Source organism: Varroa destructor, unplaced genomic scaffold, assembly GCF_002443255.2.
Source record: "Varroa destructor unplaced genomic scaffold, Vdes_3.0 BEIS01000003.1, whole genome shotgun sequence".
Lineage (NCBI taxonomy): Eukaryota > Metazoa > Arthropoda > Arachnida > Mesostigmata > Varroidae > Varroa > Varroa destructor.
The window spans coordinates 31,785,249-31,846,196 of NW_019211456.1; the positions used below are offsets into that span (position 1 = coordinate 31,785,249).

The following is a 60,948-nucleotide window of genomic DNA, read 5'->3' on the forward strand; positions in this document are numbered from 1 at the left end:
ACATGTTTCATGGGACACCTAAAAAAAAAAAAAGTAAATATTCAATTCTTCGATTCAATAAGACTCTACGACATAATTACCTAAATAGCACACAAAGGCCACAAATGATTTTCAGACCATAGGCCACATACGTTGTGCGATACATATAAATGGATCTGGTTTAGAATTTATGCCACCGTACGGGAAGTGTGGGCTAAATGTCTCACTGAAAATTAGACTAGATCGAAAATAAACCTGCTTCGTCTGCTCAGAATAACTACTTTGTACGTTCGGAGCCATAAAATCTAAGACAAATTACTTATTCTTAAGGTTCGTGAGCACCTACCCTAGTATTTCCTAGTAGACCACTAGCAGAACACTCAGCGTGGAGCTAGAATAGATATTCCAAATGTCGATCAAAGCCAGCCTAGAACTGCCCGGTCTATACTTATAAGAAGCTGTCCGTTTCTCCTAAAGGATTTTCTGTTGATCCAGTTGGCACTTTCTTTGGGCTGCCTAGCCAACCCGTAATGCTTATGAGAAGTCAATCCGCATAGCTTGTAGTAGCCTCGTTGTTAAGACCAAAATGGCTGAATAATCTTCGGTGAGATCAGCTCGTTTAACTGTCGACTATAGAATTATCACGTTAGATGTCTAACTATATCGGGTGCCAGCACGGTGCTTACCAAATGGCAGACGTGAGCGGGGAACAGTGAAGCCAATGTGAGTATTTATTAACAAGCAGCCCAATTCGGCACGATGCCCAAACGATGTCTGTTTAATCAGGCGTTGAAACAGGTTTATAATTGTCACACGTAAGGGGTGCTACACCACACAGACTGTGTGGTGTAGCAGCTTTTACACCATTCAATAAATGCTAGCGTATTTTTTTTTAGCGACATTATTATACAGGTTAGATAGAGCAGTTTTGTGAAAATGTCGCTTAAAATTAGCTGTTTTGAATGAAAAACATTAGTAATGTGTTTAGACTGGTAAAGTGAGTGTATCCAGTGTAGGGAGTTCCTGCCATTCCCCAGTGTTGACCCCCAACCTTCTAGTTAATTATACAAAGGGAAAAAATAAATAATTGGTTCTGTACGCGAATGACAGAACCCTTTTTCAGTGAAACACACGAAGGTAACGTGGGGCATTTTACGTACTCAGTATTTTTTTGGATTACAGATGGCAGACGAACGATAATTCACTGGAGCTTCGGGATATTGCTGATTGCTGGATAAAGGAAAGAAGAAGTAGCATATTACTTTAACACAGCAGATGCTTATGTCTCTTAACAAGTACTTACGCTATACATCACAGACCGTCAGTTTAACTGTTATAACTCATATCTGAGCCTTTTGTCTTTCATTTCAACTTTTCATTTGTTTTTTTCTCCTGTTAGTGTTTTATAACAAACTTATCCAAAAACAGTTATCCTACTTAAACTAACTTCATATTGCCAAAGCTGAATGTTAACCTAAGTTTATAACCACAGCATGATCTATTGGTTCAACTTTAATCATTAGTTAATTAGATTCTCAATGACTAGCTAGCTAGAGACGTATTAGTTACTATCATATTCGAGGGCCCAAAAGGATCAATCTAACCATCTCACAGGTTCATGATATAGATCAGATTATAGGGTGGGGGGAAGAAGGTCTAAAAGAAAAGCCACTCAGCGACCATTACTATATAGAATATTTAATGGGAAGGCTCCAGAATGACAAGCCAACAACTGTTTAGGAAATATTGTGATTTCTCAGGACAAGAAAACCAGTAACTGCTATAGATCGATAGATGAAGGCTCACTGGGAGCTAGTACAGGCGATTGCACTTAATGGCCAGCAAAACATTTCTGCAAAACACACCGCCGACATGCTACAAGCCAAACGAACGAAGCTATCTTTTAAGCTTACTGAGAATGTAACAGAAGCAGACGACAGACGGGCCGATTGTGTAAACAAAAAAAACTGGGCATAAATTAGCTAAGAAGCAAACATTTTCCATGTTCACGTGCCAGCACCTTTACTATCTATTTGCCATACTGTCGATAGTGGTTACGTTTTCTGCTATTACACAGTGGGCAGTGCAGCATCCGTGTGTCTACTATTATTTTTCTGCTAAACTATCATCAGTGGTAAGGCCGGTACGCTTTCTAATGCTAATTGCTATCTACCGATACCCACACTGGTGCTGTGTAACTTGAAGTAAGCTATATGGGTGTTTAGTCCATAGCCGATCTAACGGAACATATACTAAGAGTAAGCGACAGTTAGCCTCCATACAATTATGGCCGAAAATAGAAAACACATCGATAGCTGCTATTAAGTGTCGACATAGCCCATAAAGCTACATACAAGAATACGAGCTGCTTCTGGAAACCACCTGAAAGTCATTACCATGTCCACTGTGCATGTTCCCTGTACGTAGTGCTATTCACAAAGGCCGATTGCTAGCTTATACATATCCACCTCTTTCTATACGTGCCAATGAGGTACAGTTGTAGATTTTGCTGATGACGAAACTGACTTCATTATTATTAGCCATTATGACCATGGAAGATATCTTGTTCATGTGTATTACGTCATGGGAAGGCCGTTTCTAGTGTATCTGTGTTCGCACACGCATACGCGAAAGCCACGTACTCAGCAGTTCTACGTACCGTTTCATCAGGGAACTGTGACGATGCAAACAGGTTATCAGATGTCAGCACGGCTTACGAGAACCTGCTAGACGTTCATCCAGCCATGTTGGTTAACTGATATAGACTTCGATTAGGATGAATAGGGAATAGATTTCCAAGAAGAAATCGGGGGCATGCAACGGTGAGTCACATATAGCATCTTGTTGACACTGACAACCGGTTAAGTGTCAATTTTGCTCACTCTCCTTTAAGAACGTATGATGTGTTTTCTGCTCGTTCCTAGATGTCCGCCCAATGGTAATGGCATGTGTAGAATAGAGTACTTCAGCTAGCTCGCAAACCAGCTGCGCCAAAGGGTGCTTTTACAGTTACGTAACAGCTTAGATCAACAAGCTGGATCATGTGTGGTTCTCACGAACGTGTTTATAATGTTCCGGATTTGTAGTAGAATGCCGCACCGTCTACTCGACTCTATGTTCAGTCATATATTGTGCTCTGAACTCATCGGCTCCCGAAGACAACCAAAGTTAAATCAAGCATAAAGATGGACTTCAAAAGATAGAGCCTCTTCAAATCAACGTCCTTTCTTGCGCTTAGTTATCGATCGATGGATAAGTGCCCACCAGTCAGAAGTGATGATTCTGGGCGTGCTTATAGCTTAAAGTTTCGACTAGAAACACAATTCCGACAAACACACAACCCGATACCAGAAAAAAGAACCGCTTTTTTTGTAGAACAGAGCGATCATTTCGTTATGGCGAAAAGCAGTACGTTCAGTGAAGATCAGCGATTACCAATGTGATGAGACTAGAAACTTCCTATTTCGCCCGAAGTCGACGGTCTACGTTATTGCCAGTGTTTACACGGCTTCTAAAAAATCACAGGAAGATTTCTATGAGCCAAAACGGAAGGCCCTCAAACGTACTTTTTTTAAGGTTTTAAAGGGCTCAAGAAGCCATTTTAAATGCAGCTAAGTTTGCATGCAGAAATTAACGGCCTCTTCGGAGGAGGAATATATTGATTTCTAACGCTCGGGATTTTCTGTACCTCTTCGACTCCTTGGCAATTTTGATCCTTTGCATTTCCTGCTGTCAGTCTTAACTTTAATGCCATTGTAAATTTTTTGTACGTGGCGTATGCAAGCCATACTTTAACAGCTCATATTTCCCAATATCACTTGGCGCACAGCTATTCGCGGATTAAAGAAAAAAAACTTTTTTTTTTCCTATATACGATGGTTGAGGTACCGTGTTGAGGATGGAATTGTGCTGAATGATAATTGTATTGAATAATTGCGATTTTCGGTAGCACATACAAACAATGTTATTAAAAAGTCTGTTTTTTTGTTTTATACAACCTTCGAAACGGATCATAACGAAAATTCAGATATGCCACCCTAGATATCTATACGGATATACAGGTTGCTGTTTTGGTAATGTAAGGGTTCGTTTGCAAGGTTTTAGGGGTAGTAACATGTGAGATGCTAGATTGGTTGGACCTATAGGCTGGCAGGGCTTATTTTGTTGGTCGATAGGATCGAGAAGACGGTACTCATTTCGCGTAATAAAACACACCGGAAGCAGTAGTTCTTGCTGGGCAGTAATTATTATTATTACTATTACATTGTATTGATTTAGCTAGTGTGGATACCCATAGCCTATAACCGTCATGTCTGTTACTAATATTATCAAAATTCGGCCGTATGCCACTCGTAGACATCTTTTTTCCTTTGGACAACAACGACAGGCCAGCCAGCGGCTATAAGCGGTCTCACTGAATTTATGTAGAGTTTGTACTCTGCACGGTTAATGAGCTATGATACAAACCGAATCGAATCGGAGCCGACCAAGAGGTTTGAGGATAGGGGGTGAAGAATTGATCATTTACATTCTATATGGAAAGTGCCTCGTGCCAACTAGTGCAGTCGTTATCTAGCAAACATTCTAAAGTATAGTCCCCCTCCCAACGTGACCGTCTTTGCTGGAGCCTTATTAAGGGCCAGAGGTTGATCTGTTTAACCATTCTGAGGTACCTATACAAACGCATATATCGAATCAACGTGTAATAATAAAACACACTCTCCTTTAGGTATCCTTCGAGAAACTACGTATACAGGAACAGTGTACTTTTAATGCTTAAGCTAGTAGTAGTCGAAAGAAGCTTTTTTTTTTTTCAAAGAATAATAGTATTTATTAACACTCCATATGGTAATTTGGAAAAACATGCGGAGATTGTACTTCATATACGAAACAAATCCTGGCACAATGCTAAGCGATTGTTGTCACAGTATTGAAAAAGATTTTTCGGGGATTGATGGGTAGATTTTTTTGGGAGAGAAGCGGAAAGGAGATGATGGATTACTCGATGATCTATACAAGTCATACTGTACGAAACTGTGTTCGTTTCTGATTTTTCTACGTACGTTTTCATATATTTTTTTTTATAACATTTTCTTATAATGTAATAGTATAAGCTTTATTAGAATTGATGAAATCGTCCATAGCTAGACAACAGCAAAGACGCTTGCATACAATGACTACCTGATTGACAATTCACTATCAGTTAAGTGTAATTTGCTATCAAACCATTAGAAGTCGCTGGCTGTTTGTTCTGTTGAAAAAACCTCATATGTTGTTAGTCAGGTCCACTTTACATAATATCGAGCGACGGCAGAGGTCTTGCCAGGCGGAGGTCGAACCCACAATGCATAACTGCTTCAATGAGGGCCCCCTTACACATGCTCGGTTTCACACGTGTATTATACTTATAGCATTTGCAATATCGTGACGTAATATTCTGAAAACGCCTGATGTCTCACGAGCGCGTACGGTGTTAGGTGGTCTGAGTGAAACGCTGAAGTTAAGCCTTGCCAAACTTGTCGCCATTAACGCCGTCACACCGCGCGCTTTGTTATATTCCAGACGAAATCGACTGGCGGATATTGCTACCTTGATAAACAGCAGGTAACATTTCTGATGATAGCGGCAGGGAGTGCTTAGCGAAATCTAGAAGCAAGGAAGGCACGGGGGGGGCGGGGGGTGGCAAAAAGGTGGGCACTGTTTTCTAGAAGTGGGGCAGCTTGGCTGTTACGATTGAAGCCGAGCTAAGATGTCTGTGCCTAAAGGGTCTGGGAACCAAAGAAAAAAGCCAGAGGTGTCGATGACGATCAGCGCTGAACAGTGGAGTCTGTAAAAGCTGCGTACGTTGCGGGATTATTTCTACCAATGTTATTATTGTTATTATAACTGTAATCGGTAAGAATAACACAATCCCATATTTCCTATGCTCGTGCCAGTTTGTCTCGTCTTGTCAGCGCTGGAACACAGAGCTAAACAAACAGATGCGAACTATGTATCAAGTTGATTGAACTTTACTAGCTGCTGGCTGCCTGAAGCATTTCAGTAACTCACCGTAGTATAGTGGTACGTTTGGCTAACAGTTAATAATAATGGCTATACAGCTACGGACGTCTGCACATGGCCATGTGATTTGCTCACCCGAATAAGGGAAATCTATTCGATTGTACAGATAGCCCCCTGACGCAGCACTGATGCATGGCCGTTCAGTACCAAGCTCTGTCTGGAAACTTCAACGGGTAACGACTTACTAGTTAGACCGTCGAGCAAACGAAGCTCGCCACGAATTGCTCGACGAGCATCGTTCATAATTTTAGCCAATAGCTGTGCAGCCTGTTATTTGCTCATCTTAATGGGACCAGGCTGTTAGCATTATCAGGCTCAAAGAGCTGGTTGTTTTTTTTTCTCACAAAAGTCATCACAATCATATGAAACCGTGCTTTTGAATGTGAGAGAACATCTAAAAGCTCTGTTGACTACTTCATCCGAATCAAGCTAAAGTTTTTTTGTTCTTTCATTATTACGTTTCTATGCTTGTCTTCTTCACACCTAATTTGCCCTGAAGTAGGCAATTCTGCGTCTTGTAACTTCGCCCTTAGTTCATGTTAACTTTTACTTCGAATGTCTGAGAGCTCGTCTTGTCGATTAGTCGATCCTGTAGCTACCACGATTAGGCTATATATTAATGAGACTTGTTCAGCCAGAATATAAGTGACTGTACAGGTCTTCACGTTCCTCGTATAGTGCCAGCGTTGAAAATAGCTTAAGAGCAACTTAGAAAATTCATCATACGTGCGCCGCCTAATTAGCGTTTTAGGCCAACAAGTGGTATACAAGAATAGCAACAGACGCCCCACAGATGATAACAATAGACGCCATCAACGAACTGCATTGCTGGAAAAAAATTCACCTTAGGGTGAGGGGTTAGCGAAAGCTGATGATTTCCTCGTCGTTTTCTCTGCTATTGCGGCTGAAACTGTTGTTCCCTGTTAATTGGTTTCTTCGTTTCTAATCGACTGGTTAAATGATTTTCTCCCTAGACCATATGTCAACTACGACTATTTGTACTCTGTAGTAATTCGAAGGAGTCGATAGAATTCTAAACGCGTAGAGCCTTCGGAAAAAGACGGCTTTTCTAAATCTATATAAGTTTAATGTCAACTAGGCTCGGTTAGAAACATGAGCAAGAATGCCAGTGCTGATACTTAATAAGCAATGAATGATGTTAAACTTGTATAAACTCAAAGGCCATTCTGAGTGCGTGTAGGGGGTCGAATACAAACGTGATTGTGGTATTCTCAGCAGACGACCGTGGCCTTCTTGAGTCTCAAAAGATTCAATTAGGGAATACGCTGGATATACTCTAATTAAGGGATAACTTTTAAATGGTTCAAGATTTTGCTTGGTTAAGATGTCTTCCATAAAGCGTAACCAATTAAGACTGTGTGCTAATTTCCACGGTTTATTCAGATTTAAACCATTCGGATTTCGCTGCGGGAAACTGAAGGTCCACTGTAGACTGATTTATCGTGTCGATCGATTTTCATTGAATACACTTCACTGCAAATGACCGGTAATGGCGTTTCTTGTACAGCAAGAAACATACAGCGGCTATTGTAGTACAATATCTATTAATTTTTTTGTGACTTGCTTATTAATTGCGATTTAGATTATTGTATTGTCAGTCACTTTCAGGACAAGGGCTGGTCGGCGCCGATTGATCAGTGTCAACCAACCCAAGAGACTTCATTCCTCGTTGCATGGCTTCGGGAAAAAGCCGCAAGATTCTACCAACAAGCGTTGATTACAAACACCGAAGCAACGGGTCCTTGAGCAGTCGTTTATGAATCCGTCTCCCACTCGACAGCAAGTAAATTGTGCAGCTAAACAGAATTCTTTTTCTATTGCGGCATCGGCGAGAACCATCGACACTCTCTGGCTAAAACGTAGGGCCGTCACTCGGCGTGGGCACGAATCGTGCATCTCAACGACTCGTCGAGAAGCAAAGGACAAAAACGAAACCTTTTATAGACCACGAGACACAGAGGAGACTTCGCATAGATTGGGCCTACTTCTTGATTCTTGTGGAAGTCGTGCTTTGCTCTGTTTCAGTTCCACACCGCCATATTCAGGATACGGTTTTCTGCTGACGCCAAGCTCTTTCGTTCAGTCAGCTGACTGCAGCACCACAGATACGGCCGACGATGGATACAGACAGTGTTCGAGGCGACAAAAAATGGAAAATGAAAAACTCATAGACGCTGTTGTTTTTTGCACCCAAGCAGCGATACACAGCTGTATTGTGGTTGACTAAGTTGAACCTCTGCCAAAAATCCTCCATTGCCCCGACCCGATCCTCCAACGTCCTTGTCTCGTACGATTTTAGTAAGCGCTCGCTCGGTTGGCCATGCACACATGGCTACCAAAGACGTAAATGGTAAGTCTGTCGGTCGAACACCGTCCGCTCTATCTCTTAAATCCCCTACCGTCTTAGCCGCTCTGTCTAGTCCTTTTGTCTATGATAGTTGGCTAACTGCTTCGGTATACGATCACGATGAAGACACTGGGGCTGATCCTCTTCTACGAATTTTTATTACGTTAGTAGTTTATGATTCAGAAGGCAGCTGTAACAAACAGCGATGACGCCAGCTTCAGGAGTAGCCATCAGCAACAACCAATCGACCAGGGCGAAATAGAAGAAGACAAACGAAACGATTTCCGTGGGACGGACCAGTACGGCTTCGAAAGAGTCGCCAGCACCGCTGCGTTTATTGCTGCGTTTCGAAGACGACAACGATTTCGGCTTCGAATTTTGCCTCGCCTTCGATCGTCACTTGTTCGTGTTATAGCTTATCGATTCGAATGAATCTCCTCGTGGTAGAAGCGACTGGCATCAATCGGACAGGTAGAAGACAGTCAGCTGACTGCTTATCTTATGAATATATTCGATCGGATGGACCCAAGCAGGCAGGCTTCCTTACCACGGACGCTGACGGAATAACGGAGTCTTCGCATACGTACGCGTTCTTGAAGGGCAGACCAACACATTCATGGCTAGGCTCAGTGAAACTCATCTCACGGGAGAATATTTGGCGATTGTCTAGCTTCGAGGTAAGTTGCAATAAGAAAGAAAAATAGGGTTAAAGCAAACAAAAAACGAAAAATTGACGAATCTGTGACATTTTTAGGTGTCGCCAAAAACTTTGCTCGTGGCCAGATTCTGATAGACAGTATAGTTTTTTTTTTTTCCATTTTACCATATAATTTATGCGTAGTCCACGTAACTTGTAGCTGAATGAATAAGGGGTTGGTCGACTGTATTTGGGGTCAGTTCTGTGGTCCCATACAAAACGAGATATCTAAAGTGCATAATAAATAAACAAATAAATAAAAGAGAACTAGAGTCTTTTTTCTATATTGTTTGTTCGTCAAGAGCCATTGTTCAGCCTGTTTGCCGGTTATTCAGTTATCATTCCTTCAGCTTGAGGGTTGAGAGATGATGAGCGGAGCAAAAATATGGAGAAATATTATTGAAATATCAGAGCAGGGTGTGTCCGAAGCGTTTTCTTGAGGTATATTATTGGATGAAGTATAACGTTATCCTGGATCTACAGTTTCAATCCTTTAGCAGGATTTAAATTTTAATTTTACCAATGATTGTACCGTAAGCATATTGAACAAATACTTAACAGATGAAGTTCCAATTTTGGTTCGAATCCAACTGCTATACCAAAACAATGTTGTACTTTTAACAGATTATTTTCCCGATTTTGACTATTACCATCCTAAGAAGTAATTTTCGTGCCCATGTGTTTGTTATCTTTCAACGAGCGTAAGCTACAAGTTAGTTCCAAGTGTTAAGGTATCGGCGCGAGCACGAACAAACGACTGGACCTAAATGTATGATACGTACTAATCTAGATTGAACGTAGTTTCTGCTTTGAGCTACCCCTGTTTTAGCCTACGTAGACCACTGCTCATATCCATTGACCAAATTTTGGGCAGCTTCGAATCCGAAGCCTTTTTAGTAGTCAATGGAGCAATATGAAATTGATATTGATGAATGAAATTGATAATTATAATCCGTGGGAGAGACAAGCTTCCACGTCATGAAATACCCTGTTTTAAATAGCAAGTATTGATATTATGTTTGATAGTTTTATTACACCAAGACAGTGGAAACAATGTTTTGTGTTCGGCTACATGAAACGTAGTTCAATAGCATTAACTTATTATTACTTGTTGTTATTTCGATGAAGTTTCACAACCTCATTGCGTAGCGCAATTTCTCTCGAGGGCATCTATTATTAGTAAAAGTTTGTCTTTAGCATCAGGATATCAACCCTTTTTAAAAAAGGGTTTTTAAAAAACATACAACAAGTATAGCCTCTGGAGCCAATCGTAACCGATGCGACCACTGTTGATTTTGAGATATGTATAGTTTTTTACTGACTACTTTACTATGGTCGGAGCACGCACGAAGGTCAGGCTATTAAAAGTCGCGGCCGGCGATCGGTGGGCTTAACTTGTCCTCTAACGTACGTTTTCTAATAATAATTGCCAGTATAGAAGCTGATCGTAGAACAGGGACCATGCCAGTGGCCTATGTTACCAAGGGCCACACGTCAAGTGTTAATAATATAACATTATACAATAGGCAGTAGACATCGTTTTGCAGTAATAATGCTATTGTTTACGAATGTTAACGCGGTGACGAAACGACTATTTTGAAATAACAATTCGAAATTAAACCTGTCTAAACTTTTTCCTTTAATAATATGAATAATCCAAAAAATGTAGTTTATAGATGTGTTTATAGAGTGACGCCTAGCCAATTACCGTTTACAAAGCCCCCAAGGTCTACGGAGCCCGACCTGTAATTAAACAGTGATGGTGATTACAAACAATGATGTTCGTAAGCTGGTATTATCCAAAGTGCTGAAGATGGTATTATAAACGTATACACAGATCAGTATCTCTTGGTGGCGATGCATGGATAAGCTAATTAGAATAGATTGGCTTATGTATCGAATGTCTAGCTTGCCGTGAAGAAACGATCAACGCTTCGAATAACGCTCTTCAACATATATTGTTTATGCGTACCTTATATGATAGCACTCGAGGAAAAAACGTACTAAAATTATTACCTTTCGGTTTTGAAAAGACTTGCGGATGACAGTGGAAGCACCCGTAGCTGTTCTATTCTCGCGATTCAATTTTTCGCGCTTGTGAAATCCTGTTAGTTATAGGAAGACATAAAAGGAAGACATAAAACGCTGATGGATTGCTGTGATTCGGAACATAAAAATCACCGTATCCGAAGCATTTTAATGAACAGGCAGACAAACTGTTACATTGTACTATTTCCCTTTCTATCGAAAACAGCATTCTATCCGCTAGTAGCAGCAGCAGCAGCAGCATACTGCATATAAATTGGTCATATATGCAACTCTGCACTACATTTACCGAATATAAATTATGCCTCCAAAAAGTTTCTGTTTGGGGCTGTTGAATTATTGAAGCCCTTGAGGTTAACTTTAAATTTTCCTTAAAAAGAGGTCTGCATTTTCCAGCTGGCTGCTGTTGCAATGTCCAAACAAGTTTATTAGATAACTTGTTTTGAAAAACTTCGGTTTGTCGGCTTGTTTTTACAAGCTTGTTCCCTCACCAATCCGACAAACCAGGTATGGCTTTCCGACCCACATTGCATACTTATAATTTCTCTATTTAATTACTCGAAACTGTCATATACGTTTTATCTATATGTAATGGTTCAAATATGGGTTCAAAAGAGAATAAATGGGGTCGACTGATTGTACTTACCTAGTTGCTGTGGGAAATATCTAAAAATAAATACATGGCTACAGGACGCTTTTCTTCAAGCGTCTTCCGGCGGGCGAGCGAGCGAGCGAACGAGCGAGATCGCTTTGTTTATTACATTAGCAAATCGGTTCCCCTGCCCGAACTGTAATAGACTCTTGAGGTCTGGTTAGACTATGTAAACATATGTTTCTGTCATTTAGCCAATCCTCTATGAAAGTACAAGTATTGATTAGGATAATCATATATTTTCTTGGCTAAACGATGATTCATTGTGACGATTATCGTGATAAAAACGTGTTGGAATGGTCGATTTTTCGTTGTCGTGATGGCGTAGTAGCTGACGTGTTTTGCCCGATCAACTTGAGCGATACGTTATGGTCTGGGTTCGAATCCGCGCGTGAACATATTACACTGTTCAATAGGAGTTAGATAGGCGCACGATGGAAGATCTAATCGCGGTCCTGTACGTACAACTCAAAAAAACATCTAGTTCAGAGATTTTAAATCGGGGCATATGTTTCTGTTATGGCTTAAGCTTCAGTTGATAAAAAAAAAAAAAACTTTTCCATTTATCTGCTTCATGTTAAAGTGCTTGTAAAAGGTGTTAAAAGGAATTTCGCAAAAAATGCATGTTATATGGCTGGCGTAAAGCTTTTGTATGACCACAGTTTATTTGAACTGTGTAATTAGCCTGTAGCACTTAAGTTAATTCACTGTGGAGCCACAACTTCTTTGAGAACTAACTCGAAAGTGTCCGGCTCTGACATTTTTGGGTTATCCGCTGAACACGCAAGAAAAGCAAACCCGTCCACTACTGACAGAGTCATTTTAAATTACACACGGTATTGTACGTCTTTCGATTCGATAAACTGTAGACTCTATTACAAATGTAATAACACTACAAGTGCACGATGAACATTGAAGACCACCTTGCCGTTGCTGTAAATAGCAGCGTTCTCCCATATATGCCCGTAGGTGGCAAATGAACGACTTCTGAAATTCAGGGGCTCTGCATCCGAAGACAGGAGCTTCGCCTGTCATCGTTGCATTGTCTCGTGTACATGATTGCCGTATAAAAAAGTACATTGGTAAAAGTTTATGCTGATATGAAAATGGTTCGACATTGGAGGCAGTTGTTTGTTAGCCGCACGTCACCTTTCGCCCCCACTCAATATGAATAAGAGTAATAACATTAATAATCGTAGTGTAGGGATAAACGTAAACAGCCGGTAAAAAATAAGTCATGAGTTGTCATCGAGTTGGCGCGCAAGGAAAAGATAGTTTCATATAGAACACGCTAAAGAATAAATACGGTGGACCAAAGAAGAAAAATCGTCGTGATCGTAAAGGATCACCTCGTAAAAAATTTCGACCTATGTTTAGCAGTAAACGCGATACAATACACATAACTGATCCGATCCGATCCGATTTTACAGATCAGCGTACAGATACTCCGTAATCCACTGCAGCGTAGAGGACTGTGTGCCTTTAGCTAATATTTGAAACCGAAATGAGGCAGTAAGCCTTAGTATAAAATAATAATGGTTACCACCATCGTCAATCGAGGACCACATCTCATACATTGGTGGCGCATAGTTGAAACTATAGCACAGCGAATTAAGGATGTTTGACTATTATATAATAGCAGCGATGGTGATAGTAATAGCCTTCGATCTCCTGATTTCAGCATCGTTTCTTTATTATTATTTTATAAAGGAGGTTGTCGAGCCTCCTTAGACATGTCAATAAATTATTACTTACTTTTTTTTCTCAGTGTTACGTTAAACCTGTTTTTCTTTGCATTCTGTTTTAGTTTAAACCTACTAAAGACCGGAATAGTTTCATACGATTTTATTCTATTACTATTGCAGTTTCTTTTTTGATACAGGGAAAGTATAGTCTGGAAGACTACGAGAGGCTCTGTACCTTTATTCTGTATTGATGCTTTCATCGTTCTGCCCTTGCTGGTGGATTCAAAAGTACTCAAGGCACAAAAATCGTCGCTTCCTGAACGAGCAATTTATCAACAAGGGCAATGGAATATTGCAACATGTAGCCAAGTTTTCAAGAATCGTTGCAAATCGTCCAAATACATTTTGGCTATCGTGATATTCTCAGCGAGGTCATAGGTTCGTTAAATAAGTACGCTTGAAGTACCATTAGATCTACTACAATAACTAAAAGAAAAATACGTGCTTACGTTTAAGCGTGGCACCGATTTTCTTTCAAAAATAAATCAATCAACTGGTAGGATGATCGAACCTTGCTACCAATACGGATTGTAGCAGGAGACAAAGTAAAAATTATAGGCTGTAGGTTGTAGAAATAACAATGTTTCTCGCATCTTGCAACGCTTTATCGAAACAGTATTGCAAATCTCTCCTATGCGTTGCTCCCTTAGTTCATTAAAGCTATTATTTTTCCTATTTCCAAGGTAGTCCATTCAAGATTATCGACAGGTCCTGAGGACATCTTTAAGGACAGACGATAATCGCTATCTGTTTGGCGTTCTCAGACGCCACTTTTGTAATCGAGAAAACCGGTTTGATTACAATTCCAGACGACGTCCTTTAATACACAACTCCCTTGGGTAGAATTAGGTTTCCTCTGCTCTCCATCATTTCGACTGCCGGGCCGTAAAACAGTATAGTTTGGTAAGATTAACAGTGTTACAGGGATCCGAATTTGGTTCACTCATGTTGGTAGAACCAATACGAATGAGCACGTCACCTTCGTAGGACGTTAGTCTACGTTTTCAAATGTCGTTTAAGATTTGAGGTATAGAAGCGGGTTTTAAAATAGCATTCCAGGTAGTATCGATCGGCTGTTTTTGCCCTAATACTGGTCTTCTTTTTATGTTTCGAGTTACACGTCCAATATTGCCGTTGGGCATTGCATCAGGCGGCTGGCTCCTAATGCGAACCCACACCACAACGTATCCTTAAAATTAGCAAGCTAATAAGTTGTCCACTAATCTATCACGTGGACCAATAACGGGCCTCCTACGAACACCGAGCGCGGAGGTTTTTACATGGAGCTACTGATGTACGATAAGTAGCAGTACGAAGATTTAACTACAATTTTGCAACTTTTTTTATTTCTTGCTCATAAAATGTATCTACGCAACAATAAACAGTATATTTACATGTGGATGTGGAGCAAAGAATCGTATCGTACATGAATGAGCGTACGGAACTGTAATATTTTAATAATTATAGTGTGTTTAATACAATGTTTTATAAAATGGGGTTATGGCCCCAAGAAGAGGAACCAGTTGTCAAAACTCAATCACTACGAATGATCAAAACTTGACAAATGCGTCAATTTGATTAATGCAGTGGTATACAGGAGTAGCTTAGAGGTTTAGGGTATCAACTGCCGAACCGGAAGTACGTGCTCCGAGAGCCGGGTCATAGCATCGTGCTTAGTATTAATGCAGAAGATTCGCGTAATTGTGTTTTTGTCACAAACTATTATCCATGTATATAGTGGCCACTGATAACAACAATAAAGTTTGTCTTTTTTTTTTTCTTAAAAATATGATGCTTCGTTTTTATAAGGCAAACGATAAATAAAACGATAAAACGACCTAATTCCATACCCAAAGTATGCCCAGCTGATTGCGAGCCATGCGCCCAGTCTAAGACAATCGTCTTTTATCGATCAGATTCGTGACGTCATTGCGGGTTTTTTCGTTTCGTAAGCAACCTGGTCGCATGCGGGAACGAACGTGCTATCAAAAACCTGGTAGATCTTTATTACAGAAACAACGCAACACCAGTAAGCGATACTGATGCATGCGCGCTCATTCAGTCAAATTTATAGCTGCATATGTCTGTTGGTAGCTGTGTACTGCAGCCTCGTTCACGGTTCCGTTAAGAGCTCTCGGTTTCTTGCAGTCTAGCCAGAATCCATCATCCATCGCGCTTTGTGGTTGTCGACTTGGCATTAGCTGCTCTGATCAGCATCGGCTCTTGTCGTTTTCGTAGTCGAAGAGGATCTTTGCTAAAGAGACGTCGCTACCGTTCGAGTTCGAAAGTTCTTAAAGTGTCTATTAATCTCTATAGGCTCTCGCAAATTCCCGTTAGTTCCTTAATGTTTATAAGCGATTTCGGCAGCATTGCTCATCACGTTGATCAATGTCGTAGCCGATCCCGAATGCTCTAGACATTTCGCTTGCAGAAAAGCATCCCCTTTGCCTTCCTGGTCGTCTAGTCGCTTTGCATATCCCAGTTAGGCATTGTCTTTTTCGTAATCCTTCTTGGAATCTTTATCGAACGGACCCCTATAGTTCGAGCTTTACATCCAATAACGCCGTTTGATGGCTCCAAATGAATCTACAAAGCGTGCACATGCCTCGGTATGTTCGTTCAAGTTGCCTGTTTCTTCCCACCGACAGCCGAAATTCGATAGGCCCGCTGTCTTGTCCTGTGATGACAGATTCGTAGAATGTTCCCACGTTTCCGCTTATACCCGGAGACGCTCTCATATACAAAGTCACGTTCAGATACACTTATTTATGGTGTATAGCCGAAGTCGGCAAAAAAGCGGAAAGCTAACGGAAAACAAACCAACTCAGCAAAAAGTGAGGATAGACTTAGGAAAGGCGTTTGCCATCACGAAGGACGTAACGGCCCGTGGCTAGCAGCATTAGGTCTGGTCACCGTCGGCGCCGTAAAGTAGAGGATGAAAAGAGCAGCCAAATAAAGAGAACAGGTGAAAGATGATAAAGAACTTCTTGATTCGTGTGCCGTCCTCACTGTTCGTAGTAGTGGTTGTCCGCTGCAGTGGTGTCGGTAATCGGTGCTAGCGTTGACATCTCTCGAACATGGTCGTAGTGTAGTCTGAAACAGGATCAGCGTCGTTTGTCTACTATCACGACTGTCATCTCGACGATCCCGTCTCTCTACATTCGTCGCGTTCTACCTCCCTTTAGCTTTCATAGGTGCAGCTGTCGCTGCTGCGATGGCCACAGCGCTTTGAAGCAGCTAAGTGCCTACTTGCTCCTCCCCTACTTTTGCTAAGCTCGATTTCTTTCTTTGAAGTTGATGATTTTGCTTCTGCTGCTGGCTTTTCGCTCTTTTTTTTAAACTTGGCCTGCTTCACTTACCGCTTTTCTTGATGCTGTTCCTGTCTTGGAGGCTCAGCGGGATACGCAGTATGACCGGTTCTTACTTTGTCGCTAGGAGACAGAAATCCTCAAAGTTTCGCTGATCAGCGTTTGGAATTCCGGTTGGTCCCTATCTCACTCCTGACTCGCTTGTAATGATACTATAATGCAGCCTAGGCCTAGGCCGGTGACGAGGATAGCATGCTAGCTTACCACCGTGCTCTGTTGGTTGGCGATTGAGAAACGAGAACACTGACCCACAGGGGGATTTGACGCCTTGCAGATTTATAGGTACTTACAATTCGGGTATTTACATGCCTGGAAAGATACACTTACAGACAGGCACACTGGCCTTTACGATCCGTTCGCCGCCCAACGTTTTCTCGTCTCAACGAGAAGCGGTAGGCACCATGTGACCCAACAATGTTTGTCCTTCAGGTTTGTCTGGATTAGACATATCCAACCGATGCTGATTCACTCCCCTATCCTGAAAGCCTACATGTGTTTGTAGGAAAGCAGTGATGCCTCTCACATTTTTCATATTTTTAGTGAGGTTATATTGATCTTGTGCGTGTGCGTTCGCTAATTATGTATCACTTGATAGCTGTTTCAACCTGGATACAAATTCCGACCCATGCTGGGTGCAGTGTTTGATAACTTCGACAATGGTCGCGTTTATATGTAGCTACTACGGTAGCAAGCAACATGCGTAGCGCTCCACCTAGTATGCTCTTTGAAGAGAATATATTTCTAAAAGAGGCCGTAGAAGGCGTCTATTTACGTCGCCGTTTTTTACTCAGCCCGCACGCAAAAAAAACTCCCATATATGCACATAGGCGGATCGGGTATGTGTTTGCGCGGTACACGTTTCCGAATTCGGTTCCCTTTGTTATGAACATTCGGTTGCATTTGATCGCTGTTAGCGCATATGAGACTCGGGATATGTAAAGCGGTAGACACTGCAAAGCCAATAAGGAGAAGGGAAAGGGCGCCTACATAGGGGCACCTAGTTTAGAGATGTGATATGGAGTAAAGGAAGGCAAATAAGGATATTGAGAATTTTTAGGAGCTCCGAAGCCAACTTGTAAATGCATACTTGGGCGTGAATTCGCGAAAAAAGGAGATAAATGGCTGAGTAGATGCATTATAAATATTTTATTTCGGGATAAGCTGCTTTTTATCGTACGCCCTCCTAACAGGCTCGAAAGGGTCCGGCATTGGCGTCTTTGGGCAGCCGGGGCGCACTCATCTCGAAAAGACATCGAGGGGACGTAAAAGAAGCAGCCAGCAGAAACATAGGAGATGCTGTCGGTAACTCTGGGTAAGTAAAGCGTTCCGACATCGATGATCGAACCGGCGACGATGACATACATTATCATCGTTATCACAGCATGAGTGACGGGTCTCAGCGGTACAGTCGACCTGGGGTTTGGCCCTGTGCCGGCGTCTGGGTTGAAGGGAATGCAAGAATCCCCAGACTCGTCCAGTTCAGCGGTTCGTTCTGACAAAATTATCGGCTGGAAGTGTCGATGCTGAGAGGGTGTAAGGTGCAAGTAAAAGGTTTAAAAACAGATGAGAAGAGGAAGCCAGCACGGCCAGAGAGAGGCATGGAAGAGAGAAACATGGCCCTAGATCTACCTCAGTAAACGCAACTGTCTTACGCTACCCTTTAGGACAGTTAATAATAATAATAATAACGGGAGCAAGTTCCGCCTCGAGAACTTGTTTTCCCGCAGAAGCTGCTGCTTTTGCATTTCGCGCATCTTACACGCGTGCATATTCATGTTACTATTAATGTGTTGACCATGGCCTAGATATGCGTTTGAATGTTAGATGTCGAGTAGCTCGTACGGCTCAAACACGCTGAATACTTCTTAATAAACGTCTGTAATAGCGCAAAATTTCACTTGCATCGTCAAGATTATTCCAAGACTGTCAATAAGTCTAAGTCCAAAACCTAGAACTTATGTCTACACTAAACTTTCAGCATCTACTTCTGCAAATGAAGATAATATTGATCTAAAATTATGTATATATATTATTTTAAAAACTTAGTTCTGTTTTTTATTTGAAACTCCCCAGCTCTGGCGGTGAATCGTTCACACCACCCTTGGTACAAACGCGTCTTCCGAAGTAGCCGTCGTCTGTTGCTGTCTTCCTACTTTGGTCCGCAATCCAATTTTCGATGGTTGGTCCGATTCCCACCATTTAGGACAATGTATAGGGTGGACTACCGCTACACCTGCAACAGAAATGGTGGTAACGGTGTTAGTAGGCGTTGTTGAAAACCAAGAGTCAGTCGGAACCTGCCAGCAAACAGCAAGGCAGGCGATGGCTATAGGAACCAACTGGAAGCGCAGAAGGGACTAGTAAAAAACACGAGTGAGAAGGAAGACTCAAAGGTGGCACTTGCTTGATGCTGTTTGCTGTGATATGCTGTCGAGGTGGCACAGCCTAGTAGAAGTGGTCGTGTTGATATTCTGCCTGGCTGCTTTCCTTCCTGGTAGAATCGACATTAACTGACCTACAACCTAGCTTTATAGGTCCCTTTAGAAGACGCTCTTTTACTCATATTACCCACCTTCTTTAGCCACGATGGTCCACGACAAATCAAGGGTCACAATGATTGCCATAGCTCGATGGCATGCAACCTCGTCCTTCACTGCGCGTTTCGTTGCCGCTGCTGCTGTTATTAGATGCCAACCCACGAGCGATAGACGGGTGCACCGGCAGTTTATATAAGAGCAGAGAAAGCAGCATCAGGGAGAAGACAAATTTTCACTGCTTCGATCACACCGTTTTTGTGGATCGAAATTTTGGAATACCTTCAGGTTTCTCCACGGCCAATATGATATGAAGGCTCCGGAAAGTCAAATCAATATTTCACAGCGATCATTCCGTTTTAAACATATGACTTTCCTGCAACTCTTTCTACGGATGTCGTTGCCTCAGTCGACCGGCTGATCATCGACCGTTCATAAACCGCCCATAGTAGTGCACGATATCGTCCCTCTCAACGGCGCACAATAACGATGAAAGCTGTACGAGGAAAGAGGCATTGTACCTTTTTTTTCTATTGATGATGGTCGCAATGCTGCAATAGTTACACATGCGGGCGGCAATAATCGCACCGTCAGTCGTTGATCCACAAAAGCCCTCGACGCAGCTCTGACGGCAAATACGACCATAGTGTGTATGAGTAACGGCGCATATACCGATATTTTCAATGAAAACCGCCAGCGACTTGCGATACATAAAGGCGAATAAAATGACAGCAAGGGCAACGTTAGTGACGCGGTCTAAAGCAAAGGATGTTTGAACTGGCAACCTGTTTACTGACCGTTAAGTCCTTGCCCTAACTGGTAGGTTGTTACGTAAGGGAAATGCCAAGCGAAGCACACATTTTTGTATCGCAATAGTCCGTTCCGATAGCAGTAGCAGCGAATGGGAGTAAATAGGGTCGGTGATCAGTTTAGGACTAAATTAAGTTCTTCGTAGAGTTTCAGAGCTGCCAAAGAAGCGGAGCGACGTTTTTAAGTTGCGGCATTTTGAAGCGTCAAAAGTTATAAATATGATGGCAAAGATGAGGAGCAAGTCGTTCATCTTGTTGGCGTCCCATGCTTTGTAGCCATGCCGATAGTTAACGGATTTTGAGAATATACAACGGAATTAAGTAGATTTATTGCGATTAGTGACCAATAAGAAATACTCGTTGCATATCATTAACCAATGAACTTATAGGAGAGGACTTATTGATTCAAAGAAAACGTGCAAATTATAACTTGCTAGCGATAAAAAACAAGGAAAAGTGGTTACGAAGGAAGAAGTACGCAATGAATTAATGCAGCCTCCAGGCACTTCGCAGGTGGGCATGAGGAGCGCGTACAAAAAACTATTGTTTTTCGAAGTTGCACCCCACTCTAGTGAATATTTTATGCTCATAGAGGCTCTTGCATATACAGTGTATCATATATGGCCGACTAAATGTCAGTAACTAATTTGCAGCGAAAAGAACCTCTCTATTAGTTTTCATCATTTCGAACGCCTATGCAGCTTGGTGCTATACTAGCAGCTTAAATTACTTCGGGCCATTTCCTTCGATAATCGTGACTGTAAACTTCATGGACCTGGGTAAAATTTGTGCCTTTATTTAAAATTTTTTAATATAATTTCTCTTATTATTAATCTTTTAATATAATAATAATAATAATAAAGAATAAAGGCATTTCAACAATAGTAACAAATTTGCCGCTGCTAAACCTTGGCTTTCAGATAGCACTAACGCCGACTTAACGCGATTTATGTTACCTGATTATATGGGACCTTAAAGCTACCTAGTTAAAAAACAGTCAAGACTTTTTGGCGACCGAAGCCTAACAGTTAAATATTTTTCCCATTTAAATATTAACGGCTTTTGTTTATCAGTTGTAAACATGCTCTATTGATGATTTAGCAAACTAGCATTATATATTTTACGAGGTAGGTTCTATTAAGTAGTGAAACATAGCTAAACTTGGACCATCTTTCAAGTAGTAACTACGCTTTCATCGATGCCCAACAATACTATTTCATGCACATACAAAGGCACCTAAAAATGCCCGATCTAATCTTGAAGAGGAGACTAATTAGGCGCAACTGGGCTAAAAGCGCCCTTCTGTTTACAAGTGCTCAAGTCTGCGTTCAGGGTCGCCAGGAGCGCACTTTTGTTTACGTTATCAGTAGAAAGGAACAAGGAAATCTTTTATCTTTTTGAGGCTATTGCCTAAACTGGATAGGGGTAAGGGTATTTCAAGCATATATAAGAACTGCCTTACCCCGGAACAATGTATGTAGTAGCACAAACAGCTTCGCCGTAGCTTGGTCCCGAGACATTCGTGCAGAACCTGTAATCGCTTGCTCCAATCAGGAGCAACCGCAGGATAACTTGAACATGTTTGTTAAAAACAGGTTTCCGTAGAATAAGCCTGCTTCGGTAGTCGTTACTTGCACGACCTTAAACAGTTCGAAACAGCTTGACTGAGATCAGATTCAGACTGAAAGAGAGAGGAATGCGAACACCTTGTTAGTCGCAGATGCACTTCAAGAGACTTACGACCAACCAGTTCAGCATTTCGTTGTTAACTCCTGTCCAGAGCAAATATTAGCGCCCTGGCTGAGTTCGCGCTGCAGGATGACGAATAGCCGATGAAAATAACCGGGGCTTGTTGTGGAAGTCATAAAGGCCGCGGTCATTGTGGGGAATACGGAGTACATCGCCATGGACATGAAAAGCATAACAGGCGCGAGCATCACGGCCATCACGGAGAACAGGGGCGTTGCGCCTGAAGACAAGACCGAGAAAACCATGGCTCACATCGCCATGGTGAGTCACATGGTTTTACAAGTGCTTACACACTTTTACTAGTTGCTCGTTAGTTGACTGTCTATTTCAAAAGCCATGCTGTCGGTAGTCAAGCGATTTGTTTAATGCTAGAAAGCCATAAATGGCGTCGACGATTCTTTCTCCTTATGAGACATGGCATGCGGCTCTGAATAACAGGCCTGTTATTTTCTGAACGCGGACCCTCTGCATAAACAACTTCGAATAAAGACAATATACTAATGATGCGTGCTAATCAAATTTAAAAAAAAAAATATCTTTTACCTGAAGCAAAACCGCGCTTCTTACTGTTATGAAATTTCGCAATTGTGATCTCAGGAGCGAAGATTCGATCCTGCTAAGTCAGATCTGAATGACACAGGACGTCTATTTGAGCAACTGCTCCAAATTCGAAAGGTGTGTACTGCTACTGAAGCTTATTTAACAGAATGGAAATGTTCTCTCCGGCACGACCGAATCCATCTCTAATAACAGTATAAAAAGCTTCGCAACAAGACTCAGCACTAATGTGATTGCTTATATATTAGTGCTTATTCTAAGACCAGTTAATCTGAAAGTTGTACGCTGTTGTAGAGAATCATAAACGGTATTCTTGGTAAGGGTAATAGCGCACAATACGTAAGGAATCGGTGTCGTTAAATAACTTGAGATTAGGTTAAGAGTTAAGTTACAAGATCGGTAGATATAGAACTCAGTTATCGCATTTAGATTTCAATTATATTTAATACGATTCTGACATGAGGGTGTTCTAGGAGCAGCAAAGACTGTAATTTGCGATTTCCCAAGAGGCGCATTTCGACATCTCACTTGATTGACTTTTAGCGTTGTCATGGTCGGCTGTTGACCTTACCAACTGGCAGGTCATTAGAAAATATTGAACAAGAAAAAAAAAGCTTTCAACCGAGTTTGCTTCTCAGGTCTACGGTGGCTTTGAAGAAAAAATAACCTCGCTTCATCATCGTAGCGGCAAATGCTGTCACGTTGGGATCTCGCTCCGTTGTTGGTCAAGACGATGGCCACTTTTTTAGTGCTGCTCTTAATGACAATACAGTAGCGTAGCCGCGGCTACAAAGGCGGGCAGATGACGTCGAGAGCGTAACCTTCTGCGAAGCTTCAATAAGGTGCGAGTCTGTATGTAGGAATGTGGCTGCTGTCGCTGTGTGTTTATGCATGACCTTGACAAAAGGGTACAAGGCAAACCTAGGGCTATCATCTGATGCTTCAAACCTTTGGGCCAGCAGCGGCTCCGTCTCGCTGCCGACTAAAGTGCATGGACCGCGAAACGGATCGAGAGACGATTGCGTATCGACGCCGGTATTGCCAATTATCGACCAGTCGGCACCAGCGCGCCCAGTGCAACGAACTAATTATCCAGGCATTTGCTTTTCGGTCCCCGGAAGCCTATAACAACGAACGACCGAAGGCGAAAGGAACGACTGGAGATCTGTGTTTCCTAATAAAGACCTGCTACCACTCGCACCGTAGCTGTTTGCACTACCGCTGAGATTACTAGTAGAAAGGGATGAAGCAGATATCGTACCATTAACTATCTTGTCAGCCGCCCTGTTTCCAGGCACCGCTACTCAGGAAAGAAAAATTCGTACTTTTTTTGCAGAAGTCTCTTTCCCGCGTTAGTGGTACGATGGTTGACGTCGTCAATGGGGACGCACAGAACGGCGGCCTGGCCGCTCTCCTTCGGGGTTACGATGAAGGTGACGAAGTTGCCAAGCGAACTTTCTTCTATTTGGTCGTAAAAACAATTGTCTTCCTTTCGCTCGCGTTTTCCCTTCGGATTCTGTCACGCAACCGACTTTTACGATGCTTCTGTTCTCTTCCGCCCGTTCGTCCTTTGCTGCTATTGGTTTTCCACTTGCTTCTGCTGCTCTTACTCCTGACGACGAAGGCGCTCGAAATTATAGGTCTGCAGGCCTCGACGCGTTGAGCTCAACGCGTTTTCAACCGGCGATGATTGGCTATGATTTTACACCAATATCTCTACCTATCTTACAGCAGTACTTTCTGATGGGTCTCTCTTATCTTGCCGTTGGTCGTCGCGTGGAACTGTCGGTCATTTCAGTTACAGATTTTCGGTACGGGCCCTCAATTTCGAACCTACTTGCGCAGTGACTGCTGCCTGTCAGCCAGATCGTTAGGTTTTGGCCTCGGGTGTTTGACCGGGTGCTACTGCCTCCCAAGAGCCTCAGCCCAGCGGATGGGTTCACGGGTGCCATTTAGAAACACGTAATTCATACGTTCGGTCTCTTTACGAAACAACGTTTTAATACCACGTCGTACATGATAAGCAAGTTAGCAAGATGGCTCTACACAAATAGATAATCAAAGGGCAAGGCTAGCTTTATTTGATTTCAATAATTAGAAATAAAGCTGTGTCTTTTGCTAAACAGTAAACTAAGTTACAAGCCTTATTTAGAAAGTAACACTACTTTCGGCGGAACTTCGAAATAAATCGAAATCCTCTGAATGTTAATATCCTTCTCTACTTTTATCGTAGTTTGTTTCTGTGTTCTAACGATTTTCAACTAAGATTCAAAAAAGTTCATTAGGTTTGAATTGGAAAGGATCAGATGCATATCCGCAGCGGTAAAACATGCAGAAAAAAACTACCGCAAAACGCGCAGTCGTAAATAATTTTTTTCTTAATTGGCGCACGAACGATAATATTTGCTATTGATCTATGATATATTATGTACGCCTTTATTTAAAAAAAATAAAGTGTGCTATTACCATAAATATTATTTTTCTCACGCATGTAGTGCAGTATATGTCAATGGTGGAGTTTCAAAGAACAACTCCCAGACCATTTCAGCCACTGGCTTAGCACTTCAGACTACCAGCAAAACTTTTGCAACTTTAAAGCGGTGCTTTTTGTCAGTAGACTTAGTTTTAAGCTTACACAGGACGAGTATCTCTACTTATCTACCAAGATCGTTCTAGGTACTTATTTACTTATCTGAATGTAAGCACTCTATCCTCAAAGGCTGTTTTTATCTCTCAGACTGTGCTGCTTACGACCCGACACCGAAAAGCAGTAAACGTGCGTATTAGACATACGAAATTACATATTGCCTCCTATTGTGCCTACTTCGACTCAAATTCGAAGCAGTTGCAGTGATTTCACCAATGGCAACGCCACCGCCGTCATTACTATCTGGGAGTTCGACCTTGAAACAACAACCTTGGGGACGAACACTCCTGGTTTTGCTGACGAAGTATGAAGAGAGCCAAGACATCGTGGAGATGCAGGACGTTCAGTTCAAGGGATACTGGTTTTCCATAACAAACGGGGGTTAAACACACGTTCGGACGAATGAACGGCCCATTATTGAACCTTAGAAGATCTCTTAGGAAGGAATTCTGGAGAGCTCAGAATCGATGTCAATCACACACACCTACCTACAGCGAGACCGCCTAGGCCACCATGGCACCGCAGGAAGCCCTTTAGTTACGTCTGGCCCTGACTTCCTCAGCCTACGCCGTTCTATTTGGCGACCCGATAAGCATAGAAGGTCCTCCTGGGACGATGGACGGAACAAAGCAGAACGCATTTTTCCGAGAAGTCCAAGCTATCAAAGTTCGCTTGACTGCTTCGCAAAGTTACTCTGGAAGAACCACTTGGCAAAGTAGCTCCCAAGGTATGTTTACATTGCACTAGACAAAATTGGTGGTCGGAAGAAATAAGTTCAGTTGCATTTACTCTATACTTGCTATTACTACGTGCGCTAACTTGAGAGTAGTTGTCTGAATAATAACGCAAAAATAATGAATCTGTGCGATGAATGCCAAGCATATAGATAATATCCAGGGCAGAGCTGCGTCAACGTAGTAGCGTGCAGAAGTAAATGACCGTAGTCAGGGAATAGGCAAAAAAAAGGGTGCATTAATATTCAATGAAAGCGAGCATCGAATAGCTACGCCGAATTTTGAACATTCTGGTGGGACCAGTCTGGCATTGGAGGACGATTACAGAATCAATGAGCAGCCTGGGAAATGCGGTCCAGGAGTACCTTAGCTGTATTATCTTTCTCAGAAGTATCTCGGCCCTGCTACTCAACACCAGCGATTTTCCTCTCCAGCAACGTAAAGATGAGTCGAGACTATTTTTGAATGTGACAAAAGTAAGGTGTAATTAAAGTGGAGTTAGTTAAACGTGAATGCAAAGTTAGTTCATTTTTTAAGTGGAATTATTTAAAAAATCTTCGTATCCCAACGAGTGGTCAAACGCTTATGGAGCACGAATAATAAACACAGAATAAGGTAGCGTTATGTGTCCTAGTTTATAGTACTGGCTTACACATATAGTGGAGATGATTCGAGCTCCTTCACAATCGATGTTTTATTTCTATCTGTTTGTTACTAGGGGGGAAGTGATTCGATAACAGCAGAATTAACTTCAAATGCAATTATCTCTGACGGACTATCTTATCTTAATTATCTCTGACGGACTATCTTATAGTCAGCAAAGTTTGTAGACGCGATATGTTCCTTGCTGCCACATATCTGACTCATTCGTAGATCAAAGAATAGAATAACTATAGAATACGGGTTATCCTCCGGGTTACTAAAATAAATTTCAAAAATGGAGGACATTATCCGGAACTAAGGAAGCTGGCTCTTGACGCTACGCGGATAAAAATGTTTTCTCATGTTGAAACAATACAATTGTAGGATCCTTTTTTTAACCACTTAACGGGTTTATTTTAAAAGATTCACTGTCAAAGTTATGAGATTGGGACATAGAGCTTTGGCACTAACATTTTCACTAAACAGCTGTCCATCATATTGGACAAATATTTGTTTGCCCTTACACGAGGCCTTGAGGCCAGATGTTATAATCATACGCTGATTATGCTATACAATGCACTTTACTGTAATCAATTGGTTGGTTGTATTTTACTAGGTTATTAAAAAAAAAAAAAAAAAAGGGGGTAACTTAATACTCATTTTAACATTACTTAAATTTCCGTCTCTAATGGATGAACTTGCTCTTCATATACTCGGCATTCATGGAATTAACTCTATTTGAAATATGATTGATATTGAAGCCGTTTTACGAAGCTCACCTATTTTCAATTTACTCACCTAGTAATTCATGTTTCAGCAGTATTATGCTTGTTCAAGTGACTGATACAGTTCAGAACTATCAAGTTATCTATATAATTGTGCAGTAGTTGGAAAATAAGCGCCTAAATTGTAATGGCTCTTTTAATGTAAGCAGCCTATTTTTTTAGTTGATATTTTTTTGTTTGTTAACTTTGCAATATGGTCTGCTTGTTCTTGTTCTTCCGTTACGCACTTCATAACATGATTTTAGATAACATGACATAGCTTGATTGGTTGATCTTTAATATTAGGTACATAAAATCGGCTGCCACTATACTGTCAATGAGTAATAACTGTTTCCAGTACGTCATAACTTAACCAGAATGGTATTATCTTATTTTATACCAGGACACTCTTCTAAATTAAAGCTCAAGGCTCCATGGAAGCTCTGCGCCCAATCTGGCGTATTCCTCTATTAGTTAGACTGCGCTAGCAACCTTCGGTAATATTCAAGCTGTAACTATCTTGATAAAAATTCTAATTGAAGAATAAAGAGCAGAAAGTTTAGTTACGGTTACTTTTCATGTAACAGTGATGTGGCTCGCAAACGTCATATCCGGTGAGGTAATTCAATTATGGACAGTTAATCTGTTGAAGTCGATGGAAATTATTCCGTTTTAGTAAGTGTCACCGATCAGTACAGGCGGCAACAACCTTTCCTCGTGATCTCGTACCCCTACCAACACAGTCTCAAACAGAAATCACCCTTAACCTTTGCCATACGCTTGCCATACAGTATACCTCCACTTTTCACAGGTCTGTGAGTAGACGCGAACCTCCACTTGCCAATAACCTGACTCATTCATATTTCGTGCACATACAGCGTCCCACCAACCAATAGCTTGGATCGTCTCAACGTTACACTGCCGGCAGCCGTCACGAACGCCAATATACTATGCTCCTAGTTTATGGCCAATTTCCGCCTGACTAGGACATGGTCTCCGTATTGACAGCGGTCGGCTGTTTCCAGCCTTCCATCACATGTACTCGAATAAACGTTACAGGAACACGTGTCGCATCTGCCGAATGCGCGAAATCTTTGACTATTTAAATATAGTTAATGATTAGAGAATCGTTAACTGCAAATGCAGTGAAATTCATTTTGGCTTTTGCGGAAAAGGCCTCAACGGTGTTTTATCAACAAGTCCATCAGTCTATCACTATCAGTGGCTTCGCCTAGTGAAACAGCTCTGTAGAGTAACTGCTACTGGATTATTGCACCGGGTCAGCAGTTTACTTAAAATGATTCACTTATGCCCACAATCAGTTGCTCCGCCCTCGTTTAAACTAAACCAAGGATATATTTTCTAAGGCGGTTTATTTTGAATGCGCTTCTTACGTGCTGCTGATACTTGGCTCCGTCTTTCCCGCTGTAGCAAAATAAAGACCATCACGCCATATTTGTCATTCAACAGCTTTCTAAATATACGATCCACTTTATCTTGCTCATGTTTCTGATAAGGGAACGCGATTTCAAGTGAAACCAAGCTCAGCATTCAATGGAAGCTGTCCTTATTCAACACTTATAAGATTTTGTAATGAGACTGATAAAACTGAGGGAGATATAAACTGCCGTAGCTCGCAACGAATACAAACATGTTGCAAAGGATTATGCAGGAAGGGGCATTTATCGCAAGTTGTCATAAGGATTAGCTAATTATAAAGAGTGAAATAAAATGAGCCAAAAAGTGAATAAGGCCAATGAAAACGAGCCGACAAAACTTCCAGAAATTAAGAGAACACCACCTCTAACTGCGGTGATTTGCCCTTGATAAACTGTGCAAAAATTGGACACTCTCTTTTTGCTGTGATTCAACAATTGTGAAATAAATAAGGACAATCTAATAGTAGAATCCTATATATATTTTTTATATAAAGGTTATAAATTGCTATAGTATTATTTAAGGTCACTTCCGATCCTGGGTAGCACAATGCATGTTTGATAGTAACATATATGGCCTACTATCTATAAATGAGCTTTTTCAGTGATTGCCTCATTGTGCTTTTTAATTAGCTATAGCAAACCTAGTCTATGCTGGCTTTACTCATTTGATTCTACCATCAGGAACGAACATTCAACGATGCTTTGAAGCTCATGGCAAAAGTCGTATGTGAGTACCAGGTAACTTACTCTTGTTATTCTACTGGTTATTTATCCTGTTTTTTTCCATTTTATTATAGTTGTAAATACATACTGACTTGAAGTTAAACTTGCTCCTAGAAGGAAGCGCAAATAATACGTATATTTTTAGCCTTTAACCGTGTTCTGTTGACTAGACTGAATATTTTTTTTATCAAGAGCATATATCTGAAGGCTAACGCACTCGGTAATTGTAAACGGTGTATATATGCTCAGCTGGACGATGCGTCACCAACTGGTTTACCGACTGTTCTGAACTACGGCTTCCCGTGACATCCCTACATATATGGCCAACTTCTTAAATTATAATTAGGTTACTAAACCAACGCCTATGGAAGAAGCCTATGTATAGGTAGCCAAATTTAAAATAGGCCAATGCTTTTCTCATTTTTGACAAAAGTGACTAGTATGTCCCTTCTCCATTTCTGTAGCTTCCTTGACGTTCTATGTAGCGATATCTACTTTACCGGCCTTCTCCGTGAAATTTACATTGACTATAATTCCCATGACTTCAGTCTCCATAACGACGATGATAGCCGCTACCACAATTGCCTCGCTCTCCATGTTGATTCCCATAGCGGCCAGCTCTAAGATTGTAGAGAAAAAAAAAAAAGATCTGCCAAAAAATAAATATCTATCGGGCAATGCATCAAAAGACAAACTAGCTTTTGTTCATTAAACTCATATAGTCCTTAAACTTCTACACGTTGTTTTACACGGGTATTGTACAAGCAGGCTCTCAAGGCACACTCAAGCTCTATCAAGAGTCTTCTTTAAACTGGCAGTCTCTTACAATTGAAACTTGCTTAGAGCTACGTATAATATCCATTTATACTTCCTCCCCCGGCTGTACCAAAAGCCTGTTTGACCTCTACTGTGGTGGTGACGCCCCCATCTTTGACGTTTATGGGGGTGCTTCTAGTCCGTGACCTTGATCACGTCAATATCTGAAGCAAAGCAAGTAACTGATTGAAATATATAGCACGTTCACGAAACAAAGAAAAGGCAATGTTTGTTTACTTTAATTTGCATTACGTCTTATTAGTGTCTCATACGCATGTTCAAATGCATTTGTTCACAAGATAAGATTTTTATAAATTTTTTAAATGTTTACTTATTTAAATATTATCACATCACCATCAAAGTACACGCTATTGAAAAGCTATAAAAAAATTTACGCTTAATTATACAAACAAGATTTTTTGACGGACTATCACACTTGTTGGGCACAGTATGAATAGGTACACGGGAAGTATCGGTAGGCTTAGTAATAAACATGCATTTGTTATTGTTTCGCAAGTAAAGTGGGCACCATTGAACAACTCTAATAATAAATCTTCTACCCCAATGGAAATGTTTTTTGTATCCACTATACGATCCATAGCTGTTGCGGCTGCCCTTCCGATAGTAACGGTTACCTTGATGATCGCGGTAGCACCTTCCTTCACCGATATTGCGTTTTTTGTAGCCGTTATAATCTCCTCCTTAAAAGCATACAACTTATCAGTGACAATCACATAAATGAGTTCATCCCCGAAGGAGAGCCTTATATATATTGTCAAGTGAGGCAGGATTCCATATTCCTTGGGGCATTCCCGCCTATTCTATTCCGCCATTCTTTATTAGTGCTTTTTTTTTTGTACAAATGAAAGGTGGCTTATGAGACATCGCGTTGTGACTTACCTGGACCTTGTCTTTTTGAAGTAGAGCTTTCCCTACGAGGCTTAGCTAAACATGTGTATTCTTCACGTGGATATCACCCTCACATATATTGCAAGTTGTTGTTTAACTCTTTTATCATCAATCTATTAACAGATAACGCACGAAATAATGTACACGAAAACTTCGGTCAAATAGAAACACCCAGATAATATATATATATATATCTTTTTTGTCGTGAAATTGTCTTTCATTTTTGCCGCATAAAATATGCCACACATTAGCCTATGATCCATACACTGTATTTGAACCTATCCTCATATATGTCTCGGTAGTTTGCTACTGTTCCTTACAATATAAATAGTGATGAACGCATCATATGAGACTTCAAGGCATGTATTGCCATCAACTTAGGCTATTCTAAACGTTACGAAAATATGCATTCTATGTTAAGCCCTATAGGATACTCGAGAATATGCATGACGCTAACATCTTGCGGGTCTTATATTTCGCAGTATGTTTATAACGGCTTCCTCTTCCATCGTAGCCGTCATAAGCGGCGTAGCGGGCTTCCTGCGCCAAGAGATCGTCGTCTGCATGTTCTGCAGCCGATAGTGTTACTCCAATTTTCGTGGCAGGAACACTAGTAGATCCTTTAATATTTGCTTTTTTCTCCGTTAACCCGCCGTTCGTCGATTTTTTTCCCTGATATTAACCTAAAGGTAAGTGTTCACTGATGAGCCATTGTAAATCACATTAGTTCTTTTTTTCTCCAAACAATCGTCTTTTTTCGGAAGAAGACAACTCTGAAAATTTCTCGACCGGATCTTTTACACGTGGGGCATCCTTACTATCAACCCGCTTTCCGTGTGCTATTTGTAGCTCCACCCTCTGTTCATGTCTAACTCCCGTCACGGCGACATTTCTGTCGGGAAACAAGAACGTTTGCACATGTTTTCTAGTCACGTCGCGGGGCACCACTCCGACTTCGGGCAGCCGTACTCTTTCGACCCATAAACAAGGACATGCGTGTAACACCGGTGCAACGAACCGAATGACTGGGGTTGTCCGGACCAGGCGCGAGACTTAAAGTCAGGGAAAGGGCAATCGTTATTCGATAACAGAGCAGCAAGCCTTATAAAATAGTTACTAGTTCGCACAGAACTCGACCTTATCGCAAAGTTGTAAGTTGAACTGTCACACGTCCCCGAGAAAATGCTCTGGGTAACTCGTTTGCCCCCCAAAGTTAAGCACACGTCGTGGCGTGGGTTCCAATCGGGGGCAAAACCATCTTTTACTTCGTAATGTGCCGAAAGCCAACCGTCCGAAGTAACGCCTAATGGAAACATTTTTTTGTTTAACTATCACAACAAGCCACGACGTTTCGATAATGACTGTAAATGTACACCAAAAAGAGTCCGTTGCATACCCAAAGGAATGGTTATTATATGAAATGCATTATCTAAACGAAGATCACTTGGATGATTCTGTTTAATAAAAATAAGCTCAAAGGACAACGAGTTGTACAGGGGGTATGAAGATATAATGGCAGTGGAGTTAATTCTGTGCGGTGTATGCGATATCACAAAAAAAAAGCGTTAGAGAGCATTTTGTTTTACATACAACGACCTCAAAGATGAATATAAACGGTTTCTTTTTGCCATAAGTAATTCCTAGATCGCAGAATAGAAAACAAGATCACATAGGATTATTTTTGTCACTTATTTGGCGCCACGTTTAAAATCGGCCTTCTCTAGGTAATCAGTCTGCATGCCGCACACTGAAGGATGAACAGAACAAGCTGTGGGCTATCTTTCTTGTTCGACATGTATGTGTTCTCTCCAATGAACTCTCAATCCTAGCGATCCATAGAGTTTCTGTTTATTTTTTGTTACACTCTTTGTCCTTACACAAGAACGCCTACTTTTTTAATTTCGATTGGCATTATTACAGTTTGCTAAGCGTGCTCATACCCTTATCATATGCTCAACTTCAAATTTTGGGATAATGTTTGACAACAGAAATCATTCTGAAAAAATTGTGCCAACATGAAGTTCACCAAGAAACGGGACCAGCTCAATGAAAAACAATATTTATAAGTGAGGCCTGATTGGGAGCGCTGTAAGTGTCATTAGGCACACGTTTAGACGAGACAGGCTTCCTAATTTCATTTCATAGTTGTGTTTTTATTGCTACTTAACATTTATTTTTTTTTTTACAATAACTAAACATCACGAACAAGTACGACCGCAATATCTAGTGACCTATTCTTTATGACCATGTGTGAAATGGTTGCTAGCTACATGAAATTCCCAGAAAGACACTGGCAGCCAGCGAAGCGTGAGTAACATATTCTCCTGTGGTTTCGAGGCTCGTTCAGCCATTGACGCGTTGCTGGCAGAAACAATGAGGCCCTTGCCGACGCAATGAAACGCTCGCCGGCAGCTATCTTGCCCTTTTCTCCTCACTTGACGGAAGTCAACTCCTTCTACATCGATCCAGATAAAAGAAGCTGACTATATATATGTCTCTCGTCTTGAATGCGTGCGAAAGGCTAACAAATGAATAGAATACTAATACAACTGCTAATTTTAGAACTTATATTAAATTAAAAAGATCAGTTCGATTAAACATAAAAGGACGAGCGTTTTAGTACTGAACGAAGATGAGAGTATTCTAGCTAGATCGTATGAAATATCTTGGAAAAAACATGCATTTATTATTCAAATAAGATCTATGGCACAGTTTTATTTTGTAAGTATTTTTTTATTTTGTAATTACAGTAAGAAATTAGGAACAGTGATCAGCCTAATTAAGGATTACGTTCTGAATCTCAAGGTTGAGCATACACTATTCCGCAATTATGACCAATGCACAAATGAACGTTGAGCACGATTTATTGTCGTTAACAGCTGCTTCGTTTGGGCCAATGTTATGAAGTCAAAGTTTTGTTTTCGTGAGATATATCACGTTAGAGCAGAACAATCATTTGAAAAACGTAGTTTTTCTATACAAAGTCTGCGAGAGGTCCCGTACGCGGAACGCCCGCAGCGTTTACGAGCTACTGTCTAAACGTGTGGTGTGAATAGATTACTAGAGAAGTCAAAAGGTTTTACATTGAAATAATTTTTATGTTTTCGAAACCGTTTGGGACCTCGATAAGTCAAATTTATTGTTCCATAAGCAGGAAATAGGCCTCGTTAGGAGAAGTTAGCGTGATCGTGTTTTGGCTATGGTGCGGTTGATGATCACGATGGTTTCCTTTGAAAGCTTAGACTTTGAAAACGACTTAATACGTTCCATCGTTACCGGTTAGTGAACTACTGTAGTTACTATATTCCCATTTCAGATTATGTATAATTTTATGATTTGCGTCAGTAACAGAGTGCAATCACCGACTATATTGACAAAGGTACCTTATAAAATGCGCTCTACCATTTAATCGCGTCTGCTATTACAGAAAAATCACGACAATATAATGCACGATTGTTTACAAACAAAACTGTATGTACACATTGAGATCATGGATCCTGGGAGTCATCCAGCATAACGTAAACAATATTAGCACGATCTGTGACCCAGCTATGAGTGGAAAGGTAGATTGGACTATTCATCCGATCAACAAAGAATTTCTGGCGCAGTTTTTTGCTTTATCACAGCCATGTTACTGCTACTAATATATTTGTTTTTAGAACGACTATGTAATAGTTGGCAGTCCCATTTACGCAGGCGAGGATAACCGTTGTTTGGGCGAGTACTTCCCTCGTAAAGAGCTTATCTTAACCCACTTTCCGAAACAAGGATTCTCTCGGCAGACACTGTTGGAAACGCCCGTATCCTCCTCCATTATCGTTGCCACCGTGCTACCTACAATGACTATGTTTGCTATGAGAGCCCCGACCTCTTTCATCGTGATGATGATACCCGCTACCATTATAACCATTCATGTAATGCAGCTTTCCGTAACGGCCGCTATGTCCGTGATAACAACCATCTCCGTAGTAGCAATCTACATAAATATGCTTATGTATAGCTTAGAATTACATAAAAGGTTATGACGAAACGTAGGTATAGTCAAAGAAAAACACAGCTTTTAACTATCACTTTCCGTAAGCTTTTCTGAGGAGCTATATATACAGATAGTTTTAGTTGACCTTGATGCCATTAATGGTAAAATCTATTGAAAATTGAAAGATTACCCAAACATTTTTGCCCGCAATATATTATCTGTGTGCAAGAATTACTGTTTTAGTTTGGAGCGTCGCTTTTCACAGAAGTTTCGACAGTGTTATCATATTGTGGCGTTCTGTAAGTCATAATGCCCCTGGTAGCTTGAATGGCCTCCTCGATCGTGGTGAGATCTTTCCTTCCTGTCTTAACTCTATTGAGATCCCAATCCATCTTCACGATCTCCGTGGTGTCTGCAGTAAACCGTAACTAATATCAAGTAAAAGCCCTAAATATATTTCTTGCTTCCTTTTTTTTTTTTATCTATTTGTGTCTTTAAAATGCTCTCGGTACTTTAGAGCATTCAATGTGTTCGGGTTACACGTAAATTGTACTGTATTGTACATAATTTTACCGTCCACCTCGGTTCCGATGTCGATGTGTGCTTTATGCCCCCATGCCTTCTGTGGTTTGTTCAGTGAAAGCTATGATGACGCTATAATGCTTTCTTCCGTAATGGCCATGATGTCCGCAGTTGCTATAACGCGATCTTCTGTGTCTGTCTTTATAATGGCGATTACCTTTTCGATAATGCCGACGGCTTTCTATAATGGCAGCGTCCGTAATGATTATACCGATATTCAAGTATATTCAAGAATATTTTGGCTGTTCATGGGGCCTGTTCTATAGAATATATCCTGTTAGAAACTTCTGAAAGTCGCCCCAAGAAATGCGAACTTGCGACACTCGCATTTAAAAGCCATGCAACTTTAACGGAACTTACAGTAACGTGCTGCTCAGAAAGTTAACCTAAAAATATTGATAGGGTTTCTATGTCTTCTGTCTTCCACACTGACGGATTGTGCTGGCAGCGGGAACGTAGCGGGAGTAGATTTTATACCTCAGACGAAGTGCTCAGCCCAGGTCTCTTAAAACATTATCCGGAAGCTTGACGCAAAAGACAAGGCAAAACTGTGATAGGACGTGTTATCTGATGAAAATAATCATGTTTGCACAGGAATTAAAGCGTTAAAAAGCAAACGGAATGCGTTTGACGCTAAAGGTTAATAATGAAAAAATGGCTAACTTTTTAGTATTCGAATATTTAACTTAATTACTTAGTTATTTTACACATATTTACCTTAAAAAATATTTGCCCCCGGCATAGAACAACGTTGCGGAGCCGCACGCGAACTTTTTCTGACCCTATAAAGTATTAAGTTCCTTCTCATCTCCCAACACCATTAACAAATGAAATTCCCTATTTTCAGTTCATAGCAAGCAGTAGAAAAACAAACCCTAATGAGGCTAGGAACTTTATGTAATAATAAGTAAATCCGAGAAATTGGCAAGTAGCTCCAAGCCTCGCCTTCGACTGCGAAGAATACACTGCTCCTAAAAATCTACCCGAGGAAAGAACCTAATCAGAGGCGGCGATCCTAATAGCTTATATCACCTCATTGCGAGTTGACGACGCCCTTAGTTTAGAAGGGTGCATTCCTAGAGTAAATGCTGCACACACATTACTGGTGTATCAACGATTTGCAGGCCTTCCACATGCAGCCTGACGGTCAACTAATCACACTTCGGCGTGGTCTGTTGAGGTCGAGAAAGAAGCTTTTCGAGCAGAGGGAAACCTATCCATCAGAAAACCATTCTTGGCCGTGGCAATATTAACTTGTGCTATTTTAGGTTCAGCTTCGCCAGATCTGGGGCTCACGGGTGGTCAGTTGGTTCTCGTTTCTACCGCAGAGGTATAAAAAAGCGACCCACAAGACATTCTTCGGGGCAACTTCCGCTGCCGTAACGATTACCTCTTCGAACCATTTATTGAAATTGTCAGTAACCCAGGCAATGTGTACCATTTTTTCAGGAATAGCCCAAGCCCAGTTTTGTAAGGGAAGTATATTTGCAATACTGGAACCCAGTTCCTTCCTAGCAACAGTGACACGGCTATGGAATCGTAGTATTTAATATTATAGAGAGACGAATGCAAAAGCGATAGTATCGGTAGGCATACATCGAGCTTCTTTGATTCGGTCTTAGCTAAGCTCGTGTTAGAGCACTCACAGCGACAATTCTAAACTCAATGCTTTAGTGAGCCATATTAGGGGTCACCATGGATATGATCAGTTCACCCGCAAATACCTGTGTTGTTACCAAAGTATTAAATTCGACCCTGTAAAGTGGTAAGCGGGCAGGTTACGGCTGCCTTATTTTTGAAATATGGTCAATGTTAGCTCGTGATTTTCTACGGTTGGGATGGGTATTCATTAGACGGTGGCTTAAACTTAACCAAAGGTTATGTTGTGCCAATACACACTTCATTTGATAATACCATGTTAAAGCCCCTTGTAGTAAAACTTTATTAGCATACAAGATCGTTGAATGTAATCTCGCCACAAAGGAAAAACCGTGTGTCTCAATATATCACCGGCGGTAGCCGGGACTCCATTATTCGCGTTTCGTGCTGCTATAGAGATTTTGATTTTTGCTTGATCAAAGACTATTTACGTCTGACCTCTATGGATCCACTTTGAATTTACTGAGTTATTGATTAACCAGGATGGAACTGCTGAGAAAAAAGAACTTGATGCAATGGTGGGTTGATTGAGCAATCAATACGTAGGTATTGATGATGCATAACTAGAGTATCGCGGTGTACTTCAACGTTATTATGTCTTTATAAAATTTTGTTGAATACATAAGATAAAAGGGTTGCAGTATTATGTCAGATTCTAAATGTAACAAAACCCACCGTAGTTTCTACGATACAGACATCTTAAGGCAAAAGCTTCATACAATAGCTCACAGGCTTAGCTTCGTTGCAGAAGAGCCTATGAGCCCATCTGTATCAGGAGACGAATTATCAGGGCCGAGAGATTGTCGCGCAAGTCTTGGATCGAAATCTCATTAAGGGGTCACAATGAGTATTGAAGCATCGCACATTTTTCTTTCCGTTCGTCAGATGGAAAGCAAGTTACGCCAAAAGAATGTGAATAGCATCCTTTCAATCTATATAATATGTAAGTAAGGAGGTAATATGTTACGCTTCCTATTGGTATAAAGAGTCCGGTGCGACAATGCATGACATGAATTCCTTTAGCTCCCTAGCCTCGTTCGCAAAGAGTGCGTCCAGAATATGGCCAGATAAGAAAAAAAATCAAAAAACTTATCTGAGATAAGCAAAATTCCTATCGAGCTCTTTCAACTGTGTCTGACAAAAGTTCAAAGATATAATTACTATATGCACATAACTTTCGATAATCTCCTTCCTCTACTTATACCTTAACTAGATACGTATTTATCGCTCAAGAGCTCTGCTCACTGATTAATAAACAATATATTTCATTGTATCTGTTCTACTGAGGTATTTTAAGTATAATAAGTAAGTAAGTAAGATTAATAATTAGGTTTAATTATCTACTTGTTGTGTTGCGTCATAAGTTCACGGACTGTAGTTTATTATAGAAATAGCGGGTTACTGGTGTTTTTTTTCCTTTAGCTACGTATAATCTGATCGTGGGAACACCTGCACGGCTAATTTTTATTAAGAGGTATCTCCTGTTATTGCAGATAGAATATGCGAAGGTCTCAAGTTTAATAGACAATTTTATTGCGCATAACATTTTACAAACTATATATATAATAATAGATAAACCAATATGTAGACAAGATCTACATATTGGTTTATCTATTATTGCTAGCACTGTGACAAAATCCACAATGAAGCAAGAGAAATATAGCTTATGAATAGGATTGCTAATCTAATTTGTTTAGAGTAGAAAGGAAATTAGGTCATACAATAACAAAGGGAAAGCAGATTTTAAGAATTATATTCACTGTGAAAATTTCCCAGCGTTTATACTTTAGTGATAACTTCCTCCGTCATCCCACAATGTCGATATCCCTGATGATGGCCGATTTCCGTGTCCATAATGTCGATGTCCTCTATGATCATCTCCATAATACCGATCCCCATGATGCTTATGACGCGCATGATTTCCGTGATGGGACCCGCCATAACGACCTCCATAATGGCGGCCTATATAATAAAACGATAACAAAATAAATTTAGTGTATGAAATCGGAACATTAGAGATAGATTAATGTAAGTATCTCCAATAGAAGAAAGCAATCGATTGTTATCACTATGTGTCCTTGACTGCCGTTGTACCTGTTGTGTCCGTTGTGGTTTCTGTCATTTCCCTTATCATGATAAGATCCCCCTCAACTATCCCAACCCCATCTACGTTCAGACCCGTACCCTCGATCACCATGATGCCTGTAGTGTTAATAGTACAAACAGATTAATCTAGCAATATACGTGAATATGTGCCTAAATTAATACGGCTGGCTTTTCATTTCACATTTGTCAAAGTCCTAAGTAAATTACATTGCGAGCATTTATTAACTATGAAAGAACACTGAATCCAACATGCTTGACATCTCTGCATGTTAAGCTCTAAAACTCGTTTTTTTCACCGTCCTGCTCGGTTTCAATGTCGGTATCTATCGCCATGTCTATGATGTGTCCCGTGATGTCTGTGACCTCCGTGATAAGAGCCGTTATGACCACCATAATGTTTTCTTCCGTGATGACAATAATGTCCGTGGTGACTATGATGGGACTTTCCATGCGTGCCACCATAGTTATGATGGCCTGCCATAATAATCACGATGTCCGTAGTGACCGTATTTTGATTGCGCAACAACAAGATCATCCTCTTCACGATCTGCCTGTTGTTGGCCATGAAGAATCAATTGTTTCGAAGTGTTCATAGATGCTTTTGAGACGAAAGCCCAAAGTTTGCCATTACTTTGACTCAAGTTAGTCTTGTATGAAGTTTCTTTCTGAAAGCAACTTTTTCGAGAGCTGGCCGCCAGCTGCCGGGAATAAGCAGTGACAGCGAGAGCGACATAGATGGAATGTGAGAGGTTAAAGAACAGCCAACGCCACCTCATGACTTTACCTCTGAATGTCAGACCTTTCAAATATTTCCTTTTATATACAACCCTTCATATTTGTTAGTTGCCATGTAGACAGTTCGTTCTTTTCTCTCCTGAAGAGCGTCACGTAATTTTGTTGTTTGCTTCCGGGGTCGGCAAGGTGCGAAGTAACTGCTACAGTGATGTCACATGGTCTTCACAGCAAAACGACGGAGGCAAAACGTTCTTTTAGGCAAAGCTTTTTCGAGGTCAAGTATTCAGAAATCTGACCTACCGGTTGTTACGAATCGCTATTTGATTCTGTTCTGTTAGAACCTTCTCACGCTTTGAAATTCTTCTCAAACGGCATAGATGTATGCGGCCACTGACCGCTTGTTCGTGGGTCATACAGCTAAAAACTTGGATACAATAAAGTTATTAATTTACAGGATACAAAAAACGTGGCCAAGCAATAAAATCGGCTTATCGCAGCAAATGAGAATGTCCTGCTCGATTGAAAAATGAACAGCAGAAATTACATGGTACAGACTGGTATTACATGTCCTTATGTTTTTCTTTTGTCGTTGTTTTCGTCTAGGCCATTCATAGACTGACAATTTAGTTTGAATCTGAGAATGAATCAAGCACGCGTTAGGTAAGATCTTGAATTGCCATGAGCTTATAAGCACGTTCTGTTTATATGATGTCTAAAAAACGTTTTTATGGGGTGAATTGTTTAAGGCGTTAGCGAATTTTCGAGCGTACAATCGTGTTCAGCATGCGTAATAATTAAATGATACCTCAATAATATATCTATATACTGTGAATTAGATCGTTCCCAACTTGAAAATAACTTTAGCTCAGATCCATCCTCGCTTGCTCCGTGCATCAGACTACGAAATGCGTAGCACTTCATGTACAGCTAAAAGCGTCCAACAATTTTCCTTGACCCAATGCTAGATTAAATGATAAGGTTATACTTGGCGCTATTTAGATCCTGAAACTTCCATTGCAGGGCATTTTCGCTATGCGATTTTCATTTTATTCAAAAGCTTTATGTTTAACCAAAGCATTGTTTAAATATATCTATAGGAATACAACCCGCTATATTTAGGATACTCTTCAATGACAGGAGTCGTATAGTAGTTAAATTTTAATATTATTGATAATCGGGCAGATTCAGAACGTGGTACTCATCGGATTCGTCTAGAAGAAAACTGAAGTAGTATTACCTTTGTAAAAGAAACCGCCATTGCCTTCTGTACTGAATCTCTCTTGACTGAAGTGCATGGGTATAACGAGCTTTACGTTTTGCGAGCTCAGTAGTTAAGTGCATTATATAACTCTCTGTTAGGGCTGCGCGTTCGTTGATTGATGAGGTTCATCGAAAGAAGACTTTCTGGACGATTCTCCAATAAATCGTTCAAGGTTACCGTTGCATTGACAGGCGCAGCTTCCTGAGTGGAGAGAATGACAGGAAAAATGCCCTTTCGAGGTGACCTGACAAAAGTTAGAAGAGTGTACGTGCTAGCGTACGGGACTTGAGCATTCGAGAAGTGTGTCGCGTCATAACTAGATTCTCAGGAACGCCACTTAATTAATGCTTTAGATATTTGACCTAAACGTTTTGCCTGTCCCAGATGAGTGTTGTACAATGAATTGGTCGCCGAGAGCGACGAATCCCAAGTATTTCCTGTAGAAATATTCATTAAAAATAAGCGTTGCGTCATTAAATTGGCATAATTGGAAGCTTCTCTGAAGTCGATTATATGTGCGTACGAGACATACGCATCGATGTAATTGTTCGAAGGTAAACTCACGTAGCAACTGGTCTTATCTGAACGTTGGACAGTTACTATCAAAACGACATGAAAGCGTCTTTGTCTTGGTTCTCCTTATCTTTACTTTATCGTCTTAAGAAAATATTTATTTTATTTATATTTACAACAACGACGTTTCTAGCTATTTCAATCCAAATAGAGCAAAAGCTCTACTTTTTATAGAGTTCACACAGTTTTGCCGTTGATTGTTCTCATTAGCCGAACTAATCCTGGTTCGTGATGACCATCCATCTTTTCTATAGAGTTCCGTTGTCCATTATGCAGGTATGTGTTGCAATAGTTCGTTCATGAACTTCTGACATTTTCTGCTGGAACCATTTCTCAGTAGATCGATCGATCATCAACTTTGTTATCTGTTTCACGTTTACTACCCTGATTTCTTCAGCAGACCCCTGGGTATATAAAACTGAATGCTTTTAATGGTAGCCTCCTCCATGTCCGTCATGACGACTGTATCTTCCGTGACCACCATGGTGCTCATGGTGACTATGTACACCATAATGATCCCCATGACGTCTCGCTTCGTGTCCGCCATGGTGTCGATGCCCTTTTCAGTGGGACCCACCATAATGCGAGCAGCGATGAGCCCCTGCAATGCATCGAAGACAAGATACGAGAACTGAACGTTAAAAACGCCGAATAGGTTAATCGCTTGGATGATTCCGTCTAGCGGTGAGGGCTATCGTCTTCCAACGAAGACAAATGCAAGAATAAGTTTGTAGCTAGCAGGAAAAGTAGAGAAATCATTTCCATGTTACTGTATCTATAGATGCTCCTGAGAATTAAAGTATAGCTCACCGTGGTGTCTGGAACCTCTACGACGATAATGCCTATGGTGCGAGCCACTGTGTCCGCTGTCATGATGCTGGCGCCCGTGGCGATCATGGCCCCACCGGCGCTCGGATCCCCAACCGCTATCGCCGAAGTATCTGTGAACGGCCATTACTGCATATAATTATGCTATTGTTTCGTGCTGGCAACGCATTATGCGACGTACACACTCCTCTGGCTATTTGCTATTAGGTTTGACTATAACTTTCTATAGCAGGATTTCCATTTTAAGAAGGTGGTGCTACAGACGTCAACGACGGACCATTTACACAAGCTTATACGAGTTATCTATATGATTAATGCAGCGTGTGAACTAAGAGTTTACTCTCTATCTCTAAAGGGTCGAGTGAGCTCTGATATAGTTGGCACATTTTAAATTCCCTTTTAACCCGTTATCATTCTAATTAAGGTAATTGAAGCCTTCGTATTCCGTAAGATGGTTAACCTGTATTTAACACTATAGTCACACCGTGATCACACTATCGTTTGCTTTGTATCCGGTGCCTGAAAAGGAAAACCTCGGAATACTATAAATGCAACCAGGCATATACGCTACGCTTTCTATTGATAACCCAGCACCGAGTACTGAATCACCTCGGACCAGTGCTCTGGGTTAGTGATGGCAAGAGATATAACGTATACGCAACAAAAAAGGTGCGCATGCGGATAAATTAACCTTAAGAAAGAATTCAGTTGAAATTGCATGTAACAGAGCCGAGACACCAATAAGACGTGTAGGAGAAGCAGGTGCTGCGTGAAACAGTTGCAAAAGAAGAACCACTTCATTTTTTTTAGACCTTCCGTGCTTGTTCCAGTGTCCATATTTGCCGTTGTGTCCTCCGTGACGTCCGTAACGTCGATGACTTCCATGATGGAAGCCACGCGGTGACCCATGCCGCCTTCCGCCATAATGCTGTTGTCCGCCGTGATAACACTGATGACTACCTGAAACTCACACACGTCGTTTAATTGATTAAGGAATCCGCTAATGCACATTGATATAACTGACTTTGTTGAACAATTTTTACAGCAAGTTGTTCCATACGCCGTGGAATAAGGAACTGGTGATGACGGTAGTCAAATTCTATTTCGTTGTCTGCTGTCACTTCCACCCCGCTATGAATTAGTCATTTTGCATTATTAGAAGTTATCGCCAACAAAAACGCGAGTAGGGTGAAGCGTCGAACTCTACATCAGTCTCTGATACGTTTTCTAGAACAAACAAAGGACGCGAACCTTTGTCATGCCTTTGATAATGCCCACGACCTCCGCAGCCAGGGCGATGGCTTTCATATCCGCCATAACGGCCGTGTCCACCATTTCCTCCATATCTGCTCTCCGCTACAGCCAAGTCATCCGTAACATTTAGGACAGTGGTGGGAACAAGCAGTTCCTTAGTTTTTGAAAAGCCTGTCCCATGAACACCAAGCGATTGAGACAGTTTCTTAACTGACTGCCATGTAAGATCGTTTCCAATACGAAATTATTATTTTAATTACGAGAGAGCCAGCAGAATACTTTGTTAAGGTTGCTTTACTGAGGAAAAGAACAATCGGTAACACTAACTGCCTCAATCGCGTGGTGAGCCGTTATGCCAGTTGGCAGCCATCACTGGCGTTTATCTTTGCTAGGAGAGAGGCAGGGGGTGGGTGATCTTACCACAATTTCGGAGTCCCGTCCAGTTGGCCATCTGGTCTGGTCCGAAGGAGGTCAAGTATCAATAGGCAAGACACGTGACATTATCCAAAACCAAACGAATGAAGTCACTTCACGAACGATCGTAGGTCAGCCGCGACTAGGGTTCAATGAATACCACTTTTCAGGTAGAGATACTACCACCCCTGGACCGTCAGGCCTACGACTCCATTGCTATCGCCTGGTCTAGCTTAGGCTAGTTAGGGTAAAGAAGGTCGAAATAGGTTTCTCGTTAGGTGTTGACAAAAGCTTTAATTTGATTTCAAGATTTTCCATTAAAGCAAGTGAGGCAAAAAGTCTCTTAACAGAACCCAATATTTATATATATATATAGATACACGTATATTTTATGAAATTCATATGAGAAATTAAGAATCTCAGACTGCCTCAAAGATCATTCAATCCTACTTTGTGGATCTTATAGAAAACGGGTTTTAACTGGCCAGCACTGCTATAAAGTGCTTCAGTGTTCTGGTGGCAGTTTTCGTCACTTCGGAAAGGTGCACTCTAGCGACTAAAAAAGCATAGCAAGAACGCTTTATAGCCATTGGGTTCGAAACTACTAGTACCTAAGGCCACAGAATTACACAACACAAACTGATACAATTGCATTTGATTCACTTTATTGGCACTCTATTTATGATCTATGAATGTATTCATAACAAAATTAATGAAAATCGAGCATGCAACGCAAAAATATAGGACGTGCACGTGTGTATACTTTTGATCCTATTGCCGCCCAACCGCGATTTGAAATAAGTACGTTTATAAATGTCTATAAGGCGAATTAGTTTAAGAAAACATCACTGTTGATGGGACATTTCGCTTTTCTGAAACTACCTAGCTTTCGACAAGCGTGTAACTAATATGACAACGGTGGGTTTTAAACCATCGTTTTCAGCTAATGTTTTAATTTAATTTTAAGATCGTGTTTGCCCCATAATAAAAGTATGAATAAATTAACGAATTTACACTCAGGATGAATTTGTTTTTGGAAGAGTTTAGAGAACTCTTATATTTTTTTTCTTGTTTATAAAAGCAATTCCTCTATTTAGCAGAAGTCAAACCTTGTACTAGCCGGATCCGCTTCGACTCTTATAAACATAATTCTCTGACATCTGCTGGTTGAGAACTCAGAGGCGTATATTTCTATGCGTTTCCTTGGTACCTTTCAAGTTCACTTACTACATGCTTGCAGCAAATCCACACAAAGGTGTTCGAACACGATGTCGTATATTGAAGAAGTCCTTTTCATATAGGCGACTTTTTTCTCAAGTAATGTTTAAGGCTAATGTCAAGCCTAAAAGTTAGCGCATTCGTATATATTCAACATGCGCAATGTAAAAATAAACCTTTTGCCAAGACAAACTAGTTTTAATATAGTCTAAGAACGATAAACATGAAGAGTTTGCTGTTAATATAAACGAACCAGCAAGTGACGTGATATATGGCTAAACACTTTCTATAACAAACATATAATTGAGCTAATTAGAGTCTATTTGACGACTTGCCCTGAATCCCTTACTCCTTAACCTTTTTCTCTGTTAACGCTTTACTCTGTACAATGACAAGTCATCACTCATCTTCCTCTGCTATAACTCCTCCCAAGTTGACAGATTCATATTAGTGTGTTTATTCGATTGCGTCCGTTATATCTGTCCCTCACACTTTCTTCGATAGATACCAAAAATCATTTGCTTGCTTGTCGCTTACGTTTTACCACACCTTTCTCCTCAACCCATTTTTCCGTTCAGCTACGAGTGTGCCATCGTTTTTAAATTACTAAAGGTATATATATGTATATATAAAGCGTATCGCGTATGTTGTGTGTGCTTTGCGTCGTAATAGCCCTCGGCCGGACAATAATGCTGGTTATTTGTTAGAATTTCTTCTTCTAACGCTATACGATACCAACTTTATCAAAGTTGGTAGAACAACGTATTAGGCTAGAACCGCTGCATTCTCTTCTGGATATCCTTTTCGTCAATCACACAATGTTCCTCAGCTTTTCTGCCCTTCCCTCATCCGCCCCATTCGTTGCTTTAGCGCCCCTTGTTCCGCTGTTACAATTCCCTCACATTATTCCTGACTATTCTTGACATTGCCCCACCAGGACCTAAGTAGTGTTGGCTCATTACCTTCATTTTCATGCGCTCTTTATTTTGGCATAGTGTTTTAAGTGAGTCTTAATTTTCTCTTCACACTGCTAGTACTACTGTTTTTTTACCTGCACCACAATTACGATCACCACTAACACGTTAGTCCCTGTTGCGATGGTATTCCCAATCATCGATGCACCCGTTACATTGTTGCCGCAAGACCGTCTTGCTTGGCTTCCTCGACCGCCCTCTTTGGTTACTACACTTTTTATTTTTCATTGATGACCGGACAGTGAGTCTGCTTCCGTTCGACTTTCATGACTCCTACGTTTACCCCCGACGCTTCCCCAGGTCCCGGCCATTTTTCCTCGTAACCTTTACTGGCGACACTCCTCTTACTACTATTACTGCGATTACGTATCTTACCGTGCTATTCCCGTGCCACCCATCAGTAAACGACGTTTTCCTACGGCAGAGAGTGTTTCTTCCCACTTTGTATCCATTGTCTAAATGCCGTTTATCGTCAGATGGAGAGAAGGCCGCTTGTGTCACTTTGTCATCTGATCGTGACATCGAGTTGTCCGAACTCGACATCACCATCATGTATAAAAAAAGTTCGAATTTAACCGGCTTCTTCCGTCGCAAATGATTACCCTTTCTTGAACGATTGCATTCGTTCGTGACTCGCCGTGGGCACACACTGACTACCCATCCTATATATTGATCATTTGTGTAGGGTAGTCCTTGGCGGGTTTCAACCAATGATGTATATATAAGTCGTTACGTGTGAAAGCACAACATGCCCATATTGCGTAAAGTGCGAAAAACGAGAGAGCGGGAGGGAGATGGTCCTTGTGCTGTTAGTGCGTCGGTTCTGGCACAAGATCGTGCTTCGAGAATGTTGCATTCGCAGCATTATTCCGTTGACGTTGATGGAGATAATGACCAACGCTAACTGCAGTAAGGCCTCAAATATACAGAAAAAACGTAAGGCATCAATGGGAATAACATTCAAAAATTATTTTTAAAAAATTACCTTATAGGGTGGCAAGCATCGTTTATGATAGGCATCATCTTTTGAACTTAAGTGAGCACTTTGAGTTAAGAACTAAAATCTTACACTTTTTCTTTATTTGAATTTTTATAGATCTAGCCTATTGCGTAACTCCTAGTGGTATTAAATGAAGAACCTGTTTGGTATTAAGAAACGGGACCAAGCTCTAAACCTGGTTAATAAAAAATTGGCTTCGCCTTGCTGGTGTCCGTACATGGAAATGTTAGTTAAATTCTTTTTTAAAAAAATTGCTGCATAGGGAGCTTGAAACCTAAACAAAAGACAAATTTAAGAGAACGTATATCTTGCTAAATTTAAGAAGTGTTCACTTTATCCATACTGATCTATTTTACAATAGAAAGAAATATCAAATACTTATTTTCTACACTGAGTATTCTTTTTGTTAAAAATTGCATTTCCAAAATTTCATTGCACACAGCCACGACGAGTGTACAAAACATGGGACAGAATGGCAGACACATAAGACCAAGGTTACTTTCTTTTTGCGACATATTTCCTTTTTTCATTTTCAGTCGCTCTTTTCTTTTCGCGAGGTCTTCGTCCTGGGTCGCGTCCCCAGTATCAGTCGGCTCGCACACCGCTGCGCATACACTCACGATGAAGCGATTAATATACCGTCCATCGTCTTTTTGGCCTGACTCCTCTCCGGCTATTGGCTACCCCTTCCTGAATTGCCCTCTTTGCCCCAGAACCAAACTGAGCCAACATCACTCTGTCGACTTGTACACGCGCCTGCACACGGCACTCAAACAGAAACGTAGAGTCACATCAGCGCAGTAATAACACTAAATTTTTCCAAACCGTAATTACGAGTCCGTTTAGCAAACGATGGCTGATATTGCGCGGCTGAAGACGCGATGTCGCGCGTCCAATGTCCGCGATGCCTTCGGGATCAAAGCAAACGCTATAAAAACACTTCATGTTTCTCTAGCAAATATCAGCTTTAGCATAAAAACTGGTCACCAGGAAGGTTCTACAAGCGGCAGGTCGGCGATTGAAGTCGAAACGGCGCGTACGCCGGTGACTACCCCGACCTCCTTTCTGCCTTCCTCCGATTCAGGAATCGTGCCCCATAGGACTAGCTGTTACCGCCACCGTCGCTTGCTGACTTTTATGCCGAAACAGCAGTTAAAGACGTCGTTGTCAATTATTTATTTTTGTAGAGAAAGGTTTTCTCGCGTGAAAACGCGTGACCATAGTAGAGCGTGGCGTCAACATAAAAGGCGAGATGACGAGGGAAGGTGAAGCGGAGCAGTGTGCATGAAATACTGTTTTTTGTGTATGAAACACAACAAACGCCAAAGTTGTAAATTAATCATTTGAGCAAAACCCATTTTGCGCGGTCCTTTTTATGGGAACACGTTCATACAAAGGAGACGCGTTTCAAATACTTCTCTTCTTTTTAGTAAATTTGTTAGATGTGAGCGATGCATATATAGGTATGCAGAAATCTGACCACAAAATGAGAAATATTAGAAGAATCAGCTTTCCGGTATTTCCTGTGAACAATAAAATTTTGATAAAGTGGTAAAAAAACGTGGTCCATGCGGTTTATAACAACGGTACAATCAAAAGCATCCGAGTAGTTGCAACCAACTATACGCAGTTGCTGTAGTTGATAGTCGCACACTTTTCTCTAAAGAACTAAAGGACCGATTATAGCGTGTTGAATCTCAGTGAATGATTAAAAAATAAATATATATTATTGGGTAATTTTTATGCCCTGCTTTTTACGACCGTATCTAAGAGAAAGCAGCGTGAAAACAGAGATCTTGACGAAACTTTTTTACTATATATTATCACCATTCACCGTAATTACAGCTCTGATTCGGCATTTAGGTCAACAATTAATCCCTTTCAAAATATTCTTTTTAATCCGCAAATGATTTTTTCATTGTATAGGTACGTCGTGCGGTATTGATAAATATACCACAGATCGCTAAAATGAGCCAATTTAATCAATGCTAGAGCCTTTGAAATCTCCAACTAATTGTTCTCTACCTCATGGAGGTCTTGCTCGGATTTTTCAGAAGCCATGTGAAAACTGATCATAGCGTAGACGGTCGGCTTTGATAAGAGAGGAAAAGGAAAAGTAAGTTTCTTCATTTGGTGGAGTTTCGTCAAGCGCAAAGAAATGATATAATAGTTCATTTTTACTTAAATTGCAAATACGCCGCATTGCTTTTTACTAACGAACTCTTTGCTATTTATTCAGAAAAAGACGGTCAAAAAGGAACGCTTTTATTCCGGTACGAAAAAGGGCACATGAACGCGCGCCGATTACAACGAACCGCAAGCCCAACAGAGCTTATCTGAAGTTAACCCAGTGTATTTAGTATATACGAATGTTTTAAACAATGTGTTCTGATCGCCACGTGATGATGATATTTTTTACTATTACGGCCAGGATTTTCTGCAAAATTCATTTTTCTCATTTTGGACGACATTATTAAGTATGAGACGAATTGTAATAGCTCGGGTGAAGTTTAAATAGTTATTTAGAAAAAAATTTACCTAGTAAAAGTGTCAAGGCACCCAGTGTTTCTGTGATGTGACTGGTTATAGGTGGCGTCTTCCGGCTTCCGACGGAAAATGGATTTGCGCAGGAGGCACTATACGTACAAAAGGATGAGGACTGCGTGCGTTACGCGTGCAGAGTTTCATTTCAGTATGCCTGATCGGAAATTAGAGGATCTCCTCACAAATACTAGGATAATCGGCTTGCTTGACTACCGGTATACATCGAAAACCTGCCTTCGATAAACAATATACGAATATATAGATAAATCGCTAAACGATATATAGACAAATAAGTTGAAAAAAAAGTTAACGCAGCTTCATACGTATAGTTCTAATGTAGCTATAAAATTTTTGAGCCTAAGACAAAGCTGTTTAGTGACATAGTTTAATTGGCAAGTCTCTTTACTCTCCCTAGACGGTTACTCCTGAAGGGGTCGTCTTTGAAGTTTTCTTTAGGTTAACCACAACTGCGCACAGCACTATGTAGAGCCATTATAGTGTCGCACTACCCATTGCATGTGGTCTGGATGTGCAGCGTCCTAACGACGTTCGGCATCTCTGTAAACGAAATGCCTGTACTAGACCACGCATATATATGTTCTTGCGCCTCAAGCCTACGGTGACAGCCCTTCCATCCCCACATACTACAAAAAGTGGAACGACGTATGACGCCCATGCATAGATACTGTATGCGGGATGGACAAGAAAGCAAGATGCACAGAAAGCAAGCGAAAGAAGTGGGAATAAGGAGAAACGGCAAGAGAACGAAAGCCGGAAAGTGGGGGCCGTGGGGGTTGTCTGCAGATCTATAAAGCTTCGAGGCTATATAGAGTTTATGGTTGCAATCGGCTGTGGAGGAGAGCAATGCAGCCGCCGTCGCCGCCCCCACCGGCGTCATTCACATTGCAGAACTCGCGTTCTCATTTTCTCTTCCACCATGTCCTACGGCAATATATTGGCAGTAGCTTTGTCGTTGGGGAAGTTGACGAAGCAGGCGCCAAAACGCCAAAAACGGCGCAAATTTGACGAATAAGGCCTTCAGTAAGCTCCTATCTCTGTCTCTTCATCCCCTCTGCTTTTCTCGCCCTTCTTCTCGGTCTACTTTTCCCTAACACTCTCAGTTGGTTGGCCTGATTCGTTCGTTCTTTTGTTGTTGACCAGACGCGCTCAACTACTTCGAATTTGCTGGCATCGCGACCGTTCTCGCTATTTCTTCGGTGCAATGACTGCTGCTGCTACTGCCGCTACTTCTGCTGCTGTCTCTACTCTTAATGGTACTGCTTCTGTGGGCATGCCGTTCCTTCTGTTGAAGCGACCGTCGAGAGGAGCGGTGCTACTTGCCGCCCGTGACGTCTAGAAACGGACGAAAGGGTAGTGACAGTGGCATTTATATTGAAAAATATTACCCTCGTTTCCGGCAGCTCAAAGAGCGGCCTCTCGCCGACTGTTGGCAAAAGGCGGCCTGTCTATCTAGAAGGAACGACTGACCGGGCGCGCTGCGCACAAATATGGTTCGCGCGTTGTAGTACCGTAAGCCGTCCCCTCCCCAGTTGTACCCGCAGCAATAGCTCTATATTCCCTTCTTGCTTTTCATTTATGTTCACTTTCAGCCCGTTTCCGGCAACGCATTGCTGGCCCTATGTTGCGCCGAGCACTTTCACAGCCTCTGCCGCCTTCCATCTTGGACCGATAATAATATGTCGTAAGTCTGGCCTGAGACCGGGCGTGTGAAGCTAAGTGAGTATCGTTCTGAAGGCCGTCTGCCGATACAGGCGCCCTTCTGACACTTGCATTTGCTCTTTATACAGTTCGTTTTTAGGTGGTGCTACCCGCTCTAGCCCCTATAGGGCTAGCACAAGCACTGGTTGTTGTCATGTGGCTGGTTATCGCCTTTTTATAGCGGTTATGTTTTTTCGTCTTAAACCTAATATTATCGTACGAGTGGCCACTGATTCGGCGGATTCAGCTTCGCCAGCTGACCGGTGCCGGGCGAAAAGCCAGACAGACGGGCAGACGAACAAATGAAGCTGGTGCTTGGCTGGGTTTGTAAGCGAGTTTGAACTGGATTTGAGTGAACGGCCGGACTTGGCTGCGGCCGAGTTTTGAACTCGAGTTTGTCTGTCTGGTTTTTGTCGGTAGCTTTAGGGGGTTGTAGGCTTCTTCCGTACCCGCGTATGAACAGCTGGACGCTAAAGATGAGGGTGGTGCTTGCGAAAAGGAGTCTTCCTGAATTCCACCCGCTCTCCTTGCCTCTGTCCTTGTATTCGGCTGACTATTGCTACGACAGCGACCTACTGGCGTAAAACCCTTTTGCTCCTAGCCTGAATGGTGTCCGAGCGGTGCTCACAATTGCGGTATGTTACTTGGTGGAGGGGAACCACATGGTTTTTTATAGTTGCACTAATAACTGACGCGTACAGATCACATACACCTAAATGTAATAGGGTTGTAATACTTGTCACGGGTCTAACACTCCGTAAGTGAAAGCTTCTACATTTTTTTTGGTTTCCGCTTCGAAATTACCGATTGCGGTAAATTTCTGTAGTTGAAAAATAATTACAACGGCGAAATATATATATCCGTTAGAGCGAAAATTATTGCAACTAAAAAACAATCCGGGAGTCCGTGAGGACAAAGTTGTCGACAAATATAGGATTCATGTCAGACGATGCATTAGACGCCAGATTATATATATCCAGTCTAGAAAATAGTAAAGCGTATACTCATTTTAAAGTATGTATGTACGCCACTATGCATGATTTGTTTGTCATTCGACAGCCATATAAGCCTTATTTATACCTTGTTTTCAATACTTAGTCAAAATTATATTTAGCAATTCTCAACTAAAATATAGATTTTTCAATTTAATAGAAACAACAAAAATCCACCGAAGCTATATAGTAAATTTAGTTTTGCTGCTTTTTCAGTTGATTCGTCCCACTCATAAGATGTCACCATAATTTATTGGTGTACGGCATCCTCTTGCTTTACCACAAAACTACAAATCTGGCGTCCTGGTGTACTGACAAAGTTCTCGCCTCCTTGACCCCGAAGTGGAAGAACGAGCAACGTCCCCCCTGAATCTTATGAAAGATTTGAGTGTCACTGAGCTCGACTGTTGTCCTATTTGCGCCATTCCGCAAACAGGACGTCCGACCCACCGCCGGGGATAACGCCCAAATAACAGAAACCTACGTATTCTAAGCTGGAAAGTGTCGAATATGCTGGTCGGAGGCTCGGTATTAGAGCGATTTTAAATAGTAGTAGAAATTAATGTATATATTGAACTGTAGTGACATTTTGTTGACAAGGAGCGGAAAAACGATACTGTTTGTTCAAGCCTTGAAGACTGCCAACATAACATAGCTTCTCGTTTTTATAAGGTTATATTAAAAATATCTAGCAGTAAAGTTTACCCAACTGAAACCAATCCATACAAACGGTACAAGCTAATACAAGATTTCCGTTGATATCATTATATGTTTTACCATAATTTGCATTGATTTAGGTTGTTTTTGTATGGAGCTGCTCTACACAGGTGTAGCGCAGCTGTGGTATGAACTTTGTGAATCCTATTTTTTCAATAACCCCCCGTCGTATTAGCCGGTTTATGCCTGAGTGTCTTCAAGACAACAACAACAACAACAGCGAAAAAGGCCACGATAGAAACTACAACCGCTCAAGGAAATACAGCGTCGGCTCGTTGACCTTCTGCCTCGAAATTCATTGTACGCTCAACGCTCGTTGCGCAAATAACCTGACAAACTTATAAGGGACGGACTAAACTAACCGCCATAGGCTCTGCTGCGCGTCTATGAGCGTGCGCGAAGGGTTTCGTCATCACTGCTTAAGGTTGTGCGGCCAGACAATGTCCGCCGGTTGTACAGAGCACCCTTACCAAAGCGCTGCTGAACTCAGTGAACCGAAAAAGGAGGCTCCTCATCAAAACAAACTGCTATACGTGCACGTTTCTGCTGACGTGAGCTATCGGGGATTAATCAAATCGCTTTTGATCAGTAATCTAAGTTCAGGATAAAACCACAGATTATTAAAGCTTGCTACGCTCGTTAGGCCACAGTGTCCATTGGAGGGTCAGACTTGCCAGTAAATAGGGTAACAATCCCTAAACCTCAAAAAAGAAAAGCTGGTTAGAACATTCAGACGGAACGTACGGTACAGAGTCACTAGGAAAAGCGATAAGCACATGTTCACATGTACATACATTCACGACTGCCTTCACTGTCTGCACAGCGCATATAACGGCGAAGGAAAAATATCATTACTTACTGTACCTGCATTTACAATTTAATAGTAATTCTTGTCGCTTATCAGAAGGCAGGCTTGATTTACGTGCCTGTTTGCCACTTTTAAAACCTAGAATTAGCAAAGCAATTTGAAGCGATACAAACTTAAAAACAAAAAAAAAAAAAAAAGAAATACTCGACAAAGAATAAGACAATGGTCAAAAAAGTATTACGTGTATATTTTTCGATTGCACCTTGACGTTAGAAGCCTGAGTTGCCCATCGAAAAAAATACAATGATCAGGGTAGATCATGATACCTGGGGGTATATATTTCTGAAAATTGATGTTTCATGTCATAATAATACCTAGCTTTCGTAGCCCGTTGGATTAATGAAAGCCTTTTTACCCAGCAAATAATCTGGCCGACTTTTATTCCATCTACTTCGCGTGTTATTGTCTAGAATAAGTGATTTAAACTGAGAGCTACGTAAGCAGCACGTGTAGTAGTTGTTAACTTCTACACATCCACCTATTAAGCTACCAGAGTACGCTACGCTTAAACAGGGAGTAAAATCCACTAGTGTATCCCCAGATAATCTGTAGAACACATGTAGTAGCACCAGGTTGCCCTGACGTCGATAATCGAATACCATCAAGCGGCCAGCTGCTCAAACGAAGTAAATGAAAACGGACAGAAGAAAAACGACGAAGTAGTCATCAAGCTGAGCTCGCACAATCCCTCGTGGCTGCTAATAGATGACCAAACATTGACCGATAAGAACAGGTCGAAAGACCGTTCGAGCGGGCGGAAACAAGTTAGCCCCGACAGGGCTAGAGACACCTACAACGCGAACAACGACAATCGTTTCCTGCCAAATACTGCTAAAACTAAACAATAGAGTAAATATAAAGGTTAGGAGTTCTGGGAGATACCCGGTCGCATAATGATGATAATGACAAAAAGGAGAAAGGCAGTTTCGACGTTTTCCACCCTGAACCCGTTATGATTTGACCAGATTAGGCAAGCATGAAGGGAATAGTGTGCATATTCTGTAATTCTATTGCTTGGGGACTGATTGGCTATGCAAGCTTACTAACAATGCCTCGAAAAACTCTAGACAAATTGTTACTTCTGTAAAGGAATGATGTAGTGAAGAGTGTGTAAAGAATATGTACAACTTTTCGGATTAGTCCTGCATTGTGATGACATTCAGCTAGGTAATCCGTGGTAGTTCTTAATTAATTATGACTGAATGATAATTTATTCATTGTGACTGGGTCGAACAGCAGTGCCCAAACTGATAAACACCGCTTGCGTTCATCCCTGATTTCAAACGCTAATACAAAAAGATTCGATGAAGTCGGCGAAACATGCTAATAAGGATAGTGGTAACGTCACTTACTCAGCCGACGTGTCTATGGAGAGGTTTGTTGCCGTTATGGAGAAAAACCGTACGGGCTATGCGTAGCACAGCCAACGCAGACGGACGCAGCGTCTCCATAATCAAATTAGGATTAAATGAGGGATAAAATTACGTTATTTGGGCAGGTACCAATTGAAATGCGGTGGGTTTCCTCTCAAGAGAACTGAAGGCAAGTGCGGCAATTTCGAAGACGAAATCAGCTTTTTGTGAGGCTATCTAAGCAGCTGAATAAGAGTCTGCTATGTCGTATCGTCTAAGACGATAGGTCAATAAAAATGCTTCAGTGGTGTTGGCCTTAAATATAAATGAACATTGTAGTGAATGACACCATCTAGACTATCAAAACAGACCTTAAGGGTCAAAATAAAATCTCACTATTAAATGGATGTATAGCAATAACGACAAACTATAGTTATAATATTACTGCAAACGTTAAACGGTAAGTACTGATTTTTGCATGTATGTATTCTAAATATATGAAACGTTTCTAAGAGGAAGGCCACAGACTGTTCTGTGGCCTTCCTCTTAGAAACGTTCTGCCATGTTTATTAATTAAAGTGTAAATAGCGCTTTTCTAGAATAAAATTTACGGCACACGAGTTTTTTCCAGTTTATGAAGTGTTTAATTTACCTCGTCGCTAGGCCTAAATGCTTTTGTTAGTTTAACTTGAATTCGACTTGAGCACATTGTGGAAAGTTGTCACTCAGCACACCACTTGCAAATGTGCTTAACTGAGTCGTACTTAAAAAAAAGCGAAAATCGTGCTAGACGACATGCTACCAGTAAGCAAATAGCCGGGCATAATCTAAGTTAAGTTTGCAGCATCAACTAACAATTTTGTATTATTAAATGTCTCGGTCGTGTAGCTACCGGAGGTACGGGACGCGATTCAAAGTTACTCCAGATGCTTACCTAGTGCCTTTCCATTTTCGGCTGCTACAGGGGCTCTTCTGAATCCAATGGCTTTTTATTCCTTACAGTTCAGGGGTCGATTGTTCCAGGACTATGGACCGTCTGCGGAGGAGACAAACGGAATGTTCAGCTTAGGGTTTAGATGGTTCTCGTTAATAATCGTCGACCTTTCCGCCCACTAGTGAGCGATTTGCCATCGCTGCTAATTACACTCGGCCAATAGCCTTTCCTTGTTGGGACCGAACTCACAGGGTCCAGCGGCATTAGCGCTAAATCTAAGCTAGCTTCTTATGACATCGTCGTACCAAACTTAGAAGTGAGCATAACTTCAACGGGACCGTAATTTGCAAATGAAGTTCATGCGTTACCCACATAAATGAGGGGTTGGGAAAAATAAGCGCCAAGGTTAGTTAGCCATTTTTGCAGTTGTTTACACTCTTTACTTCTAAAAGTTTTTTTGTTTTAATTTTTTGCTTTAAGACGAGCATTTTCCCTTAATGCGAGAAAGCACGCATCACACGCTCATGCGTTATTGTATCTTTTTCTTATATCAGTGGCCGTCTTTATTGAACGTCTCTATAGGGCACCATGTGCCGTATGTTGTCCTTACACAACTGTCTAGTATATAACGATGAATTTTATATAATTTTTTACAGATGTGTTATTTTCTGAACTAACAGTATTGATAAACTTCATAATCATATTCTGTATATTAAATTTTTCAGTTTGGAACAAATTCATTAACTACGAGATTTTCACAAAAGCTGGCCAGATTTCTGAACCCAGCTGATGTTGCCGGTCTTCACCAAATTCTAAGTGTCGATGACTATGAATTGAGGAAGGTTGAGGAGTCGAGGAAGCACAGTATTTTGCTGTACCGATAACAGGCTGAAAAAACTGCTTCTGGCTGCTGTTGGCCGCTGCTGTTAAATCGGTTGGATTAACGCTGTTATCTGGAAAGCTTTCATCGCAAGCTAGACCAACTCTTCCCATCCTTCGTTTTGCCGATGTCCACGACTCCGCAATCACGTTTGAATAGGAAGTATTCCTTGAAACCGTTTAGTAGAATGAGCGACGGCAGCGAAATACCTTCTCGCTGTTATTTCATCCCCTTCCCTGCCACTTGTCTAATTCCTCTGTGTTTTCCGAGCTTTAAAGCTTTCGGCTTTACCTCGTCGTTGCTGCCCAGCTGAAATCTACAACAACACATTATTGAATGACTCCATTCAATAGCAGAAAAAACATCTTAGGACCTTCTCCTTCCTCGTTTCGCACGTTTTTTTCGGTTTACTGAAATATGTGGCGACACTGTATTTAGCGGCACGAATCAGTTCCTGTTCGAAGAACAAACATGCTTTGCCCTCGGCTGTTGGGCCGCTAAGCACTGCCTCAGACGGCTGGTTTCCAGCACGAAACGAAGCGTATCGAATGCTGGATTCAAACCTAGACCACACGAATGCGTCCTCTCTGCTATAACTCGTTTCACAGGGGCCTTGTAGAAAGGCGTCAACACCTGTTACCACTAGAACTGCAACCGTTATTACTATAATGAACGTTGCTGATCTACGAATCACTCGTCCCGCGCCCAATTATTGCGATGTGTTACCAAGAAACGAGGAAGAATCTACACTACGAGAAAGAGTAAAGAGTTAATACCACCCATCAGTGAACCAGAAGAAGCACATCAGACGTAATTAGCGATGCGTGTTAGAAATTTTCGAAGACCTGTATCCCGCTCGACGCAAACGAACGAACCAGATTTCCTCATTAAGTAGTTGGCATGAATAGCCAGGTGGGTGGTGGTGGTGGTGGGGCTGTGGAATTTCTTGTTAGGTGGAAATTCCGTTGTTTAATACCTGCTGGGACTGTATGCGGCGACATGCAGTCAATATGCAAGGCGTTTGCCAATCATTTTTTGGCGTGTACAATTATCCCTGTTTTAGTACCAATTTTTCTTGCGACAACTTCGTTAACAGGATCTCAAGCGATGTTCAGCAACACCGAACGCATCACCGCAGCTAGCGCGAGTTTTGTGAGAGTGTATACAAGAAGACTGGAAGGCGTCCGAAAATGGTAAAGTTTTATATATATGTTATTACAGGCCAAGTGCTTATACTAGAATAAAATAGAAACAGAGGAGCAAACAGGGAAAAGGCACCGACAGCAGGCCTGGCCCTTCGTGAAAGATACAGCCAAAAGTCTTGAAAGCTTTGGTCCCGAATAAATTCGCTGCATGATAGTCCCACGAAACGTCTCCAGGTCTGTAGACGCAGCAATACATTCCCTTAACCCCTTCTGCAGCGTAACAAGACGACGGGCTGTTCGCCAGTGTTTCACCGCCATGATCTAGCTAGGAGAGCGTCTTAGAGCTCGCGTAGGGAGGCCGACGGCAAAGACGAGGAGTTTTGTATGGCCCCTAGGGGCCAGTCGCGGAGGGCACCCCACAAGGACCAAAGTGCCGCTCCGACACCCGCTTTCGTAAGTCTGTAGGTCGTTGTTATTGGCAGTTCGGCGGCTATAATGCCGGAGAATGAAACTTAGACCATTCTAGTTGTCGTTGATGTCCAATCTGTAACACAAACCCGGTCCGATCAAGCCATTAGTTTGCTCGTTGGCTAGCGACTGCGCAGCCAGTTGAGACTTCTGAGCCTGCTACCTCCTAATTGCGACCGCTTATCACCAAGCTGCTGACAAACCCCCGCCAGTCAACTGAGCGCCTAATACCGTACCCTGGAAAGGAATCTGCCCAACCCTATTTCTGTGACGCATCAACAAGATAGGTGGCCACTACGACGCACACACAGATGGCGTTTCTGCAGAAGCATAGCACTACTAGATCTAAACTCTACATGCATTCTGATTCGGGTTGAAAAGTGTGCTTGCACGCAAGCCGACCGCTCAAAGCGGCTCACCGCGGAACGACACGAATAATACAATCAAGCTATAGCGATAACTCGAGCAACAGCTTGAATTTTCTATTGTAACAGAGTAACAGGGAAACGGGTGGCGAAGTGAAGTGAAACGTGGGTGTAAGGACACAATAGAGGGGTTGACGAAGATCCCGTTTTAATAGAAAAATAGCAGATTAGAGACAAGGCTATTCACCCTTTACCACTTGACAAACTATGCGTAGAACAACAACAACAACAATGAAACATAACGGCTTCTTTACGCTTTTGATAGTAGTCACAATGATTGCACATAAAATTGATTAGAACATGTCCAAAGTAGCGACAATTTTATATTTTTATGCTTCTTCCTATGACAAGGTAAATTTTGTTAATTGACCAACCAACCAACCAATCAATCGACTCATAGAGCTATTTGTAACGTGGTTAACTTAATTGCAAAAAAAAAAAATACATCCATCTAGGATTAGTAACTAATTAATCTTGGCATTGTACATGGCGCCTTTTTAAATGAATACCTTATTTCAGAGACTAGTCTCACTTTTTTATTAAAAAGTACAAGATTTCCTACTCATGATGCTCTTGCAGTATCTGTAGTTGCGTAATAGATTCGCGCGGTGCAAATTACAAAGTACGCTTCGAGGTTGGACAATACCACGTTGGCGCGGAAATGTTTACCAACATCTAATACGGTCTGTTCTTCACCTTGTAACTGTCAAATGAAAACATGCGAGTTCATCTTATTTGTTAAATAAAAACTTTGCCGTTTCCCTAATATGAAACTGAACGAAACTGTTTGGGCCGTTAACGGTTGTAGTTGAAGAATCCTTTGCTTTCAAAAATCGATTTACAACCGATAACCCTCTATTCTCGCAAGACCCTATTTTTAGTAGCAAAGGAATTCGCTGTACGACCCTAAAGTTTGCCTAAACATTCAGCCATGAGCGCCGATTCAGAAAGTTTACTCAAACGATTAGACTGACCAATAAAGGTTCGCATCATGCCCATTCCCTAAGGAGACGGAAACACGATGGTAACATTCCCAGCAAATGACGCCATAGTTGTGCTATTTATTATTTGCAAATCAATAC

The 60,948-nt window shown here is 41.4% G+C and overlaps 1 protein-coding gene and 4 long non-coding RNA genes across 9 annotated transcripts in view; 2 read left to right on the forward strand and 3 right to left on the reverse strand.

Moving 5' to 3' along the window:
• LOC147756819 (uncharacterized) overlaps nucleotides 1–1,203 on the reverse strand; it is a 5,140-nt gene extending 3,937 nt beyond the window's left edge. Inside the window, exon 1 of the long non-coding RNA XR_015325294.1 lies at nucleotides 326–1,203. This is a non-coding gene — a long non-coding RNA (uncharacterized LOC147756819). The remainder of the gene's footprint in view (nucleotides 1–325) is intronic.
• Nucleotides 1,204–18,927: 17,724 nt separating this feature from the next.
• Nucleotides 18,928–31,681, reverse strand: LOC111247117 (uncharacterized). Of its 4 annotated transcripts, none has more exons than XR_015325287.1 (6): nucleotides 31,234–31,681; nucleotides 30,969–31,034; nucleotides 28,152–30,497; nucleotides 21,724–21,942; nucleotides 19,491–20,529; nucleotides 18,928–19,151 (listed from the first exon to the last, which is right to left on the reverse strand). It is a non-coding gene; the product is annotated as an uncharacterized LOC111247117 (long non-coding RNA). The 4 variants fall into 4 exon arrangements; XR_015325286.1 differs by having other exon boundaries at nucleotides 27,929–30,497; nucleotides 31,234–31,658; XR_015325288.1 differs by lacking the exon at nucleotides 21,724–21,942.
• Nucleotides 31,682–31,811: 130 nt separating this feature from the next.
• Nucleotides 31,812–33,082, forward strand: LOC147756820 (uncharacterized). Its single transcript, XR_015325293.1, has 2 exons — nucleotides 31,812–31,931; nucleotides 32,092–33,082. It is a non-coding gene; the product is annotated as an uncharacterized LOC147756820 (long non-coding RNA).
• A 5,906-nt stretch (nucleotides 33,083–38,988) lies between these two features.
• Nucleotides 38,989–59,856, reverse strand: LOC111247520 (uncharacterized). 2 transcript variants are annotated; one of them, XM_022798537.2, is made up of 5 exons: nucleotides 56,949–59,856; nucleotides 44,637–44,868; nucleotides 43,775–43,922; nucleotides 42,945–43,075; nucleotides 38,989–42,735 (listed from the first exon to the last, which is right to left on the reverse strand). In XM_022798537.2, the coding sequence occupies exons 3-5, from the start codon at nucleotides 43,884–43,886 to the stop codon at nucleotides 42,514–42,516; spliced, it is 465 nt and encodes a 154-aa protein (XP_022654272.1). In that variant the 5' UTR covers nucleotides 43,887–43,922; nucleotides 44,637–44,868; nucleotides 56,949–59,856; the 3' UTR covers nucleotides 38,989–42,513. The 2 variants fall into 2 exon arrangements, with proteins under 2 accessions (XP_022654272.1, XP_022654273.1); XM_022798538.2 differs by having other exon boundaries at nucleotides 42,575–42,735; nucleotides 43,654–43,922; nucleotides 56,949–59,855.
• On the forward strand, nucleotides 51,853–56,421 carry LOC147756821 (uncharacterized). Its single transcript, XR_015324093.1, has 2 exons — nucleotides 51,853–52,103; nucleotides 53,294–56,421. It is a non-coding gene; the product is annotated as an uncharacterized LOC147756821 (long non-coding RNA).
• Nucleotides 59,857–60,948: the final 1,092 nt, after the last annotated feature.

Excerpts from the sequence above, each read along its gene's own strand:
- LOC111247520 (XM_022798537.2), bottom strand. The coding sequence starts at position 43,886 with ATGGCGGAAGGCGGCATGGGTCACCGCGTGGCTTCCATCATGGAAGTC. Across the intron at positions 43,076-43,774 it reads CACTGGAACAAGCACGGAAG|ATACTTCGGCGATAGCGGTT; the intron begins GTCTAAAAAAAA and ends GGCCGTTCACAG. Across the intron at positions 42,736-42,944 it reads TAGAGGTTCCAGACACCACG|GGGCTCATCGCTGCTCGCAT; the intron begins GTGAGCTATACT and ends GATGCATTGCAG.